The sequence below is a fragment of the Arachis ipaensis genome, chromosome B2, assembly GCF_059453495.1.
Source record: "Arachis ipaensis isolate K30076 ecotype BB chromosome B2, ASM5945349v1, whole genome shotgun sequence".
Classification (NCBI taxonomy): domain Eukaryota; kingdom Viridiplantae; phylum Streptophyta; class Magnoliopsida; order Fabales; family Fabaceae; genus Arachis; species Arachis ipaensis.
Window position 1 is genome coordinate 12913258 of NC_142437.1, and position 72089 is coordinate 12985346.

Genomic DNA, 72089 nt, shown 5'->3' on the forward strand with positions numbered 1-72089 from the left:
TACTACACGGTCTTCTTCTTCCCCAAAATTCCACACACTCTCTCCTCTACACTCTTGCGCGCCATCTTTCTTGCGCTCAACGCTGGAGCACGCTCAACATGAATCAGCATTCTTGAGCTCGCTGTCCATCCCCAGTAGCGTTTCCAATAGCAGCGGTGTTACTCTCTGCAACAGCATCTCTCAGCTCTCTATCCATTCTTCTTTGTTTCTAGTGATGCGTTATGCTTTTGCAAGGTTAATGTGAAGGTTAATGAATTTTGATTTTTGTTCATTTATTGCTTTCTGCAACTCTTACCTTCTTGCTGTCCATCATTCTGTATCCATTCAAAACATGCAAGGAGAAACTCATAATGGCACCCAAAAATATTACTCAATATTTTCTGTCTATTCATGAAAAATCTTTAAGCACTCTATAATAAAAATTTCTTTTGATTTTGATTTTGATTCATCATATCTTGTTTATGAAACTTAGGTACTTTTAATTTATAAATCTTTGAAAATTTTTATTATGTTATTATCTCAGTTGTTAGTAGAGCTTTGTTGTGGTAGAGCTTTGATAATGGCTACTACGCAATTGATTACTAAGTTTTTTATATGTGTTTGTGTTAATAATATGTTTCTTAATAATATGCAGTGATTATTTGAAATGGAAAAAGATCCAAATATTAAGATGCCGCGAAGAAGTACAAATACAAAGAAATCTGAAACAGGAACTAGAAGGAAAATGCAGCAGAAAACTCTTGCAGAACTAGAATCTCGGGTATACACCCATTTAAAAAGAGATTTTGCACACGTTACTCAGGACACTTTGCACCCATTTGAATGAAATTTTTCACACATGAATCAGACAGTTTGCACCCACTTTAATGAGAATTTGCACACCTTATTCAGCACAGTTTGCACCCAATGTAATCAATTTTTTGTACACATGAATCGGACAGTTTGCACCCACTTTAATTGGATTTTTCACACATCAATTCGACAATTTGCACCCACTTTAGTCAAATTTTGTACACCTTACACACACAGTTTGCACCCAGTTTAATAATATTTTGCACAGATGACTTAGCATGGTTTGCACCCATCTATATCTAAATGCGAGTATTACTTTATTATGATTATGATAATTTATTATTATTGTTATTTCTTATTATTTTCTAAACAAACCATGGTTAAAATTGGGTGAAGATTTTTTACTTTATGTTTGCAGAAAGTGATAGAATGTCGTTGTTCTCCTGTTTCAGTTTTCACAACGATAAATTCTCTTACAAAAGAGCAAAAACTTGAAGTTGATAAAATAGGATTCTCATCCATGAAGGCTATTCAAGATTGGAAAATTGATAGGCGGTTATTCCTCACACTTGCTAAAGTATATAACACAACAACAAGCAAATTGAAATTAGTGGTGGGGGATATCGATGTGACAACAGACAAAATTGGGTTAGCTCTAGGATTACCTTCAATTGGTAAAAGTTTTTCAGAAGAAGATTGGACTTCAGAGCAAGAAAGATTAGTTGCCCTGTTCAAGTCTGTGACAAGCCCATGGTTACAAGAATTATTACATTCAAGAGAATGTAATGTTTCAACATCCAAAGGGAGAGATTACTTTAGGAGAGCATTTACAATGTTCATTATTAGCTCATTTTTGGCACCAACAAGTAGCGTTGTCACATCCCAAAGCACTTACGTGTCATTGTTGATGTAGATAATATCACAAGATACAATTGGGCAAGATTTGTGCATGATGAGCTTATGAAAAGGGTTCAAAAATTTAAGGAAAAAAACACATTAAGTATTTATAGTTGTCTTTATGTTTTGATGATAATCAGTCTAATATACTTATACTTTTTTCCTTTTTCGATTTCTTTTTTTATGATAATCATTACATTTATTATTTTCCTTGTAGATTATCTATTACCACAAAGACACATTCGAAGATAAGAAAAATTATATGGGGCCTCCACCACCATGGATTGGTTATTGGGATAAAGAAAAACTTGCAAAGAAGTTGACACAGGAGTCATCAAAGTAAAGGCTAACGGTTTGTTTTATCTATTTTATCTTATTAATTCAATATAGTTTTTTTTAAATTGATGATTGCTTATAATATCCAGAATTCTTTTGATTTATGCACCCACTTAATACACATTTCTAAGTTGAATTCTTTTCACTTCTAGTTATCAGCTACGTTTTGTTTATCCAAGAGGAAATATATTAATTAGGTTTGATCCTTTATGTGTTCTTGCGTGATGTGTATGCTGTTTGAGATACATACAACTGTGCTGAATTCCTAATTGTTGAAATCCTGTTATCTATATAGAATGCTCAAATGGCATAGTTATAGTTATGTTAGTGTCTCAATTTTATTCTAAAGTCTTTCTTCATAGATATCTATGTATCATAGTAAACGAATATACATAAAAAAAATCTGTAAGCAAACTTAACAAAAGTGGATGCAAATATTGTCATAAACATGTTAATAATACATTGAAGCTTAAAAGATATTAGAATAAAAAAATTGTACTAGAGGCATATTCAAATACATGTTAGAATTCTAGCAAATAGAATATGATAGCCACTTGATACTTTTTAAATACTAATATGCTAATTCCTATGTGCAAAATATAAAAATTCACGTTTAGAGAAGTACCTGATAGTCACTTGTTATCTTCTAGACCATATTCAATCAAAAAATCTTCCCATTGATTTTGAAAATCATCTTCTAAAATAGACTCCCAAATAATATTATTTAAATCACCTTGTAACTCTTCATATCTCTTGTGTCTTTTGAATTTTTCTGGAATCTTTTTCGTAATGTGCCAAATGCATAACCTATGACATGTCTCTGGCATCACATTCTCAATTGCAGCTCATATTCTGAGGCATTGGTCTGTTATAATGCCTTTAGGAGCCTTTCCATGCATACATGTAAGCCAAGCATTAAATAACCAAGTAAACGAGTCTGAATTTTCCTTAGTCAACAAACCACACCCAAGAAGCACTGAGTTACCATGGTGATTAACCCCCACAAAGGAACCAAATGGCATATCGTAACGATTGGTTTTATAAGTAGTATCAAACAAAACTCCATCACCGAAGTACTCATATGCTACTCTACTTCGAGCATCAGCCCAAAATATAGTTTTGAGACGCTTGTTTTGATCAATTTCAAATTAAAATAAAAATTAGAGTTTATATCCTTCATCCGTGTAAAATACTTCAACATCTCCCTAGCATCCATTTCTTCTGTAACATTGCGTACCTTTCTGCTGAGATAGTTCCTAACATCTTCTTCCATTAAGTTTATCTTAGAGAAACCCTCCGCTTCACCCACCAACACTTGATATGTTTTGCTTGGTCTCACACCTACTTCATCATTCCTCTCAATGACTTGACACATGTGCATACTTATCTCTCTATTACGTGTCAACAGTTTTGCCATCTTTGGATCACAAGGATGTGAATGATCCAAACACACCTTCAATATAATCCAAAGACCCTCCTTATTCAACCTAATAGAAATCCTTGTGGGGCAATTGTAGTTGGTTCTAAGGTTGGTCTTTTCTATTGGTGAAACTCTAGACTTGCGTTTCCCTCCCTATTGCAAGTGATTATTTGATTCTTAGGAACCTTATCTTTACCAACTCTTCAGGTAAACCTTATCTTAGTAACAAAACCAACGCGCTTGGCATAATTATGATAAAATTGATTTGCATCATCAATGGTTCCAAAACACATGCCAACCTTGGGCACATCCTGTAATAAAGTTAGCATACATCAGATAGTAAAACAAAATCTCATTAAAGTAGGTGCAAACTATGTTAAGTCATGTGTGCAAAATCTCATTAAACTGGGTGTAAACTGTGACGAGTAAGGTGTGCAAAATCTCATTAAAGTGGGTGCAAACTGTCTGATTCATTTGTGCAAAAAAAATCATTACATTTGATGCAAACTATGCTGAGTAAAATGTGCAAAATCTTATTAAAGTAGGTGCAAAATGTCTGATTCATGTGTGCAAAATTTCATTAAGATTGATGCAAAGTATCCTGAGTAAAGTGTGCAAAATCTCGTTAAAGTGGGTGCAAAATGTATTGAGTGAAGTATCTCGATTACTCTTAGGTATTGAATCAACAAAACCCTTTTGCATAAATAAGAATCCTTAACAAACTTCTAATAAATTGTTGCTAATTGGCTGGGACATAAAACTAACTACTGTTTTTATTGTTGCTAATAATTGGAGTTTCTTTAATGCCTTTAAAGATTAGCCTTTTGTTAATTAAGAATTGAAATAATCTACTGGAGATCTTTATCATTTTTTAGAGATCAAATCAATCTAAGAAAGATACTCCACATTAAAGAAAGTTAATTCAGTTGAATATAGCTCACACAACTATAAAATTACAAAGATAATCTCCTGTTTAATGTTCATACAATATTATAATGTTCTCTAACAACAAACAAGAAACACTAACATTTTTTATATTTTCTGTCTTAGTCATTTCATCAAATAATTGGTTTACGTTAATTGTGCATTGTTGCATTATGAAAATCAAAATCGAATAAGGTATAATTTGGATTTTGTACATTCAATTTAAACTCTATTATGAAAAACAAAAACAGCATGCTTTCCGAGTTAAGAAATTCATAATCATAATCATCATTGTGTTCATTGATGCACTATGAAAATCATTACAAAAATCATAAAATTAGAAGAGGGAGAAATTTCTTACTTCAATATTCTGTTCTTCTAACACTGATTCCATCATTGACATGGAGCGAGAGAGTGAAATTCTGAGTTGTTCTGCAGCTGAGAAGGAATGAGCGACAGAGAAGAAAATTTTTATCCAAGAATAAAAGGTAAAGCTTCAAGCTTTGTCAACGAAACTGCGATCGTCGAAGAGCGTATCCGGCTAGTTCCTTGGAGAGGAGCGTGAGAGAAAGCCGTTTGTGATAGCGCGTGAGACAGTCCTGATATAAAAACACATGCTGGTTGAATGATGGTTAGATCTTGTTATATTTGCTAGTTCCTGAGAGTTTTCGTAAATTGAAATTTAAATTTTTTAACATTTATTTAAGCAAACGAATGAATTAACCAATCAACCAATTAACTCAAGTTGATTGTGATACTTCTTATATATGATATGCTAATGACATCATTTATATATATATTTAATTGAATTATAGTTTTTCTCAAATTTCAATCATACTTTAGTGATGAGTTATGACAAAAATAAAGTAGAAATTTCATTTATTTTAATTTTTTGGTGTATACGTATATATTGTATAAAATAGTAATTATGGATCTCAATTTAAGTAATACAAATTTTAATTACAAAACAATTTAGAGCAATGTTAACTGAAAAGAATTTCACATATGAACAATTTTGTATAACTAAAATTTACATTTATATTTATCTAAATTATGTATAATCCACATATATAGTTCAACAAATGAGTGTCTAAATGATGGACCGGACATGATAAATAATTTAAAATTCAACTATTCGTGGACTATTTTTAACAATTAAGAATTGACAAGAATACTATTGAAGTATTGATAACTTCCGTCAAAAATAAATAAATAAAAATACCAACTTTAGTTCAAGATAAACATTACATTCTCGCTTTTCTCAAGATTAAAATACTATACATTGCACTAAAGGCATATATAAAAAGAAAGTAACGGAAGTATAATAAATTAAAATTGACTTACGTGACTTCAATTCGGAACCAAATCTTTTTGAGAGGAATGATTTATGATTTATCATGATCAGAATAAAAGGATGGTGTGTGAAGAATGGCATTGCTTGCTTATGCTTTTCTTTTGTCCGCAGGAATAATCTTGAAAAGGTTTTGAGACCAAATAAAAAGAATAAGAATAAGAATAATCCGTATTAATTTTGGGTTAAAGGAATTGAATTGGAATGATGTGATGTTGGTGCTAATTAGTTATATTTTGTGTTTGTGGTTCGTATAAATTCACCAATATGTTTTGCCTACGCAGCTTAGCTTTAAAACTTAGGATAATTTTATTATTATTCTTCGACACAAAAATAAAAATAAAGTAAAATTAAAAAAGTTGAAAGTGATTCCCCATTGAAAATTGAATAGTCAGACTCCACTTTGGGTATGGAATGAAGGCTAGTTGCCATTCAACCCCAAACAACCCTAAATTATTATATATTAGAAGCTTTATTAACTTAGATTTTATTTAGGTTTAATTATTATTTTGTTCCTATAATTTTATCATATTTGCAATTATATTTTTATAATATTCTTTTTTTAATTGAGTCCTTATACTATTTTTAATTTTATAATTAATTTTTTTTCGTATTAAAAACGTTAAAATTAACAAAATATTCTCCTAAAAAATATTTGGTTAAGAATTTAATTAGATTCTTAATTGTCGGTATCTTTAATTTATGAATAACTATTCTATTAACTCTAATATTTTTTGTATTGATAATAATTTAATTATAAAATTAAAAGTAGTATATAAATTTAATTAAAAAAATATATAAAAATCTAATTACAAATTTAGTGAAACTATAAGAATTAACAAAGTAATTTTTTATTTATTTATTATTTATAGGTAATATGATGATCTGTCTATGAAAAATACAGTAGTACAAGTATATATATATTTTATTTTTTTCAATCAACAAGGCCATGATAGTGCTAACCGTTTATAATAGAATTATTTAATATATATTCTCAGAATAATATTGTTTTATATTATCAATATATAAAAATAATACACTATTAAATATTTTTTTGTTATTAGAATAATCTATTATTATTAACATCATTGTTGATGAATATAATTATTATAATTATATACTCGCCTAATTCATTAATAAAATTATCCTGTATAAGAAAATGAATGAAGTTTTATATATAAAATTAACAATGAAAGAAAACCTTATTGTTGCTTGGACTTTGAAACAATGAAAGTTGAAGATTGTGGTACAACTACAACTACAACATGTGACTAAACTTTAAAGGAGGTCCCCCTCACTCTCCTATGATCTATTACTCACAAAGTCACAATCTTGAGGCCTTTTGATGTAAGAAAGCATCTTTTATTTTTTTCAGTATTTTTTTTTTACTTTATTTTTTTATAAAAAAATTAAAAAGAAAAAAGAAAAACAAAGACACTTTTTCAGTATTTTTTTATTTTATTTATTTTCACCTTTTTTTTTGTTTTTCACGATATTTCTCAACCCGGCAGATCAATGATTAATCCGTCGCGGATCAGAACTCCATTTAAGGGTTTGTCGCTAACTAATGGATTGTTACATACATAAGGCGAAATTCGAACTCTCGATACTAAATTTTTTGTTGGATTTCTAAAGTATTGCATAATAATAATAAAATATTAACATATAAATTTGGTTTTTGATTGATTGTCCTTTTTATTATAAAAAACTTCCAAACTCTGAATGCCCAAAAACATTTTGGGTCATCTAGTGATCCAACATATGTTGGAATATCTCTCATTGGGCTTAAGATTTAGAGTATTTTAATAACATTTTCGGTTATATACACACTCATGAACACGTCGGCTTTATTCTTCGCTAATCATCAATTAAGGTACATTTTTGAATCCAGGTACACTTTGTGTGAGGCTCAGGATCTCACCCACTTCAGATGGTAAAACATTCCATCGTCTACCAAAAAAAAAAAAGCAAAATGTTAAAAAATTAGTTATTCTCCTAATGGCTCATTTTGCATGGTCATTTGTGACTTTTGATTTTGATCAAACTAATTTCAGTCGAATATTTAATCTTCAGATCAAAAAAACTAAAATAAAAAATAGGGGTGAGCACGGGTAACAGGTACCCATTACCCGTTCGAATCCGAACCGAACCAATTAAATTGCTGGTTCTGAAATCAATGGGTAATCGGGTCCAACCCAAACCAAATCTGGCTTTCGTTAGTGATTGGTTCGAGTATCGGTTTTGGGGGTGCGGAACCCAGACTAACCCACGAACCCAATTATATATTAATTAAATAAAAAAATAAAAAAATATATATAGCTTTTCTATTAGACAATGATTATTCATTATTAATATGTTTGGATTTTAATGAGTTTAGTTTTTAATATATTGGGTGTTTAACATATTTGGATTATTTCTATTGATGTTACATGTTTATTGTACTTGTTGAATTTTTGAGATAAAAATTTGTTTTTTTTTTTAATTTCAAAATCATCGGGTATCCAATTACCCGAACCGAACCAATCTGTTCTTAATCGGTTTGGTTTGGTTCGGGTACATATACAAAAAAATACAAATCCAAATCAATCCGAACCAATTATATTTTGATCGGTTCGATTCTAATTTTACCATAAATTCGAACCAAACCGACCCGTCTTCACCCCTAATAAAAAACTTGTTTGGGCCTTAACCATAACTACGACTAAGAGTATGATAATTTTTTCCTATCCCGAAAACAAAGATATAATTGCTGGGACAAAAACTAAAATCAAAATTGATAATTATTGAGAAAGAAAAAGATTAAAAAAATTCTTTTAGGCTTTTGGTCATTTTTTTTTTGGGTATTACAATTATACAATGTACACACTAGACACTACCAAGTTCCAAAGTTTTATTTATTTGGTTTACAAGGCCGGAGATTAACTAACTGAACTAGGCCTTGCATTTCTTGGGCTTTCTTCTGCTTATTAATTATTGTAAATTTGAGAAACAGTTTATTAGCAAAAAAAAAAAACAATTGAGAAACAGTCAATCATTAAAATAACAAAGAGCAGGTCTTTTGTGTAATTGTGTGAGTGATGAAGTCACCAACTTTCATACGTATTTTTTTGAGATTTTATTTTTCTCTCTATTATTTCATAAAGTGTGATCTTCTACTATTTAAAAAAAAATTATTACACCAAAATCAAAGGTGATTGATTAGTTGATTAAATTTTGTTTTAATTAGCAAAATATATTTTCATCACAATGAAAAAAAAAAAACAGAAAATAGATTCTTTTAATTTTTTTTCTTTAATTATTTAGTAAAGTGTAATTTTGTATCTTATATTTTTAAGTAAGATAAAAAAATGTGTAAAAAAAGATATTAAATAATAAAATATCACCCTTTATTAAATAATTGAAAGAAAAATTTTGAGAAGATTCATTCCTTAATTTTTTTTCATGTGTACGCTAGAAACATATTTCGCTAATTAAAACAAAATTTAATCAACCAATCAATCACCTTTGATCTTGGTGTAATAGAAAATTTTTCTTTTTATAATCACTCTACACCTCTTAAAAGTTAAATCTAATTTAGTTTCAAATAGGCGCATATTTTACAATCTAATATATATATAAAGGAATCCGAAGAAATTTAGTGCATAATTTTTTTTTCTAAAATATCCTTCTCAAATATTCATCATAAAAAAAATTCGTTATTATTTATAAAATTTGAACACAAAAACTCCTAATAGAAAAATATCATACTTTCCCTGTTAACCATCAATGTTTATTACTGATACTAGTATAATATGGATTTCACACATTGTCAAATAGCACAAGAAAATGAGTAATTTGACTAATTTCATTAAAAAAAAAGTTACAAAAATGATTTGTTTTCATGAAATGACTTGGTGGTTGAGCTTATCTACTACTTACTATTACTACATACTTTTGCTTTGTTTTTGGGATTACACACGACACATAGATGATATCCCTTTCCTTTATCAAAATCCGAAGTGAAATATGTCACAAAAATGTGAATGATGTTCATTTCCCACCACCCTATCCTAATTAAATTAACAAGTAACATTGACAAATGGCAAAGAAGTCACAATCCTTTCAGTTAGGTTCCTTTTGTTTGTTCTTGTTTATCATTAATGCATGGAGCATCTTAGACTTTAGCACATAAGTGCCACTTTTCATCTCTTTTATTGCTTATTATTTGGGTCCCAATTAATCTTATTGTGTGTTGGGTTTTTTTCAAGCCGAGTCCGCAGCACGTTGCATACTTGAATAGTAACATTAATGTTCTCATATCTTTAACAACAATTTAGTTATAAGAATGTGATGCCACACAAATTAAAATAAAGCCAAACAAAACTTATTACAAAAAAAAAGTATTTTTATATTATATTTATTTATAAATATATGTATTATTTAATTTATTTTTAATATATATTTTATATTTTAATGTATATTTATATAAATGATTACTTTAATAGTTATTTTTTAGAGTAAATCACTTTATTAAACCAAACAACAAACAATGTAACGCAATTCACTCAAAGCCAAAATCGACACGTGAATCACCCAAGCCAACAATTCTATATAAATCGAAATAGAGTGGCCAGATTTCTTTTCCTTCATAAATTGAAACAATATTGGTTGAATTATGCGTTATCCAAGTAAATCTAAAAGGATTGTTTCGATTTATATGTACGTACACAAAGTATTCACGCCTCTTGGAGCGGTTGGGTATGACTGTTGGTCCATCGTATGGTAGCCAAAAACCCTCTACTATCGGAGGGGTGAATCCCATCCGATACACGCTGAATACTGACCTCAGGCTATACACCTCATGTACATAGGAGGTGCCAAGTCAGACGTGAATACGCACAACAAGCCAACGCATGAGAACATGGATAATGAAGTACTTGGAAATAATTGCAATCACATGTCTGCACCTACAGTGACACTCTATAACTACCAAGTGAAATCAAGCCAGTAGGGGTGGTCTCTGCCACTGTGAACTCAGAGTTCTCCCTATCATACAAAGTCACTGTAAAACACTGAGACGCCTTTAGATTTGCCTCTATAGCCTTAACTAGATGCTGACTAAATTGTTGTCCGGTTCCCAACTGCGCCTTTGCCTCTCTTCCCTTGCGCACAAAAAGCTCGGCCAACCGTCCGTACGTGGACTTCACCAGAGAACACACTGGAAGGTTCCTAACCCCTTTAAGAATCGAATTCACACACTCAGAGATATTTGTCATCATATGCCCGAATTTCTATCCCTCGTCCCGATGTTGTGTCCATAGTGTATAGTCAATCCTGTTAGCCCAATCACACATGGCAGGGTCTTCAGAACGGAGGATATCAAACCAGTAGTCGAACTCCACTTCGATCTTGGCATAAGCCGCGTTCACCATAAGCCTCCGTGCATCCTTGCCCTTAAAGGTCAGGGCAAAGTTGACAGCCACATGTCAAATACAGAATACACGGTAGGCAGCTGGTGGTAGTCAACTGCCGTTAGGCGCCTCCAATGCAGCCTTTATGTCATTGTGCCGATCCGATATCACTAAGATGCCCGGCTGCAGAGTGACGTGCTGGTGGAGGTGGGAGAGGAAAAAGGACCATGACTCAGCATTCTCACCCTCCACAAGTGCGAATGCAACAGGTAGGATGTTGGAATTTTCGTCCTTAACAATTGCAACGAGCAATGTCCCCCCGTATTTCCCGTACAAGTGGGTACTATTGATGCTAACCAACGGCTTACAATGCCGGAAAGCCTCAATACATGGTGGGAATGTCCAAAAAAGACGGTGGAAGTACGCATGTGCTTCATCCACATGCCCACCCACACGCACAGGACTCATCCTCAGCATTGCAACACTACCCGGCATCGTCACCTGCACACCTAGAACCCATCGTGGCAACTCGCTGTATGACTCATCCCAGTCTCCATAGATCTGTGCCACTACCTTCTGCTTCGCCATCCAAACCCTCCTATAAGTCGGTCTAAAACTGAAATGTGCCTTTGTCGCATTCAGGAGTACCTTGATACACACGACAGCATCAGCTCTAACCATCGGCATTATGAATGCCGAGATCACATGATAGTCGAGACTCCTGTGGTCACTCGATATCGAGGTGGCTAGACAAGTTTGAGGGCCATTGTACCATTTCACCTCCCAAATCCCTTTGCGCTGCCGAAGACTTATCTGAATACACCATGCGCACCCATTGCCAAACTCCTTACACTTCCCATAATACTTGCGATAATTAGACTCAACCACTTTGTACTGAACCCCGCGTCAGATGCTATACGTCTTCACACTTAACACGGCCTCCTCTTTATCCTAAAACTGCTGACCAACCTGAAACTCTGTTACCCCCCCCCCCCGCCTTCCTGTGTGCCTCTGGCACCGAATCCAGCTGGTTCGCCAGGAACCGCCTGCTGTCTCATGGCATCCAAGTCCAAGGTGGAAAAGTGAGGAGGGTACTGCTGCGTTCCTGAACTAGATCCTCCAGCACCCCCAACTGGATTGCTCCCTACTATATCTTCGCCACTCTCATCAGCAATCATGTCCAGCTCCACATCGTCATCCTCATCATCATCCCGCAATACATCATCTACACCATCCGATGCGAAACCATGCAATGAAAGTGGTTTCGTATCAACAATACCTACTTCTCCGTCACCACTGCGGTTTAGATCTGCTGCAAAGGATGGGGATGCAACCAACATTGCCTCAGGTGCAATCGCATGCATCGATGACGAGGCACCACTTGGCCTCGAAGTGGAACAGGCGGCCGTTGGAACGGGTTGGGAATTCTGGTTCGAACCGCCTGAGCTGGAAACCACATCCACAAGCTTGGCCAACAACTCAGGGGTCCTCACCTCGGGGAACTGCCGGCGACAATGGAATAGAACTTCCAAATCTTCATCACTACCTATTACTAACGAATCGTACTTCACGTCATCCTGCAAAACTGAGATTGGGATTCTATAAAACAATTTCTCAACCCGTTTCACGCCTTGCAACCCCAACTTCTCAAGAACTCATTGAAACTAGTTGAAGGTTTCAAAAAAAGACTAAGGGGATCCTTATCAGTGAACTTAATTCCTGACCGTGTTTTTTTCTTAATCGACCCTCTATAGTGCACTAATACTACAAAGCTCTCCTCATTAGCCATTGTAGTTTTTAGTCTCATTCAGAATTAACCTTGGTTCTATATTTAGGACGTTGGCTTCCTATTAAATCTAATCAGTCCCATTCGAATTACACCATGACACCATCCGTACATAAATCGAAACAGCATATTTAGATTTAGTATCGTCCCATTACATATAAATCGAAATACTCTGTTTAGATTTAGTAGGGATGCATTCCATTCTTCAGAAATCGAAACAGTACATATAGATTTACATGGATATGTTGTGTATGTACATATAAATCAAAACAACCCTTTTAGATTTACTTAGATAATGCATAATTCGACCAATGCTATTTTGATTTATGAAGAAAAAGAAATCTGGCCACTCTGTTTCGATTTATATAGAATTGCTGGCCAGGGTGATTCACGTGTCGATTTTGGTTTTGGGTGAATTGCGTTACATTGTTTGTTGTTTAGTTTAATAAAGTGATTTACCCTATTTTTTATGTATATACAGATATTAATGTTAGTAATTTCATAAAATTAGTAATTTACGTACCTTCAGCCATTGTCAATAATCTTAAATTCTGATTTAGAACTTTTAATTCTTAAACCACAAACACAGATGGAATCGAAATATTTTTGTTGTGATAATTTAAATTGAAAACTCAAACTTTATAAATTTTATGAATAATTATATTTTTTCTATCAAAAACAAACTAACTGCCAATATAATTCATTAATAAATTTTTTAATAATTATAATACCATTCAAACTAATTTCTATATTAACAAATTAGATTACAAATAAAATAAAAATTCTAACAACTAATACTATAGCTAATCATTTAATTAATATGAACAAATTAATTCAAATTATATATTACATACACATACCATATAATTTTTTAGGTAAATTACATATTTAAATAAAATAGAGTTTAAGATTATCCAAATACAACAAATAAAAATGAGAAAGTATGAGGAGTCAATAGAATATTTGTACAATGTGTACAATGGAGGTTTAGGGAGTATTAGAGGTATAATTATTAGTATTACATTTTCCTATCAGTTGAATCTTTTGGGATGAGTGGTATCATGACATGGTATTAGAGCTATAGATTCGAAAGGTCAAGAGTTCGATCCTTGGTGAATCCAAAAATATGTTTATTATCCCTAGTACTCGGATGATTATTCTAGATAATATGTGAGATGTTCATTTTGTAACTCAATAACCCATTGTACACATTGTACAAATAGTCCATTGTCTCCCTAACAACTCAATAAAAATTAGTTACACCTAGATATTGTAACAACTCTATCTAAACTACTAATTGGTTATATCTTAGATATCAAAGCATGAAAAACTCATAAATAGCTAAATGTTTGCACGGTGTATGAAGAAGAAAAAATGACGAATAAAACTTTGTAACTCATATAGCGATTTATACACAAATATTTTTTTAACTTCAAATTACATCTAAAAAAAATTAATTTATTTACAGAAGATAATAACAGCACTCTTATTTGATAACGCCTAATTTTTTGTACAAATTCATACAAACCGTAATACATTATTAAAATAGAAATGGCGTTATTATCTTCTATAAATAAATTAACTTTTTTTAACTTTAATTTAGCTATAAAAAAATATCCATACATAAATCGTGATAGATTACAGAATTTTATTATTCACTTTTTCTTTTTCATAAACTGCACTAACGTGTAGCAATTTATGAATATTTTGTGTTTTAATATAATCCGCGATTAGTTAAAAAAATTTACATACAAATTATTAAACCTCTTTAAACGGTAGCGATTTACATAAGAAAAAATTTAGAGATAAGTATTTTTATTAAAATTTGATCAGTATTTAATCAATAAAAAAATATATAATCTCACATTATTAAAATATTAATAATAACTAATTAATAATTATAAATTACCAAACCTACTAATCTCTTAGCACTACTCTTTACATAAAGTTATTACACAACTCAGATGTAACCAATTCTTATGTTACATGATTCTTCCCCTTACTTTAATAATGATGAACCCATTTATTTAAATAAATTTATTCAAACCTCTTTTTTTTCCATTTTTTCTTGCCAATGGAAAATCATGAATTTGGCATTGTTATAATGGATTTTTTGAAAAAGTTTGTGATTCTTTCTCCCCATTACCCCTATCAAAGATTTTCTTAAGCATAAACTAATAATAATAATAATAATAATATATTCAATAATGATTTTTTAAAGTGTAATTACCCTATCATATGTATGTATTATTTCTTTCTGTCAATGTCAGATTTTTAAAGTATAATATAGTATATAGCTTGCTGGATTTTTTCTCAATCCAGGGGCAATAATAATTGAATACAAGTCACATAGGGAATCTTGAGGGGAAAAAATAATAATTAATTTGGTCCCCATCCACAATAATATATGTATGATCACCATCAATAGGATAAGAAGAAAAAAGAAGACACTATTTTTGGTCATATACATCATCATCATCATCTCATCTGCTTCAGCATGAAACAAGGGGGAGAAAACCATGAGCGAAAATAAAATAAAATAAAAATTATTACTCATTAATTTCTTGAAGAAAAAAAAAAACTCTACATCCTCATCTCTTATCTCTCTATTTGCATGGATGGGAAAAGAAAAACAAAAAAAACCACAAAACTTCAAAAAGGGGTTGAAAATTCGTGACTAGCTTAATTAGGTTGATTATCCTCATCATGAAATTGCAACACTTTTTTTAGGCCGTTGGGAAATGAGTGAAGTCAAAAATGATATCCTTTATCATCAAATTATTATAAATTTTCTGCTGCACCATCTAACACCATCTCTTTGTGGCGGCATTCTTCGCAGCAGAAGGCTTTGTCCCCTCTATCAAAAAAAAAAAAAAGAAAAAAAATAAATTCATACCAAAATTATATTATAAGAATATAAGACAAAAAATGAATCAAAGAATCTACTTATTAATTAATAATGTTGATTATTAGCTAGGGTTGTGTATTTCTAATGATTTATATAAATCTCACACCATAAGATTAGGTAAAATTTAATGGATTCTAATGTCAGAGAAGGTACAAATTAACCAAATAAAATAAAAACAAAAAATAAATAAAGCGAACACTATATTTTTATTATTTACAACTTTAAAAACATTTAAGTCTATGCATGAGTCCTTTCAAATATATATTAGCTAAATTAATTTAAATTTAGCATCATCATTAATAAGGGAGTATACAACTTACACTTATAATTAATTCAACAAAAATACTATTTGTACACTAAAATCAGCCACTAATATATTTATATATAAATATATGTAGTTTAATTTATTTTCAATGTGTATTTATATTCCAGCATGCTGATGATTAATTTTAGTGTACATTTAACATAACTCTTAATTCAAATATATATTTACATGAATGATTTATATTAAAAAAAAGAAGAAGAAAAGAATATAACATAGAGAAAATTAAAATTAAAGAAGCTAAGAATAATGTCTATATACCTGTAAATGAAGATGTCTTTTGTGTGTTCAAGATGCTTCTTGCAAGTGTAACAAAAGCTGAGAAAATTATTGAATGAAGCTATTGTTGATGATGAAGAAGAAGGAGAAGAGTAGTAGGTTTCCACAATGCAATTATCAACAAATATATGAGTCTTTCTTGGATTAGGACCATTATGTGTTGTCACACATGTGTATTCCTCACTAAGCTCCATCTCACTCAAATTCATCATAACAAATGATGATTCTGAAGAAGAAGAACAACAACAACAAGAATAAGAACAACAACCCTTATTACTATTATTATTATTATTATTATTGGTTTTCACTCTAAGCTGAGTTCCAAAGAGGATATTATTATTGTTGTTGTTGTTGTTTCCACTATTCTCATGATGATGATGATGATGATGAATTGGATCATCATCTTTGAGGGTTCCAACAAGAGCAAGACCAATTCCTTCTTTTGAATAGTTCATAGTCTTGTTCTTGTTGTTGGAAGAGTGCAATATTCTTGGGGATATGTTATTCTCATATGAGAATGGAATATTATCCCTAAGTGGGGAGAGTACTGTTTTTGTATCAAGAATTGATGTTGGGCTTGGTAAGGCTTCAATTCCTGAGAGACATTTCATAGTGAAATCTCTCAATTTTGGTAGGGAACAAAGTAGAGATGGAATTGTGGTTGTTTTTGCATCATGATTTGTTTTTGGTGATTGAGAATTATTTTGATGATTATGATGATGATCAGAAATTAAGTTTGGCTTGTTCATAGCCCTTGATCTTCTGTTCCTTAGTAGCATAATATAATTCCCTTCCTCCAAGGTCCACCCCAGAAAACAAACTAAATTTTCACACTGACAAAAATTGCAACAAAAAAAAGTAATAACAATAATCAAATATATAATTCAAAAAATAAAAAATATAATAATACAAACAAAAATTAGATATGATGCCTTGAACATGAACTTACCAATACTATAGGTTGAGTACTTGAGTGATGTTGTATTATACAAAGAAATCAACTATGTATATGTGATAAAATTGAACACTTGAGGATTATTCAAGGATCCTTTTAGTGTTGGCGGCAAAAAAGAAAACAGAAAAAAAAGGAATCTAATTGAAGTGGGAATGTTTCTGAATTCGTGACAAAGTTGGTTTGAAACTAACTGAACTGAAACTGCTTCTTCTCAAACTCTCTGTTAGATATGAAAAATAAAGTTAAACTAAATAAAACCAAGAAAAGAAAAAAAGGAAACAAATTAAAAAGCTTCACTTGTTAATTTTCCCTTTCATGAAAGTAGAAAAAGAGAATTTATTCTCCTATCATAATCATAAACTCTTGTTGGTGCAACATGTAATGCAAAAACTGTGCTTGCTAGAAGATTTTTTTTTTCTTTTGTTAATTTTGATTCTATAACTTTATGTTAGATCAAATAGAAAGAGAATAAGAAAAAAAAAAAAAAGAGATAGCTAGAGAGATAGAGAAGCTTTTTTGATCTTTCAGTTAAGATAGAGAGGGATGGAGAGAGACATGTTTTGAAATAAAGATAATGGCTTTTAAAGGAAGGGAGAGGAACCAAAAGAAAGAAAAGAAACAAAGTAAGAACGTTGTTGTGTGCATGACAAATCAAACTTTACTAATAACTTCAAAGTTTTGCTTTCATATATCATTATCAATCTCACCTTTTATTTTATTTATTTATCTATTTTGTTCATTAGTGTTTAAAGTCGTAGTATATATACTCAATTTGCTCCATTGCTGTTTCATAAGGTTTTTATTTGTTTAAATACATACATTTTTTTTTATTTTTTATTTTACATTATTTTTGAAAAATTTGCAATAATTTTATACATTATTTTACATTTTCATATCCACTGTTTACAAAATAAAAAATATTTTTTTTATTTTAATTTTGCAGTTATTATTATTATCATAAATATATTTTATCCAAATTCGTACTCACAGCATAATAAAAAAAAAGTATACAATATATAAAAATTAACGAGTACATACATGAAAATTGAAAATACAAAGTATAATTGGAATTAATGAGTACATGAAAATTAAAAATTATAATTTGATATTTTTTTTAACATATATTGAGTTTTACTTTCTCTTTTAATTATTTTATTATCCTTAATTTTAAACGTTTATATTTTATTTATCATGTAATGAAATATATCTATATTTTTAACCAAAAAAAATTAGATAATTCTTCAGATTAAATATTTTTGTGTATGATAACGAATAAACGTAAATTACCAGAATAAAAATGAAACTAAGTAAATTGGTGTTGGTAGATCAATTTATCAATTCCAATATGAATCCTTGTGACCTACTCCTTTAATAAATAACTGAATTTGAAAATCTTTATGTGTGTCATTCATCCAAAAATGTAAATTACGGAGAGAAAGAAACTTCAAAAGTTTGTTTCTGGAACATAAATATTATTCTTCAATTAATTACAAATTTGAGATAAAAGTGATAAAACAATGCTGCCACTAATAGCAGTGACATTAAGGTAAAAAAAATTATTTCCTATTTCATAGACAGGGAATACAAAATTGTGAGATAATTTACAAAAACATAATTTTTCTAAAATTAAATAAAATAGAAAATATTTTTTATTTAAATAAATAAAAAACTCTTATTTCTTATTATAAGAAATGACCTAATATATTATAAAAAAGTAGTTATCCTTTTATAATTAAATATTTAAAATATAAAAGATACATAATTAAAATGTTTAATTTTTTAACAACACACCTTTCCTGTTTAAAAACATTGTCTATTTGGCACTATGAGCCTTAGAATTTTATTTTTGATGATGTGATAAGGAAGATCGAAAACCACTTATTTATAAAATGTATCTATAAATAAGAGATAATCTCTATATTTTTATCTCCATATTTAAGTATTTATTTGGGCGTTATTAAATCAATAAAATAAAATTTTTTTAATAATTTTTTTTATTTTATAGTGTGTTTGGTAAATTTTTAATAGTAAAATAAAAGCACTAAAAAATAAAAATATATATTTTTTGAGAAACTACCATTTATATTTTTTTAAAAGATTTTTTTCTTAAAAAAAAAGATGTTTTCACATAATAAATTAACAAAAAATACTTTTATCTTATTTTACCCAAACATAATTGATAAATAAAAAGATCTTTTTACATGAGTTATTCAAACATAAAATCACTTTTACTTTTGTAAAATATCTTTTTTAAAAATAGTATCCAAACTCAACAAAAAAACCACTTTCATTATATCAGCATATAAAACACACGCTTCACTAACGCAAACTCTTCGCATTCCTTCTTCTTCGTCGTGTTCTTCCTTATTCTTTTTCACATTCCTCTTTCTTCGTATTTGCATTCTTTCTTCTTCTTCGCATTCCTCCTTCCTCTTCGAATGTTTTCTCTCAATTGTCGTCCTTTTATCGTTGCTGTTGTTGCTCCAATTTTTTCTTTTTCTCCTTATAATTGAGGTTCATTTGGATCCAAAAATGAATTCGATATGTTTTTATTGATGGTTGAGTCCTTTTGACTGTTTGTTCAAATTTGAACTAATTTCGATTCATTTGTGTGTTAATTGAGGTTCACCTGATACTGTTGATAAGTATTGACCAAATTTTTTATTCTTTAAGTAATTTCGATTCATTTCTTAGTTTAATTTTGATTCATTTATGAATTAATTGAGGTTCACTTGATGCTGCTATTAAGTATTGACCAAGTTTTTTATTTCTTAAGTAATTTTGGTTCATTTCTTAGTTTATTTGAGGTTCATTTGGATCCAGATATGAATTCAATGTGTTTTTATTGATGATTGAGTCTTTTTAAACTAAGAAATGAACCAAAAGTACTTAAAAAATAAAAAATTTGGTCAATATTTATTCGTAACATCAAGTGAACCTCAATTAACACACAAATAAACCGAAATAAACTAAGAAATAAACCGAAATTATTGAATGATGGCATAAGAGAAAATCAGAACTAATAAAGATGTTAGTAAATATTGGTGTTATTGTTGATGACGATAACTAAAAAAAAAAAAAAGAAGACACAACATTAGGAGAAGAGAGAAGAAGAAGAAGAAACTTGTCTGTGCGAATTTGGAAGAAGAAGAAGCAAAAAAAAGAAGAAAAAGAAGAGAAAAAAAAGAACATGCATGCATATCCAAAAGCCCAACTTGTTTGGCAAGCTTTAGGGATCTCCGATCAACCAGTGGATTTGATGAGTTGGTTCTTACATAATAGCAAACAGCGCCCCTTTAGATTCTTTTCTGGTCTCTGGTGGATTTGGTGTTCGAGAAATAACGAGATCTTTCATCCTCACGAGCATTGGACCACAGACAAGGTGATTGGTATGGCTTTGTCCTTAGAAAAGGAGCTCCGAAATATTTTTGAGTTGCAACGACTATCTATCCCTCAACCATTAGTGGCTCTTGGATTCCCCTCTCAGTGGGTACCTTTAAGATTAATTGTGATGCTAGCTATCCTGGCAATGGTGCTCGAGTTGGTTTTGCTTGTGTTAGCAGAGATTGGAAGGGAATGTGGCAACGAGGCTGTCTGGGAACAATTGAGAGTCGTAGCATTTTGCAAGGAGAGTTGTTTGCTATTTGGAGAAGCTTTCTTTTAGCATGGGACTCGGGACAAAGAGACATTATATGTGAGACAGACTGTGTGGAGGTTTTTACTATTGTCAATAATTTACAAGATTGCTCTGGATTTATTGATCATTTGGTGTTAAAAATCCGAGATATCATGTCTTGGAAATGGCGTGCTGATCTTCGGTTGATCTTGAGAGATGCAAATACAGTAGCAGACATCATGGCAAAGACTGCAATGAGGACTATTTCTCCCCAAGTGGAGCTTCCATTGCCTTAGAAGGAGTTTGAGAGTAGTATTCAGCGGGACTGCTTTTCTTAAACAGTTTCTTGTTTTTTTTTTCTTTCTTAGTTTTTATTTATTTTCTTTTAAGTCACCAAAAAAAAAGAAAAAAAAATAAGAGTATCGAAGAAGAAAAAAAAAAACAAAAAAAAAAGAGAAAAAAATTTATAATTTAAAATTTGTAATAACAACTTAGTTAGATTTAGTTAAGTATTTTGTCTGAATATTTTATTTTTATAAGATATGTTAAGTTGTTTTCGTTAAATATAAAATTTTGTATTTTTGTAACTGCTCCCTTTTGAGACAAATAATGTTGAAATGAATAATACTCAAGCAAATAAGTTGCATTGGGATGTTACATTCACCAAAAAATCTATAATTTAATCATCAACCGATCTCTTATGTATCAACTGATTTTAGAATTTTATATTCACTTCTTATATATTGGTTGAAGTTTATCCTTAAACATTAAGTAAGGAGCAATGTATTTCTTTTAAATTATATAAATTAATTTTTTTATTTTATTGAAATTTATATGAATAGTTGAAATTAAAACGAAGGAAAAATTATATATATAATATTTAAATTTTTTAAATAAACTATATATATTATTTTTTATTAAAAAGAATAAAAACCTAGAACCTACTATTTTATTTACTACTTCTATCATTTTATAATAAGATATTACACACTATTTTATCGTATTCGTCATCATTAGATATCTATTTTTTATTATAATAAAAATTTAGATACGATCAATTTTATTTTTAAATAATTAAAAATTTTAATTAAATTATTATTTAATAATATTTAATTATCTATTTCATATAAATAAATTGACTGCATTTCAATTTTTATTATTATTTTAATAAAGAAAAGAAGGAACAGAGAACAATATGACTGATTTATTTATTTTTATTTATTTATTTATTTTATCTTAGTGGAAAATGGGCAATAAGAAAAATGAACACATACAAGACTTTCTGTTCTATACACACCGCCATAGTGTGGTTCCTCCCATTCTCCAATTTAATTATTAAAATTTGTTTTTATCTGCTTCTTGTCCTTTTATGATCCCTCATTCTCCGATCCAAGGTATTCTGTCCTCACTGTGTGGCGTTCCTTCGAATCAAACAAGGGCAATGAAACAATAGCAGCAATAATATCATTTAAATAATTTAATACTGTAATTTTTTTATTTAAAATATGTGGAAGTCGGTATAGGTTATTAAGAGTCGAATTTGTTTGAATTTAGAAAAAAATAAAAACTGAACTGATTAAAAATTGGTGTATCTTTAATTGTGAAATAATAATTACAATACGAATTATTCTTTTTTTTTTTCTAAATAAAGCATTAATTGTTGATGTAAAATATAATATTTTGCGATTATTTAGTAAAAAAAATAGGACAATTATAATATGATCGAACATAAATTTAAAAATATTGAATATCAAATCGCTAAATAAATTTGAAAAATACAACGCTCTTTAAATAGCAGTGATTTATAAACGTTGATAAAGTGTCATCGAATTTAAAGTTGGTCAAATAACGACGATTCTATATCAACTGACGCTATTTCTTAATTTTACTACAATTGTATCAATGGTTCATTAGAATCACTGCAAAATCAAATCTCCACCCCATAAATCACAACGTTTTTGAAAGCGCTGATATATCATTTTGTAGCAATTTAAAACTGATGCAAATCCATCAAAAAATCATCGCAAATTTCTGTTTCTCTTGTAGAATTCATTTTGAAAAAAAATTTTTTTTAGTTTACAATGGGCTAGTTATTTTTAATTTTCTAAACAATCCCAAAAAATAAAAGGAATTTTAAAAATATAATATGTACATAATGTAATATTTGATTTTTTTTTGTAGACCCTGGAAATTTAATATATATATCATTTCAGCAATAATCTTTAATTCTTTACTTGATCTGAATAGAGATAAATTTTATTAACATCAAAAAGAGAATTAATCATTAATATATATATATAAGGAAACCTCGTATTATTAATTAAAAACCTTTTTTTTTTGTCTTCATGTGTTTTTCCTTGTTAATCAAGGTGCTTTCAATTGATTTAACAAGGTTGTGACATTTGTTGAATCATTTGAAAGGAATTTAATTTAGTCATTATTTTTATTATCATGAAGAAGTGCTGTATTATCTTGTTCTTATCCTACATTCAATGATTTGGATAAATAAAATATTTGTATAAACTTGTATAAATCAATTTATTTATAGCTAAACTTGCAAATGCAGAAACCTACATATTAATAGTAGGTTTAGCTTAACTATCAAGATCTGCAATTATTGTCTTGGTTTATAAATTATTATATATTATTGTGACATGTATATAGTTCTACAATAATAATTAATAAATATAACTTGTTGCACAAGTGCAACATCATCGGTCCCATGTGAAATATTCTGGACTGCAAAATTGGATCTCAACTTGGCATATATTTTAATTACACAATTTATTCATCGGACCTACGTTCTAAAGCTTATAATATAACACTAAAAAAAAAAATTAGTAGCAAACGTTTTTAATGGCAATAGAATTATAGTCATTATTTCTTTTAGTTAGTTTAATGTTTTTGTAATAATTATATATTTATTATTTTTATATTATAATGACAAGTTATAATTTTTTTTCTATTAAAAAAGATCTTTACGACCGATTATTGTAATTACAACTAAAACATTTTAACAATAAAGTATAAGATGACTAGTATTGATAAATATATTGACTATTTTTATTGTCGTTAAAAAATAAAATAAATACCATTAAAAATAATTTTTCTTATATATACATGTAACTAATATGTATGTGCTCTTAAAATATAAAAATTACTAATTGAATTTTTTTATGAAAAATGTACATAATTTAAATTTTTAATATATTTATTAAAAATTTAAAATTGCTTAATAATAATAATAATTGTTTTAACATAGGCCATAATTATATTGAGGAGTGTACGTATATGTCATACTTATTATAATTAATAGGTTTTTGTGTGTTGTATGTAACTTGTAAATATATAGTTCGTAGGTTAGAAGTTAGTATATACTTTTCTTTTGGTAGAGATAATTGAAGTCATTTTTCAATGGCAGGCTAATATATATAAACAGGCTATTCCTTATGGAACACCCTTGCTTATTAGGTTAGACCATTTGTGCAAACTATTGAGCTGTTTAGCATTTCAACAAACCAGCAACATATACGCTTGCCCATATAGTAGTTCTTTCTTTCTTTTTATTTTTTAATACTCAAATAGAATTAAATATTCAAATAATCATAATTGATTATAATAGATTTTTGTCTTAATAAAATTAACTAAATTTCTACAGTAATTTTTGAGAGCTTTCACTATTTTACTTTTTTAAATTTAAAATTTATTATAATGATCCTCGATATTCAATTTCAGGTACCATATTAATTTTTAGATTCTTTTTAATATTGAGTCCACGAATAAAATACCAAGCTAGCTCTAACTTATTACGCTAGACACAAAACTAAATGATGTTTGTTCGTTTTACTTTGGTGCTTAAACAGGACAAAAATGAGGTTATTTTTGGAGAATGGAGAGATAACACGATTTGCACATCCTATAAATTTTTTTTCATCTTCTCGTTTTACCTTGTTTGTCAGACTAAATCTCTATTTTGGTCCCTGAAATTCACGCGATTATCCATTTTGGTCATTGAAATTCAAAATTATCTATACTGGTCCTCCAAATTCAAGTCTCGGCACCAATGTGGTCCCTCGAATCTTTCCGGCGATGACTAGACAAACGGAATGCTGAGATGGCATCCTCCCTGCCATGCTGGATGATGAGTAAACGACGTTGTTTACCCTTGGCATCCAAACAAGTCAAAAATGTCGTCGCTTTATATATGAAGGGAGAAGAAACGATGAAGACCCAAAATAAAGTATTCTTCTCCTCTACCTCCACTATTTTTCATTTCTGATTTGTTTGGGCACCAAGGGTAAACGACATCGTTTACTCATCATCCAACGTAGTAGGGAGGGTACTATATCAGCACTCCATTTGCCTAGTCATCATCGGAAAGAGTCGAGGGACCATATTGGTACCTGGATTTGAATCTGGAGGACTAGTACATCTAATTTTGAATTTTAGGGACCAAATTGAGTAATCACGTGAATCTCAAGGACCAAAATGGGTATTTAGTCCTTGTTAAGTGCCAAAACAAAACAATGTTATTTAGCCTTATATTTAGAGTGGTAAGTTAGAACTAGTTCAATACTTCATTCGCTGATTCAATGTTAAAAATGGTTTAACGACTAATATAATGCATGTTCCGAGGCTTACCTAGAACCGGATGGTGGTTGGGTTTGTTTGTGAGGCCCAAGCGCTAGAGAAGGGTGGTCTTCGACTTGGTTTACGTCTGGGAGCCGCCATCCGAGTTGTGTATGTGAAAGAATAGGGGGTGATACCTGCAAAGACACTTCGATGCCTAAGTTAGTAAGGGGGTAAGCAGGTTTAGTGTATTGGACTTAGGTTTACCTGAGTGCATCAGTGTATATATAGATGATGATCCAATAACCACCGTTGGAGTAGTTCCACTTCTGAAGGTGGATAACCGTCCCTTTATCTTAGGGTTGTTGAGATATCTCTTCTAGAAGTGGGCGAGAGATTTTAGGGGGCAGTTACTTATTTGAATAAGTGTTATCTGCCAGCTTATGCCGAATCCGACCTCTTTGAGGAGGTCGGGTGAACGGTAAAGGCTAACCTAGGATTGGGCCTTTTTGGCTTACTTGGGCCTGGACCATAGTGTTGGGCCAGGGTATGAACAGTGCCCCTACTCGAGTTCAACCTCTTAGCTATGAGTTGGATCCGAGTATTAATTGAACTCGTATATGGTCAAGTCGAAAAACTGACGTGATTTTCAATTTCTTAACCGTCGTGTCTAATCAAACATCGCGTCCGTTTGGAATTTTGCATTTACACGTGGGGGCAGTTACATTAGTAACGGGGCGTTTCTTTAATGACTGCGTCGTTTTACTGTTATGCCCTGGTCTGTTATAAATATTTTTCTGTCTTCTTTATTTGTTTTCTTTCGTCTTCTCTTTGAAGTTTCTTTCCTGCTCTTTCACTTTCTTGCTCAAAAACTCCCTTTGGCTTTCCGTTTGAGGATACTTCAGGTCGGCTACTGGAACCCCTCCCTCTTTCGAAGAAGGTTAGTTCTTCTTGCCTTCCTTTATTGTGTTTGGTCGTATTTTACTTGTACTATATGACAGGAGGGGGTTTTCGAGTATATTTTTTATGCATGCTTGTTGTTGTAGTGAGAAACTTTGGAATTTTTGTGTCCTTCTTTTGGAGAAGTTATTTCTTTTATTGCTTGCTGGTTGTTTTCTTTTATTGCTTGCTGGCTGTTTTCTTTATTTGCTCTATTTTTTTATGGTTTCTTTTTCTTTGTACTATGTAGGTTTTACTGCTTTTACCTACACTCTCTATTTTTGAAAATGTTTTCTCGTATTCCTGAGACCCTTTTGAGATGGGTAGATGATTCTGTACTTATTGAGAAACCTCTAGTGGATATTGACTTCATAACCGAGCTTCGTACTCATCATAGAATTTGTAGTCTTGAGGCTGACGAACCAAAATATCAATTAGTGGCCACCGATTCTGAAGATCGGGTTTGTTGTGGGAGGATTAATGATTCTGAGTCCCACTTCTTTTTTATATATGACTACCTTTTCACCCGTTTGGAGTTTTTCTTCCTTTTTCTGATTTTGAAATGGAAGTTTTGTCCCACTGCCGAGTTGCTCCTACCCAACTCCACCCCAATTCTTAAAGTTTCTTGAAGATTTACCAACTTGTCAGTCAAGAGCTTGACTTTCTGACTTCTTTGAAAATCTTTTTCTATCTCTTCCACCTTACCCAACCTTTTAGTAAGCAAAACACACAGCAATTGGTATGTTTTCGAGCTATTCAGGGTAAGAAGGTATTTTTCATTTTTGACGAGTCCTTTCATGACTTCAAAAATTTTTTCTTCAAGGTCCAAGCTATAGAGGGCCATCATCCCTTTTTCTTAAACGAGAATAACGAGCCCCGATTTCTTCTGTACTGGTCGGAGGTCTCTCCTGTAGATAAATATGGCCTAGATGACTTGGGTGAGGTAGAGGATGCCGTTGTTGGGTTTTTTCGAGAGGGCTGGGAGAGAGCTCCAAATTTGGATACTAAAAAATTCTTCATTGGCCCTCCGAGTTTCGTCTAAACCGAGCTAGGTAGCTTTTTTGGTTTGTTTTGTCGCCATTTGTGATATCTTCCGACTAGTATTTATCTAGCATGTATACTAATTGTTTTTGCTCTTCCTTCCAGAAATGGTGAAGAGTGGATCGAATGCTGCTTATCAAAATGTTCAAGGGGCGAAGAGGAAGACCCGCGCTAGAACTGATGCTGCAAAGGTCGAAGTTTCTGGCATTCCTCCTCTTCGAGATTCGGATTTGGAGACCTCCTCCTTTAGCGTTTGGGCCTCACAAACAAGTTCAACCACCATTCGATTTTAGGTAAGTCACAGAACAATACCTAAAGCTGAATATCGGAATTAATATAGTGAATTTTGAATTTAAAAAACTAAAATAATAAAAATCATAAATTTAAAAGACTATTTTAGAGATTTATTCTAATAAAATTATATATATTTTTTTTATATGATCCGTCAAATGAATATTTTGATGAAATGCTCAAATTATTCTTCTTATTATAAATTTATGTGTATTGCTATTTTCTATGTAAAGAACCCACCACCAGCAATCCCATTTCATATATATACTATATACTACTCTTTAATTATCATAATATGTCCACATTTAAGATAGGATTATTAGAACCCATCGGTCTCAAGTCTTATCAAATTATTCTTCATATTCCATTTCAAATTAAAACCCACTTCTTTCTTATGTGCCATGATTTCAATTCTAATTTCTAACCAGTATTTATTTTCCAACTTTTTTTTTATCGTCTTTCTTTCTTTCTTTTCACAAAAAAAAAAAAAAAAAAAAAGATCATGTACTTTCAGATATACAATAGAGCTTTATGTTATGTACATGTGTTATTAAGACATGTATCAATTCATACTTCATTTATCATCAAATTAGAGATAAACTCAATTCAAATGAATTTTAAATCCACATCTAATAATAATAATAATAATAATATCCAAGTTAATAATTTTATAATTTTTTATAATTATACTAAATCTTTAATAGATTCTTGTACTTTAATAATATTTTAATTTTTTAAAAACCAAAAATGTAAATAAAGGCTTAATTAAAAATATTTATCTAATATAAAAATTTAATTATAAATTTAAAAATTATAGTGACTTAATTAAAAATCTGATAACAGATTATTTAAACATATAATATAATATTCTAGGCATAATATGTACATATAATGCACAAAACATTGAGTAGTGGGTTAAAGGCTTTTGTTATTTTGGTGGGTGGTCCATCTACTCAATGAGAAGAAGTGGGGACAGAACTGGAAATAAAGAAAGAAAAGATTTGAAAGGGCTTCAGATTGAGAAAGTGGTGGGGCCCAAATTGGCATCAGGTCCAGCCCAGTGACAGAAACGTACACTCTTAGTTGGACACGTGGCTTATACCTTTCATGCAACGTATTCCCCTTCTTGGACTTACTAAATTATTTTTCCTAATAATATCTTCTAATCCGACATTAAAAACTTATCTGTCCTCATTTCAATTTTATTTAAAAATTTATTATTAATATAAATAAAATTTAAAATTTTAATATTTATTTAAACGTACGAATAAATTATCTATTAAATTGATCTAGTTGATTAGACTTTTAATTCATTTAATACAATTATAATTCTAATCATAAATTCATGATGAGAGTTAAATTATAAAAAATGTTAATCATACAATAATATAATCATAAGGATTAATCTCCACGTAAAAGCCTTTTCGCTATATAAGTTATATAAGACTTGAAAATCTCTAATCCCTAAAATGCGTCTCTTATGGCATGTATGTTTCATGCGTCTCCTTAACAGATCAATCAACGCGCAAATATATAACTTCCTTTTTCGAAAGAATTTCATTTTCTTTTTTAAATTCCTCTTGCGTTTTCTTGTCTTCTCTCTTCGATCTCTTTCGTGTGTTTCTCTCTCCTTTCTCTTTCGCCGTTTACGTAAGTTTCTCTCTCTATTCTCTTTCTTCGTTTTTCTCGTTTTTCATTGTTTATGAAATTAAGCTCTGAAATTATTTTGAAGATAATAGATGATTCAACTTCAGAGTATCAGCTGAACCAGAGCGAAGTGGATTTTGAATTTGAATCCAGTGAAGTTCCTGAGGTGTGGTTTAATTCTAGTTAATAATTGAATTTGAATCCAGTTAGTAGTTTATAATTGTGTAGTTGAATAATGCGTGAACCTTATTTGTGAAATTTGCTGTTTATTATTCCTTGTTTGAATTGAATCTAATGTACTAGTTCTGATGAATTTTCTGCATTTTATATCAGACGTTCGGGTGTAAATCAGGAATATTTAGGTGTATTTTAGGAAAGTTTGGGTGTATTTACAGTTTATGACTTTTCATCTCACTGAGGGTGAATTGTCTTATTCTTTTAGTTGAATTATTTTAGTTTATGTTTAATGATGATTCATGAATCTGATTTTTGTTATTTTTTATGATGGTTTTATAGTTTTATTTGCATTTTATAGTTTATAATTATTTTAATATGGTGTATTTTTGGTATATTTTGTAGCTCCTCTATGGTATTGATGAGCAGTTTGTCCTCCACATATAAACATTTTTCTCGTACAAGTCTTTACAAATCTTCTCCTCCTTTTATTGTTTTGAATCCAATCAAGTGGCTGAGATGTGGTTCAATTCAGAAGAAAAAATGTAACATTAGAAAAAATATTTTTCTGTACAAAAATGCTATTTGTACACTAAAATCAGCCACCAATGTATTTATGTATAAAATATGTCTGATTTAATTTATTTTCAATGTATATTTGTATTTCAGTATGTATTTTATACTGGTAGCTGACTTTAGTGGCTAATTTTAGTGTACACGTAGCATAACTCATTTCTGTATTTGCACCAAATTTGGGTATAAAACAAAGATATTTGGGTGTAACACGATGATATTTGGGTGTATTTTAAGGAATTTTGGGTATAGTTTTATTCTGATAAGTTCTGCATAATTTAGAACTCTTTCTCCTTATCTTCTGCTGCTTCTTTTTTTTTTTTTCATCATCATCACCATCTTCTTCTTCTTTATTTCTTATTCACCTCTTAACAAGAATAAAAACAAAAAATCAAACAAAGAAGAAGAAACACATAATGCTCCAAAATTACTTGGAAAATGATGAACTTACATTCATTTAACTAAAAGAAAGAAAGAAATAAGGAAAAGAATAAGAAAAAAATAAAGCATTAGAGGAAACATTTTTCTGTACAAAAATGCTATTTGTACACTAAAATCAACCACTAAAATCAGCCACCAATGTATTTGTGTATAAATACATGTATAGTTTAATTTATTTTCAATGTATATGTGTATTCCAATATGTATTTTATACTGATGGCTGACTTTGGTGGCTGATTTTAGTGTACATGTAGCATAACTCATTTCTATATTTGCAGCAAATTTGGGTATAAAATGAAGATATTTGGGTGTAACACAAAGATATTTGGGTGTATTTTAAAAAATTTTGGGTGTATTTTATTCTGATAAGTTCTGCATAATTCAAAACTCTTCTTCTTCCTCCTCCTCATCTTCTGCTGGTTCTTTTTTTCATCATTATCACCATCTTCTTCTTCTTTTTTTTCTTATTCATCTTTTTCTTTTTGTTTTACCTTCTTAAGTTTCTTCTTGTTCAAACAAAGAAGAAGAAGAAACACATAATGCTACAAAATTACTTAGAAGATGATGAACTTACATTCATTTAACTAAAAGAAAGAAAGAAATAAGGAAAAGAAGAAGAAGAAAAAAATGTAGCATTAGAGGAAATATTTTTCTGTACAAAAATACTATTTGTACACTAAAATTAGCCACTAAAATCAACCACCAATGTATTTGTGTATAAATATATGTGTGCTTTAATTTATTTTCAATGTATTATTTGTATTCCAGTATGTATTTTATACTGATGGCTGACTTTGGTGGTTGATTTTAGTGTACATGTAACATAACTCATTTCTGTATTTGCAGCAAATTTGGGTGTAAAATGAAGATATTTGGGTGTAACACAAAGATATTTGGGTGTAAAACGAAGATATTTGGGTGTATTTTTATTCTGATAAGTTCTGCATAATTCAGAACTCTTCATCTTCCTCCTCCTCATCTTCTGCTGTTCTTCTTCATCTTCTTATTTCATATTTTCAATTCTTTTTTAGAGGAAAAAATCAAACAAAGACGAAAAAAATACATAATGTTGCAAAATCAAAAAAAGAAGGAGGAGAAATACAAAGAAAAAGGAGAAGAAGAAGGAAGAAGAGGAGGAGGAGGAGAAACGCGAAAAAAAAAAAATGACAGTTATGATTTTCATCGAAGAAAAAGAAGAAGTCGTTCTTAACGGTGAGGGAACGCTTTGGAAACGTGATGTGTGTGTTAACACACTTTTGTAGGTGAATATAATTTCTGTTGAGTTTTTTTTTTTTTTTTGGTGACAATTTCTGTTGAGTTTGACTCAACTTATAAGATTTGTAAACAAAAAAGACTTGTATGTGTAGCATCACTGTTTTAAAAATTCTCAGCATCATGTAGTATATTAAGAAATAAATAATTTACTATTTGAGCTTAGACCTCATCTTATTGTTTATTTATTTATTTATTTTTTTGGTGATATAATATCTTATTGTTAGTTTGATATAGTTGGCATGCTTTGTTTTTGGTCTTCACATTTTTTGTTTTGCTCAAAGTGTTTTGAGGAGATTGAGGGCTGGGCCAGTGGGCCACTCCATTTTCTTTTTGTTTTTTATTAAATGAAAGAAAAAAATTGACTTTTGGTACCAAGATAATTAATATGCCGACCAAATCACAAAAACTTGTCCCTAAATATTTAATTCATTAATAAATGTATTTTAAGAAATTTAAATGATAACAATACCTTTAAAAAACATAAAAATATGATAATAATAGTACCTTGATAAAAAAAAAAAAGCATGCCTTTTGAAATAAGGCTATCTCATTGTATCTACTTCACGTTAAAATATTTTATCACATCTTTTTAATGATATTTTTATAATTTTCATTTTTAATAGTAGTTTTGTCACTGATTAATATTTTAAAGGACAGATTTAAAGAAAGAAAGTAAACTACTAAAAATACTCTTAAAAGATTTAAACTCTGAAAAAAATATCTAAAAAATCAAAACAACAAAAAAAAAGTTTCTAAAACATTAAAATTGATAAAACTAACAAATATTAGATATATGTTCTCAAAAATAAATTTAGAAATAAATTTTAATGTATTTTTTTTGTAAGTATAGTTAGAAAAATAAAATATTTTTTATTTTTAAAATGTAGTTATTTTATGCTAACTATATATATATCAAAGAATTCTCTACATTAGGAAGAAAATAAAAAACTGATACATAATAAAGTATAAATATTTTTATAATAAGTTATTATGATTCTTTAAAAAAATAAATTTATCAAAAAATTATAAATAATATAAATTTTTTTAAAAGTATAGCAATGTTATTAATCTCAACTCATTCAGACAAAAAAAAAATCAACTCATTAAAATATGATCGTTATTTTATATTCATGAGCGATAAATGTTTGATAGACCATTTACATTATTTAAGAATGATCCACAATTCTTGTTTTATATATATGAAAAGTATAGGTAGACAATGAAAATATTAAATAATGTGAATAATAGATAGATTGGATACTTATTTTATTAGGTGTACAGATGGTTATTTTAATATTAAGATTTAGATAGTTAATTTGGAGGTGTAGTGTATTTTTATTTAATTAGTAGTTATTCATATTGTTCAAGATAATCATTGTTTAGCTAGCACTTCCTTTTATATATACACGAATACTGGTTGATTTTTTAATATTGATAGAATATTTTTGTTTCATTATCATTAAAACGAATTGAAAGACAAACTTTTATTATTTGAATGTGCTTATTTATGATTTTATCAGAAGTTATTATCAAATTTGATCATAACATGTATTATTTCATAAACATTTTATTTTCATAAATGAAAAATAAACAAGGGGAATAAAGGAGAGGTGTGCATCTTGAGCATCTCCATTTGATAAACTCTCATTCGCGAAATGGATTGATCATCGTTTTCAATAAACAAAACCATTGGCATTTGGACAAAACATTCGTTTTCCAAATCCAACAAAGAACAAAGATCAATTTATAATTTAGACTAAAATGATAAATAAAATTTTTAAATAGATTAGTAGTACGTAGTTGTAGATATATTATTTTTAAGTTAATTTCTATAATTAAGATAAACAAATTTAATTATAATAAAATATAATACTTAATTACAATCATATAATACTTAATTATAATAAAAAGATATATTATATTATAATAAATAATTATAATACTTAATTATATTCATATATCACATATTTGTTTACAAAATTTTACAACTATATATGTATCCCTAGAGTACTTTACAAGTGTCAATTTGGATTATGTGAGTTTGATAGCTAAATTCCAACTTTATAACAAACATGGGTCTTACATATTTTCAGCTTGTAGATTTTATTTTATATATACAGTCTTCAAAATTTCTGTCACCATCCTAAGATATTATTAAAAGCTCATATTACCTCTTTTATTTAGTCTTTATTGTTTTATTTGATCAAGATGATCATAATTAAAAAGAGTAAAAAATGTTTATGATAAAAGATAAAATGATTGCTATTTCACAAACCATTTTTTCTCAAGATGATCATAATTAAAAGGAGTAAAAAATGTTTATGATAAAAGATAAAATGATTGCTATTTCACAAACCATTTTTTCTTAAGATACACAAAATGGCCTCTTATATATCATTGTTATTTGTAACTACTTGATTATGCTATTCTATTTTTTTTTAAACAGTTGCATTTTATTAATAACTTAATAAATTTTTTAAATAATCCTGTTCAACTTAAATAGTACTCTCTAATCTGTACTATCTAGAGTAAAAGAAATAGGTATGATTGCAACCATAAAAGTTTGACATTGCTGGTTTGACATCTTCAACTATTGCCAAAAAAGAACATTAATAATTCTCTTGTTCAACTATTGTTGGCTACATTTCTTGCAGCTTCTAATTTTATCATCTTTTTAGCAATTATTTGAAACACAAGAATTTAAAGAAGGCTTCATCTATCTACAACCAAGTCAAGTAGAGATACACATTGATGTATGTAGAGAAATTGTTCCCCCTAAAAAATAAAAAAAAAATGTCTCCTATAATTTATGACCATATTTTAGTACTCATTTTATTATTAAAAATGTCTTCTGATATGTTTTGAATTTCTGCAATTTTATCTGCATTTTTTTTCCGCAATTCCATTTACACTCCAATTTTTCGTAATGGTTCCAAAATATTTGAGAATTTCATTTACATACTATTATAATTTTTTTACTTCGTCATGTTTTTAATAAATTACAAAGTTTGAGAAGGAAATACTATAAAAATTGTAGATAGTTTTGAAAGAAGAAAAAAAGTAAAATTAAGAAAAATTGACGTTATCAATTTGGAAGTGACATTATCATCTCCTATTAATTTTATATTATTTAGGTTGATATTAAATTAATTACATAATTATGATTAAATTATATCGTTGGCCTATGAATAAACAATTTTTATTGTATATTAACATAATAACATCTGAATATCAAATTTATTTTGAAATTAATGAATTCTAAACTGGCAATTGATATACACTAGTTATTATTATTGACATAAAGACCTTATATCAAATATTATTTAAACCATTAACCAAGTGTCTTGTAAAAGGCTTATTGAACGGAGATATAAATTATAAAGCAGAGTTTTTTTTTTATCAAGTTAATAATTATAATAACAAAATAGTTATTGGATAATTAAAGAATATGTTCTTGTTGAAATTGGCCAATGTATAGCTCGTTTGTTGGTAAATACTTGTAAACTTTCCGTCAAGATGAGGTATACGTCGGCAAAGAGAGAACAAGGGGAGTGGATAGAATGTAAGATATAAAATAGAAGTTATCATGTGTTGTGTATTATAATAATTTTATGAATATAGAATGTAAGACATGAAAATAGAACTTATCATGTATTTTGTTTATAATAATTTTATGAATATAGAATATAAGACACGAAAATAGAACTTATCATGTGTTATGTGTTGAGATATAAAAATTGGTGCCTTTTATAGGCATAATGACCGTTTGGTCATTAAAATGGAAATGATGGTCATTAAGTCGATACTGAAGGTGTCGGTTACAAGCAAAGAATGAATGATAGTTAACGTCGAGTTATAACTTATAATGCACAATAAAGACCGAATTATAAGGTGACGGATCACAGCCCCTGATCATAGGATCCAGGCTAAACTTAGAAAATAAAATAAGTTATAACTCGGTTAAAAGATAAGTGAATAATGATATAGTGAGCCCCCAAGCTTAGTCGGGTTATTATATCGACACTTATTCAAAAACTAATTGAGTGATAAGAGTCATTCAATCAAGATAGTTGTGTGGGGAATACTTTTCCGCTTAAGAACAATTTTAGCATTTGATTGTATGTGAACTGAAAAATTCAGAAATTGATATCCATTGACGGAATCGATTGTGTGATCCGAGGATATAATGGTTAATTGTCTTGGAAATTTTTTCGGCCCACAACAGCTTATTGATAAATTTCTTGCTCAAGCAATTAGTTATTGAATATTTACAATTTATAGTAAAGGTCTAACATGAATAAGATAATTTGAAAAAATGAATATGTATTAAAGTCGCAACATATATTGAATAATATATATTGTAAAAGTAAAAGAGTTCAAAGTAAAAAAATATACCTTGAAAGTTGATAATTGTAGAGAAGAAAGTGACATATATGAATGTCGTCAAATGTGAATATCTGAATTTTGTTTTGTAGGACATGCTTTAATTTGATAATAAAGCAATAAGATAACAGCCATTGAATGATACATTTAGTATAATGTTTTTAGCAGTTACAGTATGATGAAGGATATTCTTCGTGCAATAATAGTAAATTTTGAATGTTTGCACGTATTTTTGCTTAACCTTTTATATTAAATCAATAGTAACATAAAATTTAATAAAATAATAGTGCAACAGTTATATATTGCAAGAGAATAAAGAATATATAATCAATCAAATGATATAGAGCTATTCGAATTGTTTTTGAACAATTCAATTTTGAATTTAAGTTCATGCAAAAATACATTTAAATTTATAAATGTAGTAGGAAGAAAGAATGAAGAATTGATAATAAAATAAATAATAGAGATTGAATTAATATAGTGTTATTGGAAAATTTCATTATGAGTTTTGAAAGAATTCAATTACATTCGAGACTTGGACTCATCTAATTGTATAGATGATAATAAAAATAAATAAATAAATATAATTCATGAAAAAAATTAGCATGATGATATGGAAATTATAATGCCATAATGATATGTTTGGAATTTGTTTATGTGTGATGAATGAATTCATATATAAATTGAAAATAAAAAAGTGCTAAAGAAATAATTAGTAAATAATGTTCATACTTTTGATTTGATGTTATAGTTTATCAAACTCTAAGAATGACTTTTGAATTTTTTTTTTTATAGATTTGCAGACCTTGATTTTGGAGTATAGAGAGCAAAATATGTTTAACAAGTGTGACACATGGATAAGAATAGCTAATGCAAAGAATGAATCATGGTACGTTTGAATTTAAAATGACAATGATATATAGGGAGATGTTTTATCAATATTCTCATGACAATAGATAAGGAAAATGTAAGAGGTTATAGTGTAGTAGATGATCCCAAGAGCTGAAAATAAAATTATAAGTGACTATATAGCAGGTTTTGTACTCTTTTCGCTTTTGCTCAAGAGTAAAAAAGATAGAACATGGCAAGTAATTAAAGAGCATGAAATTAAAAAAATTTTGTAGGTGACATACATTGATTTATTTGAATTTTTAGGAGTTTGAAGTGCAAAAATTAGAATACATAAATTGCAAAAATATGTAAATGTTATTTGAAAATTGATTCAAGTATTTGAATATAATTCAAATTCTTTGAATCTATTCGGTGGAGCAGAAAATTAGTTTACCGGCCCCACGGTGGGCGCCAATTGTTCATGCTGAGTTTGGCCGATGTATAGCTCGTCCGCTGGTGAATACTTGTAAGCTCTCCATCAAGATGAGGTATACATCGGCAAAGAGAGAACAAAGGGGTGGGTACCTGCAAAAGACACTCCGACGCTCAAGTCAATAAGTGTTTAAGAGTTATAAGAATAATTCTATGAATATAGAATGTAAGACATGAAATAGAAGTTATCATGTGTTGTGTATTATAATAATTCTATGAATATAGAATGTAAAACATGAAAATAGAACTTATCATGTATTTTGTTTATAATAATTCTATAAATATAGAATATAAGACACGAAAATAGAACTTATCATATATTTTGTTTATAATAATTCTATGAATATATAATGTAAGGCACGAAAATAGAATTTATCATGTGTTGTGTGTTGAGATATAGAAATTGGTGCCTTTTATAGGCATAAAATTGATGAATGATATTTATGTTATGACCGTTTGGTCATTAAGATGGAAATGATGGTCATTAAGTCGGTAATGAAGGTATCAGTTACAAGCAAAAAATGAATGATAGTTAACGCCGAGTTATAACTCATAATGCACAATAAAGACCGATTTATAAGGTGACGGATCATAATATATAATAAATAGACCTGTAAAATTGCAAACCAAGATATTATCATCCTTGATCTATAGGTCTGTAGTTACTTGTCAAACATATGATCTATAAACTGTTTATGTTGAAATGAATTAAGATTAACTAGTTTAGTAGAAGCTGTGCAAATGCAGGCCTCCGTTGTCACAAATTATGACGTAGGCTCCACCACTTAGGTAGACCTTAGGACATCACCTCTCCCAAGTGCAATGAAGGTTGATACCCTAGGCTATGGGCCTTTTTTTATCATCCATCCACCCCGTCCAGGTAAGTACGTTGCAATTATCGTCATGTCTTTCATTTTATATTGCATCGTAATATTTTCATAGACATATTTTTTCGATGTGGTACATTAGTATAGCGCGTCTTCTTTCCATCCATAAGTAAAAGAGTAAGAAAATTTCAAAGATAAAGGGATCAGCCACACACATAAGAAAAAGAAAAAGAAAGTAACAAAAGAAGAAAAAACCAATAAAGAAAAAACAAGAGAAAACATGACAAGATTGAAGAGAAAAATGATTTTTTTTTTCGATTGTTGGATTACAAACTCGACCCAAAAAGGGGAGAAGGGACACAAAACAAATCCTACATCTCAGTCATATTCCTTTCGGCATTGCCATCAAGAATAATGATCAAGAATAGGACAACACTACTAATATAAAAATGTCTGAAATACAAAAAAAAAAAAAAAAATCATACCTAATACAAGGACTAACACCAAATCAAGAAGAAAGTTCTCCAACTAAATACTAGAGCTACGATAACTCTTGCTATGATGTCTCCACCTTTTATTGCAATATTCCATTTCCAGCACTGTATAAAAGACCACATCCCTATTATCAATGCCACAGTTGCTCACGAAAATCATTTTGGTGATCACATAGCTTCTTATTAGCATCACAAGACTTTCCTATTCTCATTATGATTATTGACCATTTTTTTTCCAATTGTTGATGAATTTGAACTCCTTATGTGAAGCATATTGAACCTTAATATTATTGAAACTTTACAGAAACTTTTTCAGTTTATTTCTTTCAAAATTCAACCTCCAATAGTTATCACCTTGTCCTTTAACCCATCTCACCAAAATTGCTTCATTGGTTTTGAAGGCCACCTGCTCTAGAATTGCACTACACTCCTCCAGCAAGAATTGAATGGATGTTTCAATGTACTCCGCTAAGGCATTAACTCTAGAATCTGTATTCAAAAACTCACATAAAAGCACAACAATTATTCTCAGCATTCACAAGATAGCCACCCACTGCCATATATTGTTTTGAAGCAACATTTTCAGCACAAATCCACCAAGAAAATTCATATTCAATGTTCACAACCGGTCCTAGACTACTTATAACCCCTTGAATAATAGTTGACTGTTCTTCCTTCCTTTTTTGTTAAGAATTTCCCATTCTTTTAGTTGGTACATAATAAACTCCCATGCATTCTCCCACAATATATCCTTTCTTCCAAAAATAAATTGGTTTCTAATCCTCCATATCACCCATACTATTGCAAACCAACAATTTATCCACCTTCTTCTTCCCACTCTCACCACCTCTTGCTCACACCAAAATTCAAAGAAACTCCTCATCCCCTTTGGTTTAACCCATGTAATTCCCCCCACAACCATTGCTTTATACCACAAACGAGAAACATAGTTACAATGGATGAATAGGTGATCTATATCCTCATCATCTACACCACATAAAGCACAAGTTACCTCATATGCACCCACCACATTAATCTGGGCTAGCCTTTTCATCGTGTTGAGCTTGCTTAATATCAAAAACCAACCCATCATCTCCACCCTCGGAGGTACTAATCCCCGCCAGATATTATCAAAAGTATGATGTGTTTCAGGAAAGCCCAACGCTTTTGACTCTGCTGAAGTGATGAACGATTTTACTGAGAAACTTCCATCCTCGGAGCAACTCCAAATGAGCTTATCTTCTGTACCTACATTTAAACAAACTTTTTGTAATAATACTAGTAATTTCTCACAGTGTTTACGCTCCCATTAAAAAAAGCGTCTCCTCCATCTCAGGTTCCAGACCCACCTAAAGCCGTCCCAAAAACCACAGTTAGCAATAGTTTTTGCTTGTTGAGCAGAAATAAAATAAAGCCTTGGGAATTTTTCTCTGAGCCTCAAATCACCCAACCACTTATCATCCCAGAATTTTGATTTTTCACCATTTCTAGCACACATTCTAAGGCCTGTTAAGCTTAATTCTTTACACAGTTGGTTACTTCTAACTCCATTTATAATATCCTTCCATGGTCCGCTAGACTTAGGTACATTATGCTTATTGACCGGTTCATCTAAAGGTACCACATTACACGAAGATACGATTTTCTTTCACATTGATTTACCCTCTATTGAGTATTTCCACCACCATTTAAACAACAAAGCAGCATTTTTAATAGTGATATCTCCCACTCCAAGACCTCCATGCTCCTTTGGCTTCTATATAATGTCCCATGCTACAGTTGGTAACTTTGTTCGCCCTTCTTTTGTACCCCAAAAAAATTTTGATTGCAGGGAGATGATCTTCTTAGCCACCGCCTTAGGTAGTTTGAATAAACTCAGATAGTAGATCGGTAAACTATTTATTACCGATTTGATAATTGTTAACCTATCCGCTCTTGACAATAACCCTGACTTCCATTTTGACAGTTTCTTCTCCATCTTCTCAATGATCGACTTCCATGTTTCAATACGCTTGGGATTTGCACCCAGAGGAATACCTAAATAAGTGATTGGTAGACTTCCAAGTGGACAGTTCATGACCTCTGCCAAACCATATGCAACGTCCTCAAGCACATTGATAGGAATGAGAGTGGACTTCTGATAGTTAATCACTAGTCCCGACATCATCCCAAAACAAGCTAGAATCCCTCTGAAATTTCGTAAAACCTTTCTATTTGGCGGGCAAAATAATATTGTATCATTGGCAAACTGTAAATGCGATAGAAGCACATTGTCTCTACCAACTTCTAGGCCATAGATGTTTCCTATGTCCCTTGCTCTTGTAAACATCTGATTCAAAACCTCGGCCACCAAAATAAAGAGGAACGGAGAAATTGGATCGCCCTGACGCAAATCCCTCTCCATGGCAAAAGGCTCTGTCGGTGATCCATTTACAATGATCGACATGGCCACTGTATTGAGCATTCCACTAATTCATTTTCTCCAAATATCACAAAACCCATAATTTTTAGAAGGGTTAAGTACTGAAATCGTCCCTAAGGTCTGGGATGAAAATCAAAATCATCCCCGACCTTTTTTTGTTATTAAAATCATCCCCAACGTTACAAAACGTTATAAAATTGTCCTTTTGTCCATAAATAAAATTTTTCGGACAATTTTGCCTTTAAACAAAAATTAAAAAGTCTCTCCCCCTTCACCACTACCCTCTGTATTATCATCAACCCTCTGCATTATCATCACCATCACCATCACCATCGCTACACCATAACCACCAACAGCAACAATCAAAATCAAATCAACAAAAATTTCAAATTAAACAATTCGGCAATCATCAACTATAATTTCAGATCCAAAATTAGCAACAGCATAAATTAAAAAATTTAAAAAAAGAAGTACAAGATGAACAAGAAACCAGAAACCACAAGAAACCACAAGAAACCACAAGAAACTAGAAACCAGAAACCACAAAAAATCAGAAACCACAAAAAACCAGAAATCAGAAACCGGCGAGGAGCAGCGGTGGCGGCGGCAGCGAAGAGCGGCGGCATCCGTGAAGACCGGTGGCGGCGGCGAGGACCCTTCCCCTTCCCCCTCTTCTTCCCGAAACCCCCTCCCCCCTCTTCTCCCTTCGCGTTCCCTTCCCCCTTTCCCCGAGGAGCAGAGCGGCGGCAGTAATGAAGACCGGTGGCGGCGGCAAGGAGAGTTCCCCTTCCCCCTCTTCTTCCCGAAACCCCCCTCCCCCCTCTTCTCCCTTCGCATTCCCTTCCCCCTTTCCCCGAGGAGCAGAGCGGCGGTGGCAGCGAAGAGCGGCGGCGGTAATGAAGACCGGTGGCGGCGGCAAGGAGAGAAGAAGAAGAAGAAGAAGAAGAAGAAGAAGAAGAAGAAGAAGAAGAAGAAGAAGGTGGTGGTGCAGTGCGGCAAGGCGGCGGGCGGCTGTGCGGCGGTCCCCTTTCCTCCCCCCTGCGGCGATCCCCTTCCCTCCCCCCTCCCCCTGCCCCTTTTTTCTCCCCCCTTTCTTTCTCTCCCCACCCCATTTCTCTGTATCTATCCCTTTCTTTACTTTCTTTTTTATTTATTTTATATTTATTTTATTTTATAATTTTTTTAATGAGGTTAGTTTGGTAATAAAAAAAATAAAATTGGTAAAAAGGATGATTTTAAAGTGTTTTTGAACGTTGAGGATGATTTTAATAACGAAAAAAGGTCGAGGATGATTTTGATTTTGATCCCAGACCTTAGGGACGATTTCAGTACTTAACCATTTTTAGAACATGATCCACGAATGACCATCTAATAGTGTCATATGCTTTCTTGAAGTCAAGCTTAACGATACCCCACTCTTTTTGCTTTTTTTTCAACCAAGAAACTGTTTCTGACGCAATTAATGCACCATCAAGAATCTGCCTATCCTGTATGAAAGCAGATTGCACTTCCCCAACCAAGGAGCTTATTACCTTCTTCATCCTTAGGACCAAAACCTTTGATATTACCTTATATACGATTCCCACTATGCTTATTGGTCTGAAGTCCTTCATTTCATCTGGCACATCTACCTTTGAGGCTAGAGTCACCTATGTCATGTTTAAGTTCCTATGTAGAAATTCCATTCTGAAGAAGTCCAAAATTGATTCCGTGAACTCCATCCCAATGATCTCCCAAGAATTTTTCGCAAAGAACATGTTGAATCCGTCAGGGCCGGGTGCTTTGGTAGAACTACACGACCAAACAGCTTCTTTTACTTTAATATAGGATGGTATCAACTCAAGTTGCATTGCTTGCTCCTCAGATAATCTTGCAACCAATCCCTCTTGTACCCTTATAACCGGCATCCTATCCTGGTGATAGAGATTTTTGAAGAATTTTCTTACTTCATTCTTAATCCTTCTCGGATCTTTGAAATGTCTGTTGCCGATTTTGATTTCCCTTATTTGCTTCTTTCTGCTTCTGATTGTTGCCATGGTATGAAAATATCTTGTATTTTTGTCTACCTCCTTGATGTATTTCTCCCTTGACATTTGCTTCCAATACTCTCCTTTCTGTTTATACCATATATCCAGCAGGCCTACCAACACCTTCTTTCTACTCAAATTTATTTCTGCCTTAATGTTTCCTTCTAAGAGGACTTCCACTTTGGCAATTTCACTTTCTAACCTCCTAATTTTATCATCAATGTTGCCAAATACCTTTTTGTTCCATTTTGAAATGTTCTTCTTTATTAGCTTTAATTTCTCATGCATCGGTAACTCTCCTAAGGCCCTCCATTCCTCTCCCAACATTGGTAAAAATTTTGGACTAGAGAACCAAATGTCAAGAGAGCAAAAAGGTTTTAGACCCCATTGCAATCTATCTGCCATCAAGCATAAAGGTACATGGTTTGACATAGAATATTTTAACACATCAATTCTTGATTCTGGAAACTTTTGTAGCCATTGAGGATCCACACAAATCCTATCAAGCCTATTGGCCTGGCTTCCCCTCCTCCAAGTAAATTTTCTGTCTTGGAGAGGAAGGTCAACTAGGTTCATATCTTGAATCCAGTTGCCAAAATCCCTCATCCCTGCTATACTTCATCTTCCACTACACCTTTCTTCCGAGCATAATACTTCATTAAAATTCCCGAATACAATAAAGGGTCTCATCAGGCTATTCTTTAAAGCTAACAGATCATACCATAACTCTCTTCTTTGACTGACCGAATGATTTCCGTAGACAAGAGCAACAAAAATTTCTCCACCAAATTGTCTCAGCATACTAGTAATACAGATCCATCTATAATCCTTATCTCTTCTAATTACCTCAAACATCTTCTTATCCCATATACATACAAGGCCACCACTACTCCCCTCACCCCCAGAATGTTCCCAATCAAAGTCAAAATTTTTCCACATCCTTTTTATCATATTCTCAGAGATACTATCAGTTTTAGTTTTAACAATACCTACTATTATCAAATTAAATTTTCTCACAAATTCTTTGATGCATCCCACCTTGCTCTTACTCCCTAACCCTCTACACTTCCAACATAAAATCATGGATTGTGGTTTGAAGCTCCTACCTTTATTTTGTGGGTTCTCTTTCTTCCTCTTGTTCTGTTGGTGACTTTAATATCTTCCATTGCATTTTTCCCCTTCAGATCCTTCCTGATGAAGATCACAGCTTCTTCCTCGTCACTACATTCCAGGTTCAATTGCGATCCCAAGATCCAAGCTTTTATTGCCTCACTCACAGCGTCACTCTCCTCACCATCACTATTTTCTAAATGTTGATTTTCTGTGCCCCTTTCCCTTGTGATTTTGAGATCTCTCTTCCCTTGCCTCGTTACTTTAGCACTATTCTCACCTTTCTTCTTTCTTTTTTGTGATTTAATTGGCAGTAGCACTTTCTTTGATTTTTCCTATACTTGGAAGAGTGTAAACCTTCTTTCTTTTATAGTTGGGCTGAAAGAGGCTTCTTTATTTTTTTATAGTATGCTCTAACCATTTCCCGTTTCATGCAAAATGATTGTTTCTTCTTTTTTTCTTGATCTGCAAGGAGTTATTGTTAACAAAGTCTTCAAAACCAGGTTGAACTGTAGGGCCAGAATTTGATTCAGAGTCCACCACATAGTTATTACTCACCATCAAGCCCATTTTCTCCTTCTCCCCTTTATTTACTATCCCACCCTGCAAGCCCAATTGTGTTTCTTGAATGATTTCTTCGGTGTTCCGATCATCATGCCAACACTTTGTACAATTTGAATCACCCTGGTGGTTGACCACTTCAAGTGACTGCATATCTAGAACCATGCCCCTGTCATTATTCCTTTCTTCATTCCTATGCACAACGGTCTCTATGTCATTAAGATCACCCACTGTTTCATTATTGCACATGTCTTTTCCCAAACAATATGCCACATCATCTTTCCTAACTTTGTGTCCATGTGTTTGAAAATTTGGTTGGTCACCACAAGCATTTGCAGATGCAACAATGGCCTCCAAATTAATGAAATTAGTCCGGTTATGCTTCATTGTGTCAATTTTTTTTACTTTCTGCACCATATTCCTTCACAAATATTTCGAACTTACTTCCATTCAAATCAAGGGTAATTAGATCATGGATCATGGGGAACCATGTTGTGTCCACTAGTACTCTAACAAAGTCATATTCATCATGTTTAGATGTGTTTAAATCCATGTCAATGATAGTACCCCATACCCGAGTAATGTTGTTGAAGGTTTCCTCATTCCAAGCATGCAAGGACATACCATAGATATCAGCAATACTCTTTTTCTTCTGTTAGTTTCATATTCTGACCAAGCTCTTATTTCACCAAAGTGGTTGAGAAGAAATGGCGAGTTCAAAGCCTCCTTCATGTTTTCTTGTGAATCAAATTGTGAATCAAGAGCAAAATAAATTATGGGTATAAGAATAAAAGTAACAATGAACCAGGAGATATAGAAGGAGAAACAATAAAGACTTAGAGAATTGGATCTCAATTGATAATATATTGCAGTGATTGAAAAGCAATTTTGGAACAACTTTAGAGGACAACCATAAATGAAAGAGAGGCTTTAGAGCAAGTCAGCATAAAATCAAGGTCTAGAAAAAGGAAGAAAATTGTTTATAGTCATGTTGGTGATGCTAAACCCGTTGCAGTGATTTTATTTTCTTTTTTGTTGTATTTTGGGAAGTAGAGGAGAGTGGATTGTATAAACAAGCGGGTGTGAGAATTCATAACCATTGGTGGCTAAGAAAATGAGTCCTGGCTTCTACTGCAGGAAATCCGAGTCATAGTGATAGAAAAGCATGGTGTGTTTTTGGATGTTATTTGATATGGTTTTAATGTTGTGCATTCTGATATATAGATATCTTCTTGGTTAAGCTGTTTAGATGGTATCGTTTTGAAGAACTTTTATCTAGGTATTAGTTTTAGTATGGGGAGTATTTTGTTTTGCTTGTGATTCTAGTTGGAGAATTGTTATTTGTTATATTTTGTAAGTACTTATTGCTTGTTTTATCCCCAATAAAGTCGAGAGTTTTAAACCAATTGAAACAAAAATACCATTCAACAATTGATTCAGAGTTTCTCAAGCAATCAAATCCCCAGAATTAGTATAATTTGCTGTAATTCCAAGAATGTGAAACCATAAACTCTATAGGCAGATTTCAAATTTTTTTATGATTAAACTATCAACATTTGTATTGTTCTGTATACAAAAATAGTTCATGTACTCTTCAAAAAATTTAACGCAAAAAATTTGATTTTATCATAGTTTTCCCAACTCTCTAGTTTCAGGTATTAATAAATTAGAGTTCTAGTAATTTTTTAAATTAGAATGCATAACCCCTGAAGTCTCGAGTATAAAGAAATAAACAAATATTAATAAGTTTATTATCGTTAAGTTTGCACTTGCCAATTGCCATCGCTGATGGTGACAATATTTTGAGATAAAATAAATAGTGTTCTGAATCTATAAAGTTATTTTACTAAAACCTAATAAACAGTTTCATTATATGCGAAATGTTTAGGTGAGTCCATTGGAAAAATAAATTGAAAAAAAAATGTTATGTTCAATTTCATTGAAACATAAAAAACTGACAAATTTAGGGTGCGTTTGGTTTCTATTTTCATTTTTAGTTTTTATTTTTAATATTTTTTATTTTTTGAATTTTATGAAAGAAAAAGTGAAAATAGGAGGTGAAAATAGAAAATAGAATTTTATTATTTTCACTTTCTCCTTCATAAAATACAAAAAGAGAAAACATTAAAACTAAAAACAGAAAATGAAAAATGCAAACCAAACACACCCCTAATGTTGGAAACAATTTTATCATTTACTATACTAAATAATTAAACTCTGTTTAGATAGGAACCGCGCGAACGCAGGTCCCACTACCACAAATTATGACATAGGCTCCACCACTTGGGTAGACCTTAGGCGAGCACCCTTCCAAAGTGCAATGGAAGTCACCAGCCTAGGCCATGGGTCTTCTTGATCGCCCATTGACCCCGTCCAGGTAAGTATCCTTAAATTGTTGTAGTGCCTCGCCTTTTATAGCATATTGAAGACTTCTCACACTCCTCTTCTGTCGATATGAGACTTCAAATGCCAGATGTATTGCTTCTTGTCTCATGCTCTCGATGTGGGACTTGAATATTTCGTTCAATGAACCCAATAAATAGCCAATTATTAGTCTCCAGTAGAAATGATTTTCATAATAGAATGTGAAAAAGAAAACTTCACATTCCAAGAATGAAAACATATTTAGAAGTCGAAAGACAAGAGAAATAAATTTACGAAAAGTAGTTGAAAAATGAAGAGAACCATTTTTATCAAAACTTATCAAATGATACCATACTTATTATTTTAGATATTCATATTTGTACCAAGAAAAAAAGAGAACAAAAGAATTAGAATGTATTGAGTCTTGTATTGATCAAATCAAATGCTTAAAAAGCATATGTTAGGTTACAAACTTTTTTTTTTCATTAGGATACATTAATTTATGTATTTATCTATTCTTATCTTAGGTCATATCTTCTTAGTTCCACAAAGTTCATTAACAGACATATTTATATATTTTAGCGGCAACCCAATTCAAGGACATACCGTTCTTTCTGATTAATAAATACCTTCAAAGTTATATTAGGTTAATTTCATAATGATGATTAAATTGTATCCTTAACCTAAAAATTGATACTTCTCGTTGTACAATCACATAATTACATCTGATTATCAAATTTATTTTTATATTATTATCGTAAATTCTAAACTCGCAATTGATGTACACTAATTATTATTGAATAAACACCTATATCAAATATTATTTAAATCATGTATAACTAAAAGTTTCTTATAAAAGGTTTATTGAAATCAAATATAAATTATAATGGAGATTTTTTTTTTAAAGATAATAATCATAAGGACAAAATAGTTATTTAGTAATTGAAAAATATATAATTAAATAGACATGTAAAAATGCAAACAAAGATATTATCATCCTTGATCTATCATAAATAACTTAGGAAGCCTTTTGGAATTATACTTATGCTAATACTCAAAAATCAAAATCATATTTAACACATTTCAAACTCAATAATATTTAAATTAACTAGTTTAGTAGAGGCCGCGTGAATGCAGACCTTCACTGTCACAAATTATTATGACGTAGACTCTACCACTTGGGTAGACCTTAGGATAGCACCCCTTCCAAGTGCAATGGAAGTCGATATCCTAGGCCATGGGCCTTTTTGATTACCCATCAACCTTGTCCAGGTAAGTATGTTGCAATTATCATGCCTTTCATTTTATATGCATCGCAACATTCTCAGAGACATATTTTTTCGTCGTGCTACATTAGTATAGCGCGTCTTCTTTCCATCCATAAGTAATGGAAGATGAAAAATTTTAAATAAAAAGGGATCAACCACACATGTAAGAAAAAGAAAAAGGAAGTAACAAAAGAAGAAAAACCCAACAAAGAAAGAATGAGAAAAAATCTGACAAGACTGAAGAGTAAAGTGAATTATAAGTATGAGAATAAAAGTGACAATGAACCAAGAGATATAAAAGGAGAAACAATCAAGATTTTGAGAATTGGATCTCAACTAATATGTATCGCAATTATGAGAAAGCAACTTTGGAACACCTTTAGAGGACAACCATAAATGAAAGAAAGGCTCCAGAGGAAGTTAGCATTAAAACAAGGTCTAGAGAAAGGAAGAGAATTGTTTCTAGTCAGGTCGGTGATGCTAAACTCGTTGCAGTAATCTTGTTTTCTTTTTTTGTTGTATTTTGGAAAGTAGAGGAGAGTGGGTTGTATAGGCGAGCGAGTGTGAGAATTCATAACCATTGGTGGCTAAGAAAATGAGTCCTGGCTTCTAGTGCAGAAAATCCAAATGATGATAGTGATAGAAGAGCATGGTGTATTTTTTGGATGTTATTTGATATTGTATCGATGTTGTGCATTTTGATATATGGATATCTTCTTGGTTAAGCTATTTAGATACTATCATTTTAAAGAACTTTTATCTAAGTCTTAGTTTTAGTACGGGGAGTATTTTGTTTTGCTTGTGATTTTGGTTGAAGAATTTATATTTGTGATATTTTGTAAGTACTTATTGCTTGTTTTCTCTTCAATAGAGTCCAGAGTTTTGAACCAATTATAAAAAATGTCATTCAACAATTGATTCTGAATTTCCCAAGCAATTAGATCCCTAAAATTAGCATAATTTACTGTAATTCCAAAAATGTGAAATCATAAACTCCATAGGCAAATTTCAAACCTTTTTATGATAAAAATATCAATATTTGTATTATTTTTTTTTAAATAATTACATCTCCACCCAATTTCAAAGAATATGGATATAGTTCCAAAAAACAGCAGCAAAAATAGAACAACAATAACAAAAGAAAACATAGAACCTAGCATTAAACAGCAAACCTTCATAGATCATCTTCTTATGTCTTTTTATTCACCTTAGACATGATATATGCACTCATAAGCACATCAATTACTCCTATATTGTCGATCTTGACACCATTCGATTTGTGCATTCTACAACTTCCTCCTTTAACTTCTCTAATACTAACACTCCATTATTAAAAACAATGTTATTTCTACATCTCCATGTGCACCATATTACAGAAAAAAATAACACCATTCACACTTCTTTCACATCTCTTCTTATTTTCCTATCCATCCACACCTTAAAGCATTTTTTGGTGGTTCCTAACCAAACCCAATTCACACTTCATTCCACCAAGATTGATCCCCATACTTTTCATATACAATCACATGAAAAAACAAGTGATGTACCGTCTCCACTTTTTCCTTACATAATACACAAAAAGATTCTGCTTCTAGCACAATCTTAAACTTACATAATCTATCTCTAGTATTCAATCTTTTTAAAATAACAAACTACATCAGCAACTCAACCCGTAGAAGCACAATACTTTTCCACAATTTGTTCTGTATACAAAAATAGTTCATGTACTCTTCAAAAAATTTAACGCGAAAGAAATTCGATTTTATCATAGTTTTTTAACTCTCTAGTTCAGTTATTAATGAATTATAGGTCCAATAATTTTTTAAATTAGAATGCATAACCCCTGAAGCCTCGGGTATAAAGAAATAAGTTAATTATCGTTGTGTTTGCACTTGCTAATTGCTTATAATGACAATCTTAATATAAAATAAATAGTGTTTTGAATCTAAAATCCAATAAACAATTTCATTGTATGCAAAATGTTGAAATACTTTAGGTGAGTCTAATGAAAAAATAAATTAAAATCACTACGTGTAATAATAATAAACATATGAATCTATTTTACATAAACCTATTTACTCCTAGATGAAAAGAAAAAAAAAATATTTACAGTTTTATCATTTCATCATACTAAATAATTAAACTCCGTTTAGATAGGGACCGCGCGAACGCAGGTCCCACTACCACAAATTATGACGTAGGCTCCACCACTTGGGTAGACCTTAGGCGAGCACCCTTCCAAAGTGCAATGGAAGCCACCAGCCTAAGCCATGGGTCTTCTTGATCGCCCATTGACCCCGTCCAGGTAAGTATCTTTAAATTGTTGTAGTGTCTCGCCTTTTATAGCGTATTGAAGACTCCTCACACTCCTCTTCCGTCGATGTAAGACTTCAAATGCCAGATGTATTGTGTCTTGTATCATGCTTTCGATGTGGAACTTGAATATTTTGTTCAATGAACCCAATGAATAGTTAATAGTTAATAGAACGTGGAAAAGAAAACTTTACATCCCAAGAATGAAAACATATTTAGAAGCCGAAAGATAAGAGAAACAAATTTACAAAAAGAAAATAATTGAAGAAGGAAGAGAATTATTTTTATCAAAACATATCAAATAATACCATTCTTATTATTTTAGATATTCATATTTGTACCAGGAGGAAAAAAGAATTAGAATATGTTGAGTCTTGCATTGATCAAATCAAATGCTTAAAAAACATATATTAGGTTACGGGAATTGATCTGTGTATTAATTTTTTTAAAGGACCAAAATGTCAATTTTAAAAATTCTTGAAAATTGATTTGGGTAATTATTCTGTCAGAAAATAGACTGGAGACTGATTTGTCTGGTAAAGTAAAACCTTGGTGATTAATCTGTGTATCAAACTATTAATTTTTCTTGGAGACTGATTTGGATAATTTTTTTTACCTTTCTTTTTATTTTAATGGCAACTATTATTTATATGTTTACTTCATATAATATTGTTGCACTTTGATTGATTCTTATATATTTTAAAAACAACAATGTTTAACAACTGAAAACAAATATTCAAAAATTAAATGATCCCATAAAATGAAAACATTAAAAATGATTTCTTAGACGCTTTTATCAAATAAGTTTAGGTTGAGATTAAAAATAACTTATATGATTAAAGACAACTTTTTTTTAATTATTAATTTGAATGTTTCCATAAACTCTTTATAGAACCTACCAATATTTGGTACTCTCCTTCAATTTAAAGGATCCAATTTTTCATTTTAGATTAAATTATCCAATTCGAAGAAAACTTGTCAATTTTTCATTTTCAACAGGAAGGGAACTTGTCTATAACCAATAATGGTGTATTAATAAATATAAGGCTAAATTATTGTAATTTTTTTTAAATTTATAAATTGTAATTGAGTCTTTATATTTTAAAAACTATAGAAACTAATATAGTAATTTAACCAGGATATAAAATTGCCCAATAAAACAACATTTTAGTGTACAAAAGTAAGTGAAATATTTCAACTAGCCATTGGGTTGCTATTTTACTTTGGGATAGCATAGTTTGGTATTTTTAATTGTGATTTTTGTTGTCTACATCGTACGATATGATGAACTCATAGCTCGACAATCACATCCTTCCACTGTTGGATGAGATGTGGAATTCACATAAGATAAGTCTCACACTTAACGGTAGAGGAATATGTATCGACTCAATGCATAAATAGAGTGAGTATAAATAATACGTTTTGTTCAATTCAGGTAAGGTTAACAAGGATGCTTGATACCTTACAAGAGGTTTCTCTATTTTGGCAGTGCCAGCTTGTATAAGGGATACAATCAACATATGGGCACCATGTGCAATAACTATTGATGTTGATCCCATGAAGAACTGCCACAAGACAACCGGCCAAATCTGCAAAGTCTTAATATTTTGACTCATGCTAGAAAGCAGTAATAATACAAGACAGCTAGGCATGCAAATTGAATTCAAGGATAAAGAAACAAGTAACATACATCAGGCTAAAGAGGATAAGAGAAACAATCCTGAGAACCGGTCTGTCCATGTTTTGCTTCAACTTTAACTTGATGTAACTCTTGACAGTTGACACCATAATCAAAGAGAGTTCCTTTAATTTGATTGGAACCTTTGGCAGTTCAAGCTTTCTGCTGAGTAGAAGTACAGATCCAAGAAGGAACCCTGATACGAAACCTCCAACGCTCGCAAAGTTGAGGACATAAGGCAGTAAGCAAGGATGAAATTGCAAACAAATACAAAGACAAAAGAGACTATTGCTGAAACCTGCATTCAAACATAGAAAATTAATCAATATGCTGGCACCAAGAAACAAGAAAAAAGAAATGCCAACGAAGAAATCCAAATCCTACCCTTTTGGTTTGTAATTCCCAGTTCCAAATGAGCTCAGAGAGTAAAGTTCCTAGTAATCCATACAAAGCCCCAGAAGAGGCAACAGCTGGGGTGTGCTGAAGAAAAAGAGAAGCCATCAAGGCTCCCCCAAATGCAGACATTGCATAGATTACACCTACTGCAAGTAATAAAATATTCATCATTCATCAGCAATTTTATCTCCAATCAACAGATAAACAATTGACAGTAGAATCCGAACCCTAAAAGGCTAAAAGAAAAGTATTGTAAAGGGAAAAATATAATTACACGGTCCAAGCTCACGCTCTAGGCGAATTCCGATGAAGATGATACTGCAGAGATTGAGGAGGTGGAACCGTGGAAGAGCCCAGCATGAAGAAATGAAGAGGTGAAAAGACGCCAAGTTTGGTGATACTCTGTCACGAAAATCCTCCGAAGCGCTCCCATTTCCTCTAATCTGCACCAACCAAAAATCGAAACGAGAAGTTCCGATTAATTGATATTAGAATTACCTCGATCCACAATAACCTAATAAGTAATATTTAATACAATTCACAATGAGAACCAGAAAAAGATTTCAGATTCAGAGAATCTTTGGAAGAAATAAAAGAACTCACTTGGGCTTAGAAGGGCCTAAGAGAGGATTCTCAGAGAGAGGTTGGAAGGAGAACCTTCCGAGGGTTTTTAGGGCGCAGTCGCCGTTGCGATGAAGACGCCCACGTGGATGATCACGAACACTGACACCACCCACGTGTCACCGCCAGAGCGGCGGCGCTTCAAGGAGGGAACCACCTTGAGGTCCTGGGGGAATGCCGCCGGGAACTTTGCCGGAAGAGAGAGCTTAATGATGTCGATGAATTGATCGGAACCTCCTTCTGCCGCCAGTTCCGATTCTTCTTCTCACTGTAACCTTTCACCACCGAGAATGTGTTTTTTCCAGCGAGAAATGGAGAATGAGCTACGAGTTGGTGGGAATTTCTAGAGAGAGAAAACAGCTGATAAGTTTGTGGAGTTTGGCGGGAAATTTTTTTTTTTTTTTTTTTTTTTTTGCGTTTCGGTTTCTGTTTCTGATTTCGTTTGGGGACTTATCACTATCAGTAAACGAACGGAGTGGTAGTAAAATGATGGATATTTAAAATTTAATTTGCGAATGAAGTAGCAAGCGGATCCGTGGCGCAATGGTAGCGCGTCTGACTCCAGATCAGAAGGTTGCGTGTTCGATTCACGTCGGGTTCAATATCCCGATCCGTAAAGCTACCTCCGGATCAATAATTTTTTGGTCTATTTCAACGGGCCTAGGCCCCTTATAACATGTTTTTATTAGTATGTTTTCGCTTCTGTTTTCAGCCAAAGAAAGGCAGTATAATTTGGACTGGATTCTTCTTCCTCTCCTCACTATATTCTTGACTAAAAACGAAAGTCATTATGTAATATTTTCATATCAATAAAAAAATACACAAGAACTAAATTAAATTGATTTAGTGATTAGTTCACATCTTACTTTGTATATGCAAACTTTTAAATATTTTAAACAAATTAATTGTTTATATCATATTTGCTGCAAAATTTTCTGCGCACAATTGTATGTATATTATTTTTATTGGATTTAGATTTTTTAAATTTTGAATTTTACTTTAAAAGGTAAAATATGATTTATCACCATTTATTTTATAAGTGGGACCAAAAGAAAACATAAGAGAGAAAACATTTAATGGTGAGAAATCTCACTTTATCCTCTAAAGTAAAAATCTAAAATTTAGAAGATCCAAATTCATTTTTTTTATATATAAATGATGTATATTAGTATACAAAACTTGAATGAATAAATGAATTGTGACATATCCCACAAAAAAAAGAAGGAGGAGACAAATTGTAAATTTACAACATCTAATAGACATAAAATTCAAACTTTCAACATATAGAAAACAAAAATTAAAAGGCAGTATAATTTGAGCCAAAGAAAGGCAGTATAATTCGAAATGGATTCTCCTTCCTTTTCTCATTATATTCTTGACAAAAAAAAGTCACTATATAATATTTTCAATCAATCAAAAAAATACATAATAATTAAGTTGGATTGATTTAGTGGTTAGTTCACATCTCATTTTGTGCATACAAATTTTTAAATATTTTAAACAAATTAATTGTTTATATCATATTTACTGCAAAATTCTGTGCACACAATTTTATATATATATATATATATATATATATATATTTGGTATAAATTATGTATATTAGTATTCAAAACTTGAATGAATGTGAATTTTGACATATCCCACAAAAAAAAAAAAAAAGAAGACAAATTGTAAGTTTACAACATCTAATAGACATGAAATTCAAACTTTCAACGTATATAAAACAAAAATTGAAAGGCAGTATAATTTGAGCCAAAGAAAGGCAGTATAATTTGGACTGGATCCTCCTTCCTCTCCTCATTATATTCTTGACAAAAAAAAAGTCATTATATAATATTTTTAATCAATAAAAAAAATACACAATAATCAAATTAGGTTGATTTAGTAATTATCTCACATCTCGCCTCATGCAAACTTTTTAAATATTTTAAACAAATTAATTGCTTATATCATATTTGCTGCAAAATTCTGTATGCACAATTGTGTGTATATATTATTTTTATTGGTATAAATGACGTATATTAGTATACAAAACTTGAATGAATAAGTGAATTGTGACATATCCCACCAAAAAAAAAAGGAGGCAAATTGTAAGTTTGCAACAACTAATATACATGAAATTCAAACTTTCAATATATATAAAACAAAAATTGAAAACAACAAAAAATTAGTTATGTGACCTATTCCAACTAAATAACTGCATTTTTGTAACTATCCTGATGGTTTCAGTGGCTAAGAGAAGGGGGGGTTGAATCTTAGCCCCTTTTTTCGCTTGCTAAAACTTGCTGGACTTTAGATGAGACTTTTCTGTTTTATCTCGTCCCTAGTCACGAGACATTTTCATTTTGTCTCGTCACTTGGCATGAGACATTTCTGAAGTTGCATCTTAAAAACAACAGAAGTGAAGTAGGAGAGAGAGAGAGAAAATAACACCCAGATATATCCTGGTTCAGCTGCTAAGTGCAGTGCAGCCTACATCCAGTCTCCATCACAACAATGATGGAATTTCACTATAATCCTCCAGATTACAACTTGTAAAGTGCTAACCCAACTTACAAGGGGATTCCCACAGAATCATGAAACACAACACAGATGTACAAAGGAACTCTAAGACATCTATGGCTTTTTCTTTTAATTTTGCACTCTCTGCCTTTTTCCGCTCTATGGTTTTTTTCTTACAAACCTCACTGTTTGCCTTTTTCCATGAGACTCAAGACATGACAAAATTAAACAGAAAAATATTAAACAGAAGACATTGAAGGAGAAGAGAACTGCTAGCTTAGGTAGCTCTGAGAACTCTGTGCCTTGCACTCTCAAATCTTACTCCTAACTCCTTGAATCAAACCATGACTGTTCACCTCTTTTATAGAGAAGTGAAGCCTTCACAGTTGAAACACAAACCCGAGCTCAGCTTCCTTTCCTTCAACAAAAACCGGTTCGGCCATACAGAGAGAAGAGGTAACCATGTAAAAACCAACATGCAAATACCTCTAGTCCTTCCTTGGTCATCACTCTTCATCAATCCGAGCGCTCCATCCTTGGCTTCCTCTCCAAGATGGATTTCTGGTCCTTGATGCTTCATGATGATGATGACTTCATCTGCTTCAATCTCTGCCTTCAACCATCACTTCGCCACTCTAGCTACTCCCTGTGGTGGTTGATCAGAAACGAAGACAAGCCACGCCTCCAAGATCTTTCTGCTGGCCAAATCTTCTTCCTTCCTTTTGAGTATTAAGGATCCGAGATTACCTCACCAAATCTTACCAGATTAGGTGATAATCTTAGCCACAGCATACTTTTCTTTTTCTTTTTCGTGCCATCAACTCGATGGTCTTTAGCCTTGCTTTTCTTTCCTTTTGGTAGCTCCAAGTAGCTTCCATGGCTTCCTGTGTAATAACCGAAGAAACAAGAGGAAAGGGATGAGAGAGAAGAGAGAAAATATTCAATGGATTTGAACAATAATCAATGAACAAAGAGAGAGAAAGTAAAAGTTAATTAAAGTTTCCCACTTCCCTTTGTTGAGTAGCGTGTAATGTCATAATAGCCATCAAATCAATCTTCTCTCTCTTTCTTATGTTTCCAATGCATTAATTAAATTTGAAATCCTTCATAATAATGAAGTGGAATCTGTTGGAAGCATTTAGGCATTTCATTTGCTTCATGGATTCGAATAAGGCATGGAAACATTCATCAATATTGGGCTTGGTAGCAATAGGTTTCATTTTGGCCCAATTAGTAACAATTTCTTTCCTGATGGATTTTGAATCAAACATAGGAAGCTTTCTTTGGGCTTGGAGTAACAATATTAATCTAGCCCAGTTAATCAAAAATTCAGCCATATATCATTGAATATTTTTTGAATCAATGCTGAATTGGAAAGCAAATTCACACTTGGGCTGCAGCATTTTATTTTATTTTCGGCCCAATTCAGTTCCTGCATTACAAAATTATTAATTAGCATATAATCAAATAACATTGTATTAATAATTTTGTAATTAGATATTTTAACAATGTTTGTTCATCACAAAAATTAATTTGGAGTTTTCCAAACTCATCAATCTCCCCCTTGATGACAAACATTATTAAAATTGAAATGGAAAGAAATTAAAGATTAGAGTACAAGTACTCCCTTTGAGGATTGAATTTCTTCCCTTTCAAAGTGTCACATGGCTCCCCCTTAATATGTGCTACCATACCAAGGGAAGCATAAAACCTGTAACATTTTGATCAAGCTCCAAAATAACAATGTTATTCAACATATTTATTTGAAAATGTTGAATGCTTGATCTATGAGCAGAGTTTGGTGATAATCAAAACTTATTTGTTATCATAATTGATTTTCTGCTCAAACATTAAAAATTACAAAATTCAAAAATCCAAACATTTTCCTGTTCAACATATCAGAGCAAAATAACATGAAGAAAAATATTTGTAGAGCAAAATAAGGCAGTTTTTGATATTTTAAACAATTTTACAGGAACTGCCAAAAATACATTTTCAAATCAATAAGTCTATTAATACTTAATCAACAGCCAGTCATCAAGCATAATTATAAACCAGATGCCAAATCAGAATTAACTAAACATGATAAACCAAATGCAGTTGGAACAATGCAAATATTATCAGCAACTAATAGGCATCTTTCGAACAAGAGAGATCACGAATTTTCAATTTTGAAAATTTCATCTCTGTTCCTATTCTTCTTATCCCCTGTTTTTCTTTGTTTCCAATTTCAAATTTTGGAAACTTATTTTCCTTATTTTCCTCCCCTTTTTGTCATCATGGGGGGCACCTGCACAAGATAACACATGAAGAGTACCACAGGATAAACATAATAACAAGTCAACAAAATAACATGAGTGTTTCAAAGTATCACAGAGCAGGGAGTTTGTAGTTACACTCATACAAAAAAAAGGATTGAGCCTACTTGAGCCAATATCAAGTAAAATAAAAATTAATCATCAGACAAATTATAATCAGAATCTGCGGCATCTGCATCACTGCCAGCGCCCAGATTTTTTTCCAAATTTTCCAGCATCATACCCACTCGCTCTTTGCATCTGCCCCAGGCACGTTCATTTTCATATGCTAGCTTTCGAGCAGCTCTATGGAATTGAATCATGAGAGTGGACATATTGGAGAATTCGGTGAGGATTTCCCTTGTGGACTCAGTGGCTTTAGAGGATTCAAACTGGCTTTCAATATCACTGTCCATTGGCATTGGTTTCTTGCTCTTTGTTCCTGTTACCGCACCACCACCTTTGATCATGGAAGTTTTGTTTTCCACAGATTCATTTGTTAAATCTACCTTATAGTACTTAAAAATACACGTGAGAAACATTCCATAAGGCAGATTTGCCTTTTTGGTACTTCTCACACAGTCCCACATATGTCTGATCATAAGATAAGCAAATGAAATAGGAGTAGAAGTAACAAGGGCAAAAATGATTAAAGAATCAGATACAGTTACTCTATTGTGAGAACCACTCTGTGGAGTTAAAATGTGGGTAATGATGCGATGCAGCAATGAATTTGTTGGTCCAAGAGCTTTATGAGTAGGGACCGTGCCATCTAATCCAGACATGTTTGCACAAATATGGCTGAGAACCTGCTTGTAAGTTATCCCAACATGATCATTCCATTTGTCATTCATGTATACCTTTGGTCCCTCGTCCGAGTACCCGAGGGCAGCACCCAGGGTTTCAGAGTTCAGAACCATATGCACACGTTTCACATAAGAATGGAGAGCACCATCAATCATTCTGAGGTTCGCATAAAATTGCCGAACCAGTTTTGGATATACCATTTTGTGAATGTGTAGCAGAGGGGACCACTTGAGGTTATCAAACATAGGTTGCAAGATAATTCCCTTTGTTGACAGATAATCAAGGTTCACAAGGTAGGAAAGACAGATATGCCTCTTTTCCAGAATTTCTTGATGAAATTCATAAAATGCACATGTCAGAAATCTGGATGGATCAAAATGAGAATGAGGCTTGTGAAACCTGTTCTTGAACTCCAGTGACTCAAGGTTCGCTGGTTTCCTGGTTTCATGCAACACGAAACCTTTGGGCTTCTGAGAGCTTTTTCCTGATGTGTGTGGTGTGGCCTTCTTTGGTGATCGCGGCGGTGGAGAAGGAACGGGTGAGGTCTGAGACGACTCTTCATCAACACTGGGCTCCTTGTTTTTGCCACGGCCAGAACTCTTGTGAGCAATCTTCTTTCTCATGGTGGGAGTTTGCTTGACGGATTGAGAGGGAGAGGATGAAGATGTAGAGTGAATGTGAATATGAGTATGTGTTTGTGGAGTGAACGGTTTTTGAGAGAGATTGATTCTTCCACTTTTTCTTGAGGAGGTTTTCTTTTTCATTATGGAGAGAGATAATGGAGGTGGAAGAAGAAGGGTTGGCCGAAGTTGAGAATTGGAGGGAGGTTAAGGGAGCATTAAATGTTGATTGGAAAGAGAGATGATGGGAGTGGTTAATGGTCATTATGTGCGGTTATTAACCAAGGCGGTTTCCCAAGAATTTGAAAAGGAGATTCCTTGAATCAAGGGATTATTTGGAGAGAGAAGGATTTGATTTGATGTTAACTACTTCCAATGAGATATGAAATGACACTCAAAAGATTTGATCATCATAAAGTGAGGAATCATTAAAAAATTCAATGAGGGGTCAAACTTGATTATGTGGGCCCATTAGAAGCTAAGTCTGCGCAGCCTCCCCCTGAATCAAAGCTCCTCCATCACGCCTTGTTTTTATCTCGTCCATTCCTACGAGATAAAACTGGACAGTATCAAAAATTCACAAATTCTCAACATTATTTAAATCAATCATTCCCAAACTTTTTCTTAACAAACAGAATCTATCTTCACAGAGGGGTTTTGTAAAAATATCAGCAAGTTGTTCTTCAGATTTTACAAATTGAATATCAATAGTACCCTTTTGCACATGTTCTCTAATGAAATGATATTTAATTTCAATGTGCTTTGTTCTTGAGTGCAAAACAGGATTTTTTGAAATATTTATTGCACTCATGTTATCACAAAATAAGGGTATGCTATTGATCTTTAATTTGTAATCCTCCAATTGAGTTTTTAACCAAATTAATTGCGAACAACAAGCAGATGCGGATATATATTCAGCTTCAGCTGTGGATAGAGCCACTGTGGCTTGTTTCTTGCTTGACCACATGTTGAGCGAGCTTCCAAGGAAGCAACACATGCCCGAAGTACTCCTTCTATCCACTCGATCTCCCGCATAATCTGCATCACAAAACCCTACTGCACAAAAGTCATCAGATTTTGGATACCATAAACCATAATCACATGTTCCCTTAATGTACCTAATGATGCGTTTAACAGCCGTTAAATGAGATTCTTTTGGGTGAGATTGAAATCTTGAGCATACACCCACACTTTGAACAATATCCGGTCTAGAGGATGTAAGATACATTAGTGAACCAATCATTCCTCTATACCGTGTCTCATCCACATCTAGTCTATCATCATCTTTATCAAGTTTAGTATTAGGATGCATTGGTGTTCCCATTGATTTGGAATTTTCTAAGCCAAATTTCTTTATCAATTCTTTTGCATACTTGCCTTGGTGAATAAATGTACCGCTAGGAGTTTGTTTAATTTGGAGGCCAAGAAAGAAAGTTAGCTCTCCCATTAAACTCATCTCAAACTCACTAGTCATGAGTTTTCCAAACTCTTCACACAAGGATTCATTGGCCGATCCAAACACAATATCATCCACATAAACTTGAACAAGAAGGATATCATCATTAGAAACTTTAATGAACAAAGTAATGTCGGTGGTTCCCCTTTGAAAATGATTTTCTAATAAGAAGGCACTAAGCCTTTCATACCAAGCTCTAGGGGCTTGTCTAAGGCCATAAAGAGCCTTTGAAAGTTTAAAAACATGATTAGGAAAATCTTTATGTTCAAAACCAGGGGGTTGAGCCACATACACTTCTCTATCAATAAAGCCATTAAGAAAAGCACATTTAACATCCATTTGAAACATTTTAAAACCCTTATGGGCAGCATAGGCAAGAAGCAATCTAATTGCTTCCATTCTAGCTACCGGAGCGAAAGACTCATCAAAATCAATTCCCTCTTCTTGATCGTAACCTTGGGCCACTAATCTAGCCTTGTTACAAACAACTTGTCCATCCTCACCAAGTTTATTTTTAAAGACCCACTTAGTACCCGTTACCTTCATACCATCCGAATAAGGTACTAATGTCCAAACCTCATTCTTGTCGAATTGAGCCAGCTCCTCTTGCATAGCCTTGACCCATGATGGATCTTCAAGAGCTTGTTTGACATTGTTTGGCTCCATTTGTGACAAGAGAGCAAAGTTGCTCGGTTCGGTTTGCCTTTTGGTGGAGGATCTTGTGGTTACACCATGAGAGGGATCACCAATGATGAAGTCATGAGGATAACCCCTCATAGACTTCCATTCTCTAGGTTTTCGGCCAGGTGTTGAACTTTGATGAACTTCTGATGGTCTCACTGTTTCAGTTTCTCGTGTCTGCTCAGGAGATAAATTGGAAGTTTCTCCTACAATCTGACGAGATAAAACCGGGCTGACAGATTCTTCATTTTGGACAGATTTGGGAATTTCTTTGCTTGTTCCATCTTCACAATCTGAATCAATATCCTTCACAATACTGGGAATTAAGTTAGAATCACAAAAAGTAACATGTATGGATTCCTCTATTGTCCTATGCTCCTTGAGATAAACTCTATAGGCCTTGCTTGTGGTGGAATATCCAACAAACATTCCTTCATATGATTTTGGATCAAATTTTCCAAGGTTTTCCTTATTGTTAAGTACAAAACATTTGCATCCAAAAACATGAAAATACTTAAGATTTGGAGGGGTTCCTTTCCATAGCTCATAAGGTGTTTTCTTTAACCCTTTTCTAATGATTGTTCTATTCAAAATATAACATGCTGTGTTCACAGTTTCAGCCCATAAGAATTTAGGAATTTCACTCTCACATAACATAGCCCTAGTCATTTCTTGAAGGCTTCTATTCCTTCTTTCAACCACCCCATTTTGTTGGGGGGTTCTAGGACATGAAAAATTATGAGAAATCCCTAAGTCATCACAGAATTTTTCAAAGTCTTGATTTTCAAATTCTCTTCCATGATCACTTCTTAAATGGGCAATTTTCAAATCCTTTTCATTTTGAATTTTCTTACAAAGGGTGGAAAAAGCATGAAAGGCATCATTCTTATGAGCAAGGAAAAGTACCCAACCAAATCTAGAGTAATCATCTACCACCACAAGACCATAATGTTTTCCTCCTAAACTTTGAGTTCTAGTAGGACCAAAAAGATCAATATGTAACATTTCCAATGGCCGTTTGGTTGAGATTCCATCTTTTGATTTAAAAGAGGATTTTACTTGTTTGCCTAATTGACAAGCGTCACAAGTAAGATCCTTATCAAACTTGATGTTTGGGATTCCTCTAACCAAATTTCTTTTAACTAGTTTAGAAATTTGATACATGCTAGCATGTCCCAACTTTCTATGCCAAAGCCATTTTTCAGATTCAAAAGATGTGAAGCATGTTACATTTTGTTCCTTTAAATCCTCAAGAGTTAATCCATACACATTGTTGCATCTTTTAGCTTCAAGAAGAACATTCCCAGTTTTTTCACACACAACTAAACAAACAGATTTCTTAAAAATAACTTCCAAACCCAAATCACAAAGTTGACTAACACTAAGCAAATTATGTTTCAAGCCATGTACAAGGAGAACATCATTTATACAAGAAGAAAAGTTTTTACCAACTTTCCCAACAGCCACAATTTTTCCTTTTGCATCATCACCGAAAGTGACAAGTCCTCCATCATAGTCATCAAGCTTTATGAAGAAGGTTGCCTTTCCGGTCATATGCCTAGAGCATCCGCTGTCCATATACCACACATTTTCTTTCCTTTTGGATGCTAGGCACACTTGCAAAACAATGCTTAAGTAACCTTAGGTATCCAAATCTTTTTGGATCCTTTTACGTTAAACCATCTTCTATGTCCTAAGCCATTGTAATCAAAAACAATTTTATAAACTTTGTCACCAACCATTCTTTCACCGAAAAAGCATTGAATGGGAAAGTGTCCATTCCGATTGCATAATCTACAAAACCTTGGAGTTGCCTTTTTGTTAAAGTAGGTGAGATCTTGAAATCTTGTGTCATTAGAAGATGAAGCAATATTTTCAAAATGTAAATTTTCAGATTTATAAAACCCCAACCCAGCTTTATCATAAAGAGGTTTTTGACTAGCCAAGATGTGATTCAAGCTTTCAGAACTTTGTGTAAATTTGGCCAAGTCTTCCTCAAGTCTTTTAACCTTTTTTAGCAACTCTTCATTTTGTTTAAAACAGTCCACATATGCAAGAACACAATGGTTACTTTCACAACTTCTAACTTGAGCTCTTAACTGTTTATTTTCTTCAACTAGATCACAAGCAGTTTCGGCCTCTCTCACTTTTTCTTTTAGAAAACTGTTTTCGGCCTTAAGAATGGTAATTTGCTGTTCAAGTTCTTGATTTTCCAGCAGAAAACATCTTATTTTTTCAGAAAGGTGGTCTATCATAAGATGAAGATCTTCAGTATTAGGGTTATGAAAGACTACCTGATCTATGTGGTCTGCCATGAGACATGTTTGTGACTTGGTCTCGGTTTCTTCATCATCATCATCAGAATCATTCTCCAAGTCTTCCCATGTGGCCATCAGTCCTTTCTTCTTTCCTCTTTTTGGCTTTTCCTCCTTCTTTAGCTTGGGACAATCAGATTTGAAATGCCCGATTTCCTTGCAATTGTAGCAGGCTACCTTGCTGAGATCTTTCTTCACTTTCCTTGTGCTGCTGCCTTTGCCTCTGAGCTTAGCCATTTTCCTGAATTTTTTTGCAAATAAAACAAACTCATTTTCAGAAGAGTTATCACTGGATTCATCATCCAGGAGGTTAGTTACAGAAGAAAATGCAATTCCTTTCTTTTTTGTATCTTTTTTCAAATAAGTATTTTCAAAAGCAAGAAGATTTCCTCTCAAATCATCAAGTGTTATGGAGTCTAGGCTACTACTCTCAGAAATAATTAAAGCTTTAGTCTCCCACTCTTTTGTGAGACATCTCAACACTCTTCTCACTAGCACAGATTCTGAATGTTTGATTCCAAGAGCATCTAAGCCAATAGTGATGGCATTGAACCGTTCGAACAGTTCATCGATGGACTCTCCTTCCTTCATTGTAAACATTTCATATTCCCTGTTTAACATGTCTGTCCGAGTCTTTTTTACAATGGTAGTTCCTTCATGAGTGATTTGCAACTTGTCCCAGATTTCCTTTGCCGTTGTGCATCGTGATACTCGTCGGTACTCCTCAAAGCTGATAGCACAATTGAGCAGATTGGTTGCCTTGGCATTTAACTCCACCTTCTTCCTATCTTCCTCGGTCCAGCTTGCTTCCGGTTTAAGGGAGGTTACTCCTTGAGCATTTGTGGTAGTCGGAAATTTAGGACCTTCCAAGATGATCTTCCAAAGTCTGTAATCTACAGCTTGTACAAATATCTTCATCCTCTCCTTCCAATAGGTATAATTTTTTCCATTGAAAAGAGGAGGTCTGTTGCTTGATTGTCCTTCTGTCAGATTATAAGACACCACATTTGTGCCACTGTTTTCCGCCATTAGGATCTTTACTCCAAGCTGCAAAGCTTGATCTCTTTGAGACCAAGCTCTGATACCAATTGATGGTTTCAGTGGCTAAGAGAAGGGGGGGTTGAATCTTAGCCCCTTTTTTCGCTTGCTAAAACTTGCTGGACTTTAGATGAGACTTTTCTGTTTTATCTCGTCCCTAGTCACGAGACATTTTCATTTTGTCTCGTCACTTGGCATGAGACATTTCTGAAGTTGCATCTTAAAAATAACAGAAGTGAAGTAGGAGAGAGAGAGAGAAAATAACACCCAGATATATCCTGGTTCAGCTGCTAAGTGCAGTGCAGCCTACATCCAGTCTCCATCACAACAATGATGGAATTTCACTATAATCCTCCAGATTACAACTTGTAAAGTGCTAACCCAACTTACAAGGGGATTCCCACAGAATCATGAAACACAACACAGATGTACAAAGGAACTCTAAGACATCTATGGCTTTTTCTTTTAATTTTGCACTCTCTGCCTTTTTCCGCTCTATGGTTTTTTTCTTACAAACCTCACTGTTTGCCTTTTTCCATGAGACTCAAGACATGACAAAATTAAACAGAAAAATATTAAACAGAAGACATTGAAGGAGAAGAGAACTGCTAGCTTAGGTAGCTCTGAGAACTCTGTGCCTTGCACTCTCAAATCTTACTCCTAACTCCTTGAATCAAACCATGACTGTTCACCTCTTTTATAGAGAAGTGAAGCCTTCACAGTTGAAACACAAACCCGAGCTCAGCTTCCTTTCCTTCAACAAAAACCGGTTCGGCCATACAGAGAGAAGAGGTAACCATGTAAAAACCAACATGCAAATACCTCTAGTCCTTCCTTGGTCATCACTCTTCATCAATCCGAGCGCTCCATCCTTGGCTTCCTCTCCAAGATGGATTTCTGGCCCTTGATGCTTCATGATGATGATGACTTCATCTGCTTCAATCTCTGCCTTCAACCATCACTTCGCCACTCTAGCTACTCCCTGTGGTGGTTGATCAGAAACGAAGACAAGCCACGCCTCCAAGATCTTTCTGCTGGCCAAATCTTCTTCCTTCCTTTTGAGTATTAAGGATCCGAGATTACCTCACCAAATCTTACCAAATTAGGTGATAATCTTAGCCACAGCATACTTTTCTTTTTCTTTTTCGTGCCATCAACTCGATGGTCTTTAGCCTTGCTTTTCTTTCCTTTTGGTAGCTCCAAGTAGCTTCCATGGCTTCCTGTGTAATAACCGAAGAAACAAGAGGAAAGGGATGAGAGAGAAGAGAGAAAATATTCAATGGATTTGAACAATAATCAATGAACAAAGAGAGAGAAAGTAAAAGTTAATTAAAGTTTCCCACTTCCCTTTGTTGAGTAGCGTGTAATGTCATAATAGCCATCAAATCAATCTTCTCTCTCTTTCTTATGTTTCCAATGCATTAATTAAATTTGAAATCCTTCATAATAATGAAGTGGAATCTGTTGGAAGCATTTAGGCATTTCATTTGCTTCATGGATTCGAATAAGGCATGGAAACATTCATCAATATTGGGCTTGGTAGCAATAGGTTTCATTTTGGCCCAATTAGTAACAATTTCTTTCCTGATGGATTTTGAATCAAACATAGGAAGCTTTCTTTGGGCTTGGAGTAACAATATTAATCTAGCCCAGTTAATCAAAAATTCAGCCATATATCATTGAATATTTTTTGAATCAATGCTGAATTGGAAAGCAAATTCACACTTGGGCTGCAGCATTTTATTTTATTTTCGGCCCAATTCAGTTCCTGCATTACAAAATTATTAATTAGCATATAATCAAATAACATTGTATTAATAATTTTGTAATTAGATATTTTAACAATGTTTGTTCATCACAAAAATTAATTTGGAGTTTTCCAAACTCATCATATCCTAATATCCTTACAGTAATAATATTTATATTAATATTTGATAAAAGATTAAAGGTATATTCCATAGCTATACACATTTTTTCCTATGTGAATAAATTCTGTGTATGTTATATTATTGTTGATATAAGATAAAATGACAAATTGAAAGCGGCAAGAAACCAAAAGAGAAATAAGAAATTGAAAAATTCACAACTAAGATGAAAATACCTAAGGTGACATCATGGCTAATTGCTAATAAAGTTGGTTCATCTTTAATATGAGTAAGTAACCACCGCCATCCCAACAAATATGAGCTATATATTCATCACCATCCCATTAATGTCATTTTTGTAATTTTGCTTTGGCAATCTTCATTTTTCTTTCTCTCCCTCTTGCAGGTGAGACGCCTCAATTCTAGGTGACTTCTTCAAAGAAATATCTTTTTACAAAAAAGAGAATTATAAAAGAATAAAATAAAAAATTAATTACTATTAAATTTATAATTTTTATTATTATACATGTTATTATTCTAATTCAAAGGTGATTACACTGTTAATTTCTTATTTTATCAACTTAAAAATTATCCAAGTTATTAATTTTTTTTGTTACATGCATGTATAAAAGTATAAAAATATACTATTTATACATCAAATATTTTTTATAGGACAAATGACCCATATAAATTATGATTGGAAAAAATTTACATGATTCCACCAAAGAAATAATCGTTACAAGGTTCACCAAGAGGACATTTCTATGTAATTCGAATTAGTGCAATTCGAATTACACATTCATAGTAATTCAAATCACACATATTCGAATTACACGCACATGCACACAAGCACTAATTCGAATAAATCTGATTCGAATTACACACACACAGTTACTCAGACTAATTCGAATCATGCTGATTCGAAATACAATGGGTATAATTCGAAATATGCTGTTTCGAATTATGAAGGGCCAGACGTGTATAAATATAATGTGAACGTGAATTCCTCTCATTAGAGTGACAAAATGGCAGTGAGGAGAGTTTTGTAGTGTTGGTGCATTACAGAGAATCAATTAAGAGAAAAACACGATCTGGTATGAAGTTCAATGATAAGGATCCTCTCAGTATTTTAATGAGACCTACGACGAGATATGATGACTTCGTGAATTCTATACTACAGAAACTTGGGCTGCAAGGCATGAAACGAGTTTAGAAGTTATTCTATCGCATTCCGATCTCAATGCTGCGAGAAGACGTGAAGTACGATTGTTTCACCATAGGGAGTGATGAGGATATGCAGGTCCTCTTCCATTTTTGTCGGCAGTTTCCCGAGGTCAGGACACCTGAGCTGTTGGCAAAGTTGGTTGATGTGGTATCTAGCTCGGGGGGTTCGAACCGAAATACCCACACTATAGGCACGGTAGAAGGTTCTAGCTCAAGACCTGTTGGTGCATCTTCGTCCGTCCTTGTGAATGAACCTCCAGACGAACCTGTCGCCTCCCCATCGTTCGCTGTTGATCTCAACTGTAGTCGAGGCGGAGGGGTTGGTATCGTGGATAGGGTACCGACTTCTTTACAGTGTGGGGCACCGGCTGGTATGGGTGATGCATTGCTGGATGATGATGACGATGATGACGCGGAGCCGGATCTCATTGCTGATGACAGTGGCGATGACATTGCAGCGAGTAATCCAGTTGGGGCTGGCGGTGGTTTTAGCTTTGGGACATAGCAGTACCCTCCGCACTTTTCATCTTTGGACTTGGATGCCATGAGACAGGAGGGGGTTCCTGGGCAGCCTACTGGATTTGGTGCTAGAGATGCCCAGGGGACTGGTGGTCTTACAGAGTTTCAGGTTGGTCAGCAGTTTCAGGATAAAGAAGAGGCTGTGTTAAGTGTGAAGACTTACAGCATCAGACACGGGGTACAGTACAAAGTGGTGGAGTCTAACTATCGCCGGTATGTAGGGAAGTGTTCTGAGTTTGGGAACGGGTGCACATGGTTGATTAGGCTAAGCCTCCGGCAGCGTAAGGGTATTTGGGAGGTAAAACGATACAACGGACCTCATACATGTCTCGCGACGTCGATCTCGAGCGACCACAGGAGTCTGGATTATCATGTGATCTCGGTCTTCATCATACCAATGGTTAGAGCTGATGTATCCGTCTGCATCAAGGTACTGCTGAATGCGATGGAGGCACACTTTGGGTTCAAGCCAACTTATAGGAGGATTTGGTTGGCGAAGCAGAAGGCCGTCGCCCATATTTACGGTGATTGGGATGAGTCATACAACGAGCTTCCACGGTGGGTCTTAGGAGTTCAAATGACGATGCCTGATAGTGTTGCAGTCCTGAGGATGAGTCCTGTTCGAGTGGGGGAGGGGGGCAGGTCGACGGCTCGCAAGCCTATTTTCACCGACTTTTCTGGACGTTCCCACCATGTATTGAGGCATTCCGACATTGCAAGGCGTTGGTGAGTATCGACGGGACCCACTTGTATGGTAAATATGGGGGTACGTTGCTCATCGCGATTGCACAGGACGGGAACTCCAACATCCTGCATGTTGCATTTGCACTCGTGGAGGGTGAGAATGCGGAGTCCTGGTCGTTTTTCTATCCCATCTCTGCCAGCACGTGACCCCACAACCGGGTCTCCTGGTTATATCAGATAGGCACAACGAGATCAAGGCTGCACTTGAGGCTCCCGATGGAGGATGGCTGCCTCCTGCTGCATACCGTGCATTCTGTATTTGACATGTGGCCGCAAATTTTGCCCTCACATTCAAGGGCAAGGACGCAAGGAGGCTTCTTATGAATGCAGCTTATGCCAAGACTGAGGTTGAATTCAATTACTGGTTTGATATTCTGCGGTTTGAAGACCCTACCATGTGTGACTGGGGCAAACAGGATTGACTATTCGTTGTGGACTCCAGTAGGTCTAAATTTAGGAAAGCGCCAGAAGATCCATGACTGAAGTAGCTGTAACGGTCCGGCTAACTTAACATGTCTGTTCGCCACTCGGCACATGCACCGGTATAACTACGAGAGAGCAGCTGATCCCCAGCTGTAGCCACCCATGTCCTCAAGCCTAGCTACGTATGGGAGCCACCTAATGTGAATGTGGTTGCCGGACTTATCGGCAAATAGCTGAGTCCCTAACAGCATCATGATATAGACTCGGGCATACCTCCTAACTGTCTCCTCATCGGCTCCCTCAGGGAGCTCTCCGAAGGTCTCCTGGAACCAGTTGCAGTTCAGTGCAAACTTCTAGATTTGGTTCGCAGGAGGTAACACACCAAGCAACTCCTGGAACCACACCCAAGCTAGCTGGCACCCTGGATGTATGTCTGGAAATCTGTTAGGCAACCACTAACATAACGTCCATCGATCGGCAGTCCTAACTGGTACGCCACGTCCTGTAGTGTGATAGTGCACTTCCCGAACAGCATATGAAATGTGTGCGTCTCCGAACGCCAGCGCTCAACGAAAGCACTGACCAGGGGCTCATCCAGTCTGAACCATCTCTAGTTCAGTCTCGCAAGATGGTATAAGCCGGCCATCTGCAAGTACGGAACGTACCTCTCGTCCAGACGCATACCCTGCTGTCGTCGCATGCTTGAGATGCATCGTTGGGGCTGCGAATATAGTGTACCAGAAAATTTAAAACAAATTTAATCATTCACTAAAAATACTGGTTCACTAAGAAAACCACTAACAAAACCACTAACAAAACCACCGACAAAACCACTAACAATACCACCATCAAAACCACTAACAAAACCACTAACAAAACCCCTAACAAAACCACCAAGAAAACCACTAACAAAACCACTAACAAAACCACCACCAAAAATTACTAACATACAAAACCATTAACAAAATCACTAATAAAACCACTAACTAAACCACTAACGAAACCATTAACAAAACCACTACCAAAACTGATAACAAAACCGTTAACAAAACCTCTAACAAAACCACATAGAAAACCACTAATAAAAACCATAAAATCATTCACAAACAATGTTACCAACGTCATTCACTATCAAAACCACTAACATAACATATATAAACAAAAAAATAAGTTATTCAATCCTACTTTTAAAAGAACAAGTTCGTACTAACCTCATCGTTGATGACACCAGCTATATGGGCTACTTCATCCAAACGATAAAGTCTGTCCGGATTATCCCCCATCGGCTAAATATTCTGCTCAAGCCTTTATTGAAGTTGTTTTGGGTCGTTTCCTCTGGGATTTAGTGTGGCGTGATTTTGGAATAGTGGTTCGAATGACGTTAGTTCGAACTCCTTTTATAGGCAAAACATGAGTAATTCGAAACACCCTGTTTCGAATTATTATGGGCGCCAATTCTTGAGTAGTTCGAAACTACCCAATTTGAATTAGTATGGATAACATGTGTGTAATTCGAATCACTCTAATTCGAATTAGTACTTGTGTATAATCCGAATTGCACTAATTCGAACTATATAGAAACGTGTATCTAATTGATTCATGTATCGTTTTTCTTTTTGGCTAAATTGTGAAATTTTAGTATGCTATTGGTTTATATGGTCATTTACCCTTTTTTATATCTGTAGAAGTTATTATTATTAATTAATTATACATCTAAATTATTTTTAATTAAAAAAGGAAAATATACATTAATTATTAAAAAAATACTCATGTTAAGATGGTATCTATAATAAAAGAATATTTGTGTAGAAGACTTTTATATATATATATATATATATATATATATATATATATATATATATATATATATATATAGTTATAT

The 72089-nt window shown here is 32.6% G+C and overlaps 2 protein-coding genes, 5 non-coding genes and 1 pseudogene across 9 annotated transcripts; 1 reads left to right on the forward strand and 7 right to left on the reverse strand.

Moving 5' to 3' along the window:
* Positions 1–15304: 15304 nt before the first annotated feature.
* LOC107624943 (FCS-Like Zinc finger 8) lies at positions 15305–17983 on the reverse strand. 2 transcript variants are annotated; one of them, XM_016327437.3, is made up of 3 exons: positions 17355–17982; positions 16388–17238; positions 15305–15753 (listed from the first exon to the last, which is right to left on the reverse strand). In XM_016327437.3, exons 2-3 carry the CDS (start codon positions 17182–17184, stop codon positions 15678–15680), a joined length of 873 nt encoding a protein of 290 aa, XP_016182923.2. In that variant the 5' UTR covers positions 17185–17238; positions 17355–17982; the 3' UTR covers positions 15305–15677. The 2 variants fall into 2 exon arrangements, with proteins under 2 accessions (XP_016182923.2, XP_088362477.1); XM_088506351.1 differs by having other exon boundaries at positions 16388–17983.
* A 20376-nt stretch (positions 17984–38359) lies between these two features.
* LOC148573061 (U1 spliceosomal RNA) lies at positions 38360–38520 on the reverse strand. The gene has a single exon (XR_015905756.1). It is a non-coding gene; the product is annotated as a U1 spliceosomal RNA (small nuclear RNA).
* Positions 38521–43024: 4504 nt separating this feature from the next.
* LOC107626855 (uncharacterized) lies at positions 43025–44008 on the reverse strand. The gene has a single exon (XM_016329745.1). It carries the CDS (start codon positions 44006–44008, stop codon positions 43025–43027), a length of 984 nt encoding a protein of 327 aa, XP_016185231.1.
* Positions 44009–47298: 3290 nt separating this feature from the next.
* Positions 47299–47458, reverse strand: LOC148573062 (U1 spliceosomal RNA). The gene has a single exon (XR_015906640.1). It is a non-coding gene; the product is annotated as a U1 spliceosomal RNA (small nuclear RNA).
* Positions 47459–48554: 1096 nt separating this feature from the next.
* On the reverse strand, positions 48555–48717 carry LOC148573063 (U1 spliceosomal RNA). The gene has a single exon (XR_015905643.1). It is a non-coding gene; the product is annotated as a U1 spliceosomal RNA (small nuclear RNA).
* Positions 48718–50859: 2142 nt separating this feature from the next.
* Positions 50860–51018, reverse strand: LOC148573064 (U1 spliceosomal RNA). The gene has a single exon (XR_015906856.1). It is a non-coding gene; the product is annotated as a U1 spliceosomal RNA (small nuclear RNA).
* Positions 51019–52364: 1346 nt separating this feature from the next.
* On the reverse strand, positions 52365–57975 carry LOC107628183 (inactive RHOMBOID-like protein 8; annotated as a pseudogene). Its single transcript, XR_015905354.1, has 6 exons — positions 57930–57975; positions 53696–53974; positions 53367–53535; positions 53081–53238; positions 52709–52994; positions 52365–52607 (listed from the first exon to the last, which is right to left on the reverse strand). The product of XR_015905354.1 is annotated as an inactive RHOMBOID-like protein 8 (transcript).
* On the forward strand, positions 54243–54314 carry TRNAW-CCA (transfer RNA tryptophan (anticodon CCA)). The gene has a single exon. It is a non-coding gene; the product is annotated as a tRNA-Trp (tRNA).
* Positions 57976–72089: the final 14114 nt, after the last annotated feature.

What these genes read in the sequence shown, in the direction of transcription:
- LOC107624943 (XM_088506351.1), bottom strand. Translation starts at nt 17,184, where the DNA reads ATGCTACTAAGGAACAGAAGATCAAGGGCTATGAACAAGCCAAACTTA. An exon ending in AAAGACATCTTCATTTACAG is followed by an intron (nt 15,754 to 16,387) that starts GTATATAGACAT and finishes TTTTTTTGATAG; the next exon opens with AGGGGACAAAGCCTTCTGCT.
- LOC107626855 (XM_016329745.1), bottom strand. Translation starts at nt 44,008, where the DNA reads ATGAGGGATTTTGGCAACTGGATTCAAGATATGAACCTAGTTGACCTT.